This window comes from Amia ocellicauda, chromosome 9 (genome assembly GCF_036373705.1).
Source record: "Amia ocellicauda isolate fAmiCal2 chromosome 9, fAmiCal2.hap1, whole genome shotgun sequence".
Lineage (NCBI taxonomy): Eukaryota > Metazoa > Chordata > Actinopteri > Amiiformes > Amiidae > Amia > Amia ocellicauda.
In genome coordinates, this window is record NC_089858.1 from 12,840,001 (window position 1) to 12,896,815 (window position 56,815).

Consider the following 56,815-nt stretch of genomic DNA (forward strand, 5'->3'; position numbering starts at 1 on the left):
GTAGTAGTAGTTGTGGTTGAGTGATGGTAATAATAGTGGAAGTATTTTAAGGAAAATGACAGAATCTCTGATATGACACATCCAGGTTGGCTCAGTGTCAATATGAATGTTAAAAGTGGAAAGATATTACAATTATTAATGTCTCCACCTCCAGAGTGCTGGTGTCCCCGGCAGCATTCTGATTCTAGTGTCAGACACAACAGCTCCCAATGTACCAAACTTCCCAGATTGACTTCCGTGTCCGTTTTCATTATTAAAGGGCAGTTTCACATATGTATTACATGTCTCATCATTTATACAGGCCAGCTATTGTGACATCAACAATCTTTTGTTTTAGTGCAGTGTTGTGTTCGGTAGTAATGTATAGTGCAGTGCAATATACTGTTGTGTAGTGTAGTGCAGTGCTGTTCAACAAATACATAAAAAAACTAAACAGTAATTAATATGAACTTGGATAGCTGTTTTATGAAGCATCTTGGGCGAGTGGGGGGGTGGGTGTCACCCAACATTATTTTAAACAAACTAATAAACAAAGAATAACAACAAAAAAGGATGGGATCCAGTGAATTTAATTTAAAATTAATTTGGAAATGGCTGCCAAGTCGTCATATTTTATAGCTGTGGAACAACTTTACTAGTGACAACGTCACTCTCTGCTTTGAAAACCTGATTTCTGCTCCAGTAAGACGGTCATCAAAACCTGAGCAAATGGCAACAATAGGTATCCTAAAGGACAAAACAAAATCATCTCACAGGACCAACAAGCAACCACAACCAAACGGTCTTTGTTTTCAAATTCTAACATTTTAATGTAGAGACCAGCCTGTGTAGCTGGAATGGCCTTCATTGTAACAGATCATTGAACACACTTGACTGGATTTTTCTGAGGTTGTTGTTGGTTTTTATTACTTTGTTTTGATTACTAGACTGATTTACATTGTAATTTTTATATATATATATGCTGTTCTGTCATAACAATTTCACAAATGATTTTAGTATGCATATACATGTAACTGTATATGTATGTGTGTGCATATTTACATAATTATAATTATAATTAACTGTAATTCCAATTAAGTTATTGTCAGGTACTGAGAAATAAGTCTTGTGCAATCACTGTAGGCATTATAGCTATACATAGACATAGAGAGAATAATTGTGTTATTTATTTATTTATTTATTTATCAATTTTTAGGTTGCTAATTTATTTACTTATCAATTTGTTTTTGATTTTCCAAATAACCTTTGTTTACCAAGTAAGAGGAATCTGTGCAGGAAACCCAGACATGCATTCTGCTGGATGCCAGGAGTACTGCAAGTGTGATGGGGAGGCTGGGATCACAACGAAAGCACCTCACTGAAAAACAAACAGATCATTTATTGAACAAACACACATAATTAAAGTTACAGTTCGCAAAGTCAACACAAAGGAAAACATTTATAACTGAAGAAACCTGAAAGAAGCAGTTACCCATTCGTTATTACAGTTTGATAAGAAAGATGGTCGCTGGACTGACGGCAAAAGGGGGGACCTACACAATATTAGGCAAGTGGTCATAATGTTATGGCTGATCGTGTATATAATAATTAATTTATTATTTCTGAGAATGCTTAATATGCTTTTATTACACATGTATGATTTATTTAGTGATACATTTAAACATTGGTTGTGTAACACCTTTATGTCCACTGTTCATTGTTGAGTGTTTCAGACCCCCCCTGCTCCGCCAGCCCTGCCCCACTCGGTCCCAGCAGTACCTGGCAGCGTGTTGGTACAGAGGGCCAGGCTGCTGCTCAGAGCCATGCAGGGCTCTGCTCTTGTTTAGTTATTGTGTAATTTTCCCATCCTGTTGCCGCAGGTTTGCGAGCCTGGGCCACAGCACACACCCCGCACCCAAATGCCAGGCCCAGCGCCCCCCGGCCCCTCCTCCTGCCTCTTTTAGGGCAAGGCAGTGCAGACACAACAGTACTAACTGCTCATTAAATGTAACTTACAACACTCAGGCCAAGGGCTCTAATTAGCCTCCCCCCTCCCCATCCCCTCCTAAAAAAATATTGTATTTATTTTGTAAGACACATGCTTTTAAATTTGTATTTTTACAGGGCTTTTCAGAGAGTGTGCTGTTAGCCAACAGTCTTGGTGCTGGGTGGAGTCTGTAATTTACCCGGACATGGGCTCCCTAAAAAACCAAACTGGTTCCTTTGTCCAGGGCCAGAGGTGTCAGGGAAGGGGTGGTGGTCACTGAGATTGGGACAGCTGCACTCTGTGGATTTTGCTTTTGAAATACAGCACTGAAATCAGGGGCCTTTTACACTACCAGAATAGCAGGGCGTGGATGCCAAGCTGTGGCACATTGGCCGGGCTTATTGATGGTTTGGCCACGTCTAAAAGAATGCACACAACTCCACAAAAAAATCAACAACACTGCCTTCCCACTGCCCCACACACCACCACTCTCTCCCCACAGCGTCATCAAGACTTCCCATGACAATAATAATCACAATCATCATCTTTATTTTACTCAGCACCTTTCATGTTAGGACAACCCAAAGCACTTCAACACAAAAACAATAAGAAGCTATAGATCAGATAAAAATGCTTGCTAACAAAATTCAACCATTGAAAGTCATGGGTCTCCGTTTTCAATTTAAAAAAATAAGAACAGTATCGCAGTGTCTGATGTCCTGAGGGAGACTGTCCTATAATCTAGGGGCTGAAGATGCAAATGCTCGATTCCCAGAGCAGTGCAGGCTGCTGGGAGGACCTGTGCAAGATCAGCACTGATACATGGACCCCTGGGGGCCGCAAGTGGAAACCGAGCCTCAGGGCATTTATGACAGTGAATGGGAGACACTGTTATTTGTTTGATGTTGTGTTTTTTTCTGGCTGCATTGAACACAAAGACACTGATACAGACACACACACACACACACTGACACAGACACACACACATACACAAAGACACAGACGCTGACACACACACACACACACACACACACGCACACACACACACACAGACACTGATACAGACACACACACACACAGACAGACACTGACACATACACATACACATACACAAAGACACAGAAACTGACACACACACACTGACACACACAGAGACACTGATACACAAACACACACACAGACACTGACACACACACACACACACACAGACACTCAGGCACTGACATACACAGAGACACACGCACACACACAGAGACACTGATACAGACACACACACACACACACACACACTGACACAGACGCTGACACACACACACACACTGACACAGACGCTGACACACACACACACACACACATACACATACACATACACATACACATACACAAAGACACATATACTGACACACACACACTGACACACACAGAGACACTGATACACACAGAGACACTGATACACAAACACACACACAGACACTGACACACACATACACAGACACTCAGGCACTGATACACACACACACAGACACTGACACAGACACACACTGATACAGACACACACAGACACTGACACAAAGACATAGACACTGACACACACACACTGACATGGACCCTGACACAAAGACACATACACACAGACGCAGACACATACATACAGTGACACATACACAGACACACACACAAACACAGACACATACTGAGAAACTCACAGACACACACATACACAGACACATCCACCAACACACTCACACACAGACAGACACAGACTCACAAACATATGCAGGCACACACACACATACACATACTTAAACACATATTCACAGTCACACAGTGAAACTCACAGCTCTCAGGCTCTCTCTGGTTCGGTTTGAGGTTAAGGCCGGTAGAGCTGTCCAGGAACAGAGACTGCGAGAGATACAGAGATAAGGAGAGGGAGGAGTGGGGGTGAGTGACCGTTGGTTAGACACTCTGTTATCTCTGTTATCTTTTAGAAACTTCAGTTGAGTGGCAGCGTTGTGTGGTCACCTGGCAAGAGGAAAAGAAACTTGAGAAAGGGAGGGAGAGAAAATTGCTGAATGTATTGTTCTCATCACTCTATTCTCGAGCTCTCGACATGTCTGTCAATGCTCTGGCAACACTGATGTCAATTAGTCATGCCAATAAAGCTTTTTTGAATTTAATTAAATTGAGAGAGAGAGAGAGAGAGAGAGAAAGAAAGGAAAATACTTTATCTACCCTTATCGACCTAAAAAGAAAACAAACAGAAAACAAAACAATCCGATGTTTGTAGCTGTTTTGAACAAAGAAAACCATCAGAGAAAGAGCAGGAGGGAGAGGAGAGAGATGAGAGATGAGAGTTTCAAGATGGTTACAATACTCGATACTGGCAGAAATAACAATAACAATAATAAAATCAATAATACTTTTTAACAAGGAAGGGCTTTGGTTTTCTCCACCAACCCCCCTTACAGCCAGCCTCCCCGCTCTATAGTCTATTGTCCCTCGCAGCCCTCCCTCGGCGCCCATCTCCTATTGTCCGGCTCTCCAGGTGTGCGGCAGCCGATAACGGTGAGGGGTGCCCTGGGGTGTGGCGGGGGGAGGGGGGGGGTGTCAGCTAGGAGAAGGTCAACGGTTGGCCCCCACGTTGGCCCATGATCTGGTATTTGCGCAGTCGTGTTGGCACAGCTAGTGGGGGCCACGGAGGGCAGAGCTTATCAGGAGCAGGACAGTGGCGCAGCACTGGGGGCTGGCAGAGCGGGGGGCAGGAGCACACAGAGAGAGACACACAGAGCTCGGGCTGGCCTAGCTGCTTGGGCTGAACTCTCACCCTGCCTGGGGTTGCTATCTCTTGCTCTTGGCACCTGTGCTAATGCCACAGACACAGCTGCACTCCCTGGCCCAAGCTGGCGCTCTTCAGCAGTGAGGTGAACACGGATCACTGACACCTACCAACTGCACCCAAAAAAACCTGATAAAAAAACGTTATCTGTATTGTTCTCTGTGTATATATATATTCTTTCAAATGCCAAGGCAGTTCTGACATTTCTGCTCAATGCTCTTCGACTGATTTTGCTTTTTTTCCCTGTTGATTTACAATTTATAATTTGCCAAAAAAACTATTCAATATGTGGTGGAGACAGTGTTGTTGGGCGACTCATGCAGTGCAACTAATATTGTTTGTTAAAATGTCCCTCACTCTCAGCAGCACCTTGTCAGTTTCAGCCTCGGGGAGAAATGGTTTGAAGAGACGCAGCTGCTCGACCTGAGTGGAGACAGAGGTGGGCTGGGACTATGGACTGCAGCCTTGTCGATGTCTGTGGAGTGGAGGGCAAGAGATTTCACAGTACATATATATATATATAAACACATTTATATATTTAAATCTAAAGGGCTTTCAGACTTGCCTCTCCACCTGGGAGAGACCCCCTGGGGTTTTTATGGTCATTGCATTGACATGACCCACTTAAACCTGGAGGGAAGAGAGAGAGAAAGACAAGACAGCAGCTGTTGCAATTAACTGTACAGGAGCAGTCAGCCGCGGGACGAGACGGGACACTCTGGAGAAGCTGTTTTCTCTCCTACACCGTGCCCCCCTTCCCCCCGCTCCCCGGCCTCTCAGCAGAGCAGGCAGGCAGCACGTCTGTCACTGGATACTTATGCTGGGGAAGGCCATAGTCAGACGGTCTCCTTCCGAACCCGAGTTTAAAACTCCTTTAAGGGAGCTCGGCTGAAGCTCAAACGAGAAGACTCAGCGGCCCGGCTGGTCTCCCGTGGAGTCCCAATATTCTGTTGTGTGATGAATAGACAAGGACAGGATTTAGTTTCCCTTTCTCCCATCTGCGCTTGCATTTGTGTTCTTTTTACATTCACCAGTGTTTTCACAGACCCCCTGTTGGCATTTGTGGTTGAGCTACACAGGCCAGACACAAACTCTGAGAAGCAGAAGCCCCACCTTGAAGATTTTTGCACATCTGCCTTTCAAAAACAACCGAAAAAAACATTGGAGTATTTTGTACATGTCTGAGCAGGTAGGTAGGCTGGCAGTACTCCGGCTCCAACCCCCAGAAACGCACACTCACTCTCGCACTGATGACTGGAATTTAAAATGTACGCAAAGCACAAACACCACGATTTCCCATCCGTTGACACCTGCCAGCAGCGATTGAAATGAAAAGCCTCAGGCCCCTTCACCTCCAAGCACATTGTGTTTTTCCTCGTCGGCAACAGTTTGCAGCTGCTCAGAGCTCGGTCTGCCTGGTGACACAACCCAAACCCCAAATCAGAATTCAACAAAAAAAGAAAGAAATTAAGACCAGAAATATGAACCAACCATGGGACACTCATTAGTGTTTTCAGTTCTGGAGCACATCTGTCTACCAGTGCAGAAACCATGTACTAGCACTCCTCCTGCACATGATGGGTAGAGGCTAGGCTGAGTCGAGAGGCGGGAGCAGGGCAGGAGCAGGGCAGGAGCGGGGCAGGCCGGAAGGGCTCAGGGGGGCACTGAGACCTGCTCTGCTGTGGGGCCTGAGAGGGCTGTGAAGATTGCAATGTTGTGGCACTTGGCAGACTTTCTGCATGTTTGTTTATTTATTTATTGGTTTGTTTGTTGACCTTTCAATTCCTAGTTGATGGTCCCTCGTGCACCAAATGGCACAGACTGTGAACTTTGACCTGTAGCTCACTGTGAACTTCAGCTGAAGGTTGCCCTATTAGCAGTGCAGATGGACAGCTGTTTGTGTGTCTCTGTGTGTGAGAGTGTGTGTTTGTTTCTCTCCCTCTCTCCCTCCTTGGCCGTGTCACAGAATTACACTTCCATCTGAGAGATGAGAACTGCAGGGGAGGCGTTGTTTTCGAGCGGAGTGAAGCAGACCATCACAGAGCTCGTCGGGCCGTGATGGAGAGGCAGAGATGGAAAGAGTGATTAGGATGTGGAGGGAGAACATGTGTGCCTGCAGAACACGTCTGGGATCGCCTGGCACGGCATATCAGAAAGAGGCAACCCAACAAATATACTGCAAGCTTGTTCTTTCATTCATTGATGTCCTTTCACAGTTTTGCAAATGCAGTGCACACGTTCCAGAGGAACGGCTAACCCCTGATTACGAGGCACAGAGGGACAGGTATGCGTGCAGACACTGGACACAGTGTCAACAGTGTTTCTGGTGCTGACTCATGATGCTCTGATACGCCAATATCATGTTCTATTTTTTTATATATACAAGTTTAGACAGACCGCTCCTGAGAGATGAGTGGGAGACGTGTGCAGGAGAACAGGGGGCAGGGGCAGGAGGGGTTAAATGGGCTACAGACGTCGGGGGGGCGGCGGGGCGTGCACTAAACTGAGCGAGATTGAAATGTAATCACACATGAGCTGCAGAACTGAGACGGAGCTAAAGTGGTTGTGTCAGTACTGTCAGTCTTTCTCTCTCTCTTCCCCTTCTCTTTCTCCTGTTTTCCATCTCTCGCTCTCTGTCACTCTCCTATCCCCTTTTCACTCTTTCCGGCCACACCCTCTCCCTTTCTCCTCTCCATCTCTCTGCATCTCTTCTCTGCCCTCTCTGCTATCACCCCTCTCCTACCTGCTTCCTTCCCTCACTCCTTCCCTCCCTCCAGTCCTCTCCCTGCAAAATTATTAAAAACAGTGAAGTGCAGCTGCCCCTGCACTAAGGGCTGGGGGCGATTGCTCTCCGGCCACACACAGCTCCAAAACCACCCAATCACCCTGATCCACACACTTCCTGTTACATTCCTACACAGCTCCATTCCTCAGTCTCTCCTTCCTCCCTCTTCCATTCTCTCTCCTTTCACCCTCCCTCACTCAACGGTTTTGTATGTCCCTCTCTCACTGCTGTCTTGGTCCCTCACTCATTCTACATAACTTGGTAAAGCATTATCAGTACCCTGCCCATACAGTCCTCTGAACAACACATTAAATAAATAAATAAATAAATAAATGTTTCACCCCCTCCCTCTGTTTCTGCTCTCCCTCTCCATCCCTCTATCCCACACCCTTTCTCTCTCTCCCCTTGGCTGTGTCACAGAATCATGCTTCCATCTAGGAGGCTAAGAATTCCAGGGGAGGTTCTACAGTATTGGGGCTGAGGGAGAAAAATTGAATGAGAGTGAATGAGTGAGAGTGAGAGTGAGAGTGAGAGTGAGAGTGTGTGTGTGTGTGTGTGTGTGTGTGTGTGTGTGTGTAATGCAATGCAGTGTAGAAACAGCCCTGGGGGAGCTGCAAGGCTGTTTAATAAGAGGTTTAATTGTGCAGGTGAGGCTCCACTTACAGCACCAGAGTTAATTGGCTGTAAATGAGCCCATCTGGTTTGACTCGCAGCACAGAGACTCACTGCGTCCTTAACCCCTTCATTGCCACAGCACACAGCAACAGCTACCAATGCACGAACACTCCAGAGGATCGTATTACTATTACTGCAGTTATAATAATAATAATAATAATAATAATAATAATAATAATAATAATAATAATAATAATTATTATTATTATTATTATTATTATTATTATTATTATTGTCATTGTCATTACTGTCATCATTATTTAGCAGACAGCCCTATCCGACACTTTAACAAATCACTAACCCACCAAATGTTCAAAAATATCCATACATCCATATACGCAATATCACAGGGGTAAGAACAACACTGGGAGAATCGTGCTGATCCAGCGATACAGCTGGAGATCAGACAGAGGGGCATGGGAGAGTGTCAGAAAGGTCTCCTGGGGTTTTTGGCGAAACAGACATGTCTTAAGGAGGTGTGGCAAGGTTGCAAAGCAGGGAGGGGAAATACATAATTCAATAAATAAATATATTCAATCATTCATTTATTTTAAAAGTAAAATAAAAAAAACACCAGACAGTCCACATTGTCAGACAGTGGGGCTCTGGAGTGTGTAGGCCAGAGACAGAGCAAACATCTGGTCCATGGGAAGCAACAGGTGTGTGTGTGCATGTGTGTATGTGTGTGTGTGCGTTTGCATGTGCGTGTGTCTGCCTGTGTACGTGTGTGCATGTTGGGGGGGGGGGGGGGGGGGTCAAGTTTTGTTTTCTTTTTTTCTTTTTTCTTCGGCACAAAGGTCCCCCCACTCCTCCTTCACAGTGAACCACTGGTCATCTTATCTCACCCACACAACAGCCGTTTCCTCCTCTAACTGATCTCAGACTGCTCTGCACAGACAGAGAGAAAGAGCCAGAGACAGAGGGAGGGAGGGAGAATAAGATCTTTTCCACTCTTTCTGCAAAGTAAACATTGAAGCTTATAGTCACTCTTTCCAGCAACAGGGTTTGCAATGCAGCTTTTGCAGCCAATCACAGCTGATGTATTATTATTATTATTATTATAGACAAAAATAAGTCTAGTATCTATGAAGGGTCTGAGCTGAGGGGGGTGCTGCTGCTGAGGAGAGATGAGCAGGTTGGGGCCCTGGGATGGACAGATGAGCAGATAAAGACAAAAAACAGACTGAAAGGAGAGGGAGACAGTGATAGGCAGACAGAAATAGAGAGACAGCGAGGGGGGGGAAGAGAATGAGAGAGCCCCAGAGAACAAGACTGAAATTTTTATTGTAATTAAGGCAGTAATTAAGTGCTGCTGGCTCCCATTACACAGTTCGCACTCTGTTTGTCTCGGCGCGACACAATTCAATTTGTACTTCATTTACAGCGACCAGGCAGCCAGAGATAGTGGAGGCCCCCGTGTGTGCGTCTGTGTGTATATGGTTCTGTGAGAGTATGTACCTGTGTGTGTCTGTGTGTGTTTGTGTCTGTGTGTGTGAGTGTGAGAGTGTGTGTGTGTGAGTGACCATGTGTATGACAGTGTGTGCTTTGCGTGTGTGTAAGCCAGTGTTTACTTGTGTGTGTGGGGGGGTTGGGGGGCTGAAGGAGTTGACAGGCGTATTATGAATATTAAATATAATATAATACATAATACAAAATGATAGTTATATAAAAAAAAATGCAGTGGGATTAAAACTGCTTGAAGTGATGACAAGTTGTGAGTCAGGAACTCCGGAATTATAATACACGGGTGTGTATTATAGAGAGAGAGAGAGAGAGAGAAAATTTGAGAGAGTGAGTGAGCGAATTAATTCAGTGTAATAAAAAGATGGTTGTAAATCCAGCCTACACTGAACTGGGGAGCTAACCCCCGGTCACACCCCACCCCTGCCCCCGCCGCAAGGAGAGGAAACTTAATTTACATAATTAGCGGCTGCACAGCAGTAATGAGAGAGCAATTATTAGGAGCTGCAGAAGCTTGGAGTGGGGGGGGGTCGTTAAGAGTAGGGGAACAGCTGACTCCCAAACCCCTCCTCACCCCCCGGGACAGCTGTGGGGAGTGGAGTGAGGGGTGGGGGAAGTCACAGCACACTTAACTCCTTGCACACCACCTGGGAGGTGGGGGTCTTGAGGGCTTACAGGGACCTATGTTTTTGCCCCCCCCTCGAAAGAAACAAAAAGTGCTTGATGGATCTTGATACTCCAGTGAAAATTCTACAGGCATGCTCCGAACCACATTAGAACTGACTGACTGATAGAGAGAGAGAGAGAGAGAGAGAGAGAGAGGGAGGAATAGGCAGATTAGTGGAATGGAGGGATTAGACAAATGGACAGATCAGATAGAGAGATTGATTCACAGATGAAGAAAAGCACTGGCAAGTAAAAAAAGGAATAAATAATAATAATTATTATTATTAATATTATAATTCTCACATTAACCTCACATCCTGCTGAAGTGGAAAACAGGAAAGGAAAGAAAACAGACAAGAAGCAGGGCGAACGGGGTGGGGGGGGTTAGGCGGGAGGAAATCGATAAGAGCTATCACTGCCCGTGGGGGCCCCAATGTTCTGTAAACACACACACCCTGCTGGGCACTGACGGGAACAAAAGCTGGCCTGGTCAATACCTGCAATTGCAGAACTGGGGATGGAGAGAGAGAGAAAGAGTGAGAAGAGGGAGAGGCACAATGTGGGGACCCCCCCTCCCTCCCTTTGCCTGTAATTGGGGGGCCAAATTGCTCACTTTTGTTCGACACAGGCGAGGAACTGGGGGGAGGAAATTGGGGTGTGGAGACAGTTATAAACCAGAGGAATATTTTTTTTTTTTTTTAAATAAAAGCACTGTTTTGAAGTAAGGGATGCGAAGTGAGGGAGGGAGGGACAGTGTCTGTGTGAGTGAGAGAGAGAGAGAGAGAGAGAGAGAGAGAGAGAGAGAGAGAGAGAGAGAGAAAGAGAGTTTTTTTCAATTACCCTTGAATGCTGGGCCGTCTCCTCCCCTCTCTGGTAAGGACCCACGCTGGGAGAGTAATGGAGGCCTCACAGGGACAGCAAACTACCAGCCTGCAGCAAAGATTGTCTGTTTAGCAGTGACTACTGAAAGAAAGGAAGAGAAGAAGAGGAGGAGGGAGGGGGGGATGGAGGAAGAGGAAGAGAGACGAAGTAGGAGAGCTTTGTTGGGTCTTTTTTATTCTCTTTCTGTCTTGTTGTCACCTTTATTTCTCTCTCTTTATACTGCAGGGAAACAACAACAAGAAAGAACAAACAAAATGGACAACAGAGAGAAACACAGATAGACAGAGACACACAGGCAGACACCTAGACACATAGAGACAGAGTCACACTGACAGACACAGAGAAACACAGAGAGACACAGGGAGACAGAAGGAGACACTCGAGGTCCCCCCATCACTTCTCTCTTCTCACACTTCTCAACCTGGCCATGTTCCCAAAGATTAACCATTAACAATTAACCAATCAGCATTAACCAGCCCAGACAGAGAGAGGAGAAAAAGGAGAAAGGGAGAGAAAGACAGAGGGAGAGGGAGGGGAGAAGCTGTGAAGCCTTCCCCCTCCAACTTTGGCCACACTACAGCCCTAGAGCACTCCCCCAGGTCGGGAGCCAGTTTCTCCGTCCGCTCTTTCACTCTGCAATTTGCTCTGGCGCAATTATCACAGCATCAGGCCCATCTCTTTCTCTTTCTGGAGGTGTGGTGGTGGGGGGGATAACTACAGACTGGGGGAAAAGTGGCATGTATTTTTCTGTTTTGTGTTTTCGACAGTCAAGCGGGCCAGGCAGCCAGCACAGTGATAACACGATGCGATGATACGGCCACTGCAAAAACATGAACCTGACACGAGGAGCCCGTAATCTTACAACCAACACACGCACACACTGTGCCCCAGCGTTTATCCAATCTCCTGCCTGCAATCGGCACGGCTGTGTTACAGGCAAACCCATCATTTCCTAATTGTCCCAATCTCCGGCTGGGTCGGAGACATGAGCACTATTATCTCCCCGTGCTTCCTTCGGAGGAACAGGCGCCTCTGGGGTCACCAAAGGCAACGACACACAATCACACAAGTTAAGAAACCAGCAGTAAAATAATAATAATGACCATAATGATGACAATATATACACATATTTTTGCAGATCATAGCCAGGATCAATTCAGTTTTTGTTTGGTGCTGAAGATAGGAATATAACCGCAAAAAAAAAGTTTCCACAAAGTACGTTATTTGAAAAGTATTTTTATTCTCCCAACACAGACAGCTCTATTTGAAAAGGTTTAGATACAAGTACATTGTAGTGTCCTTTGTGAAATGTATTTTCTAAGGCAGCTGGACAAAGACATCAGTCCAGTCCAGAACTACATTGTTTGACTTGTTAATTGCTTTCATGCGTGACTTTTACTGGTTACTTTGAGGACCAAATCCAGCCCCTGGGGCCTAAAGCAGCTCTTGATCGTGTGACTACAAAAGTACCACATCTACCAACAGAACTAGCTTTTTTCCTGCACTTTTATCACAGTTAGACCACAGTCAACTCTTTTCAGTTCTGACAGAAATAGTTCATTACAAACACCAGACAACAATGTAACATGGGTGGTGCACAGTTTTGTTATTGAACTGGTACAACCCTGCTCCTAATTATTTAATTGAGTCCATTATTGGATTAATTGGTCGAGATTAACCTAAACAGTTAGTCTTTGAAGAGGCTTTATATGCTTTGTCTGAGCCAGAAGAGAGGGAGTGGGAAAAGCGATTCAGAGAGGGAGATGAAGAGGAGAGAGGGAGAGAGATTGGGGGTAGGCGAGCGGTGGAAGAGGGGTGCAGGGGGGGAGTAGGAGGGAGGGTGAAGGAAAGGAAGAAGAGGTACTGAAAGTGAAGGAGCAGGAAGGGAGAGAGATAGAAAGTGGGAGAAGAGGAGAGTGTAGCAAGAAGGACAGGAGCTAGAGAGTGATAATGAGGGGACAGAGAGAGAGAGAGAGAGAGAGAGAGAGAGAGAGAGAGAGAGACAGAGGGAGAGAGAGAGCATTTAATTCCTCTTTGATCCCTATCACAGTGTGAGTAGGAAATGATCTTCCCATTAAAATCCCACTAGACACAAGACCCCAGAGTTGGAGACCCCCCACAGCACTCCCCCTCCCTCTCTCCTCATTCTCTCCATCCGTCCTTCCCTGTATGACTCTTTTATTCTCTCCTTCCTTCACTCTCTCTCCCTCCCTCCCTCCATTCCTCTCTCTCTCACTCTCTCTCCCCCTCTGTGCCAGTTTTGTTCTTGTATCCCCCCCCCACCTCTAACAACAGGAAATTAAAAACATTTTAAAAAAGTATTTATAGACCACAGGGGTTTCCAATGAGAAAATAATCAGTGTGGGAGAGTGGAGGGGCTGGGGGTGGGGGGTGAGGGCACTGGGGGGAGTAGGGGCGGAGACACACTGTTTACACACTCCTCCTTCCTTTCTCTCTCTCTCTCTCTCTCTCTCTCTCTCTCTCTCTCTCTCAACACACCCACTGAAAACTCAGCTGGAACATCTCCCCATTTCAAACTATTTGCCCTGTTATTGATCGCTTGCTATAAAGCCAATCGATAACGCTGGTTTGGTAAAGAAGAGGCTCGAGCACACGCATAACAAGGCCTGCATTTGTTACCCTTTTCTTTGCTTTAAAGAGAAAAGACTTGTAAAAAAACAAAAGCAATGGACAGAGATTTGATATACATCTGGAATTTTTAGAATTGTTGAGAAAAGAATAATAGATCATTAGGGCAAACCCTCCTGCCTGCTCGGGAGAGACGAGGACAGCACACACTCGGGGACACTGCACTGCCGCGATGCCTGACTCCTCACTCTCGCAAACATCACAGCGCTGGGGGGTGGTAGAGTGCTTGACGCAGCTCTGCTCGAAGACACAGCAGGATGACACACCTTAGCGTGGACACGGGGGCACTGGTGGGTGCAAGGCTAAGGAAACCCTGGCCCACTTTGCACACACCTGGAAAAAACTAACCAGCGCTGTGGGGACTATAGTATAAGGCCCAGACTGGAATCAGTGCTGTGTAGACTATATGGCCCAGATTGGAAAATTATTAAATTTATCATGTTGTAAAATGAATAAATAAATAATAAAGGCATACATAAACGAACTGGCTCTGCACCCCTGTACAGCCCTACACTCTCACTGTGGCCAAGGAGAGAAATCACAAACCACAGCACAAGTTCACAACAAAGATACAGCATTGTCACACACACACGCGCTTGACATAAGAAAAAAAAACACTAAAATAATATGAAAACCATACAATTGTAGAACGAGTGAGACACAGGTAGAGAGAAAGAGGGAGAGAGAGAAAGACAGGGAGGAAGAGAGGGGAAAAGGAGAGAGTGTGGGCTTTTTACGGGCCTCTCTCTGCCTGATTCGCACACACATATGCACACACACACACTCCCTGAGACAGGCTGCCCCCTGGTGACCAGAATCAGGCAGCACACCCCTATGTTGCTCCAAGCCTCTTGCACTATGGCTCAGTGATGGACAACATTGTAAGATCTGTCTTCTTCAGAGGTGAACTCACAGAAAAGAAGACAAAGTGAGCGAGCTAGCATGTGTGTCTGTGCGAGTGTGTGTCTGTGTGTGTGTCAGTATCTGTGAGTGAGCGAGAGTGTGTGTCTGTGTGAGTCTCAGTATCTGCGAGTGGATGAGTGTGTGTGGCTGTGCTCTGATGCAGGACTGAAGGGTAGGCTAAAAAACTTCTCTAATGTGTTACAAGCTTACATCTCTCTCTGCGTCTGTGGCTCCCAGCATGCACAAGAGAATTACCCTGCTTACACACACACACAAACACTCTTGCCTCCTCGGGGCTGCCAGTGGGGGGTCCTCTTGCTCCTCTCAGGGGACAGATGCTGTGTTCCAGTACAGCGCCCTCTCTCTGCGGGGGGCAGAACTGCACGGCGCTGACTGACAGACGCACGGGAGGCGGGGGAGAGGGAGAGGGGGAAGGAGAAGAGGGTAAATGATTCACAGAGCCTCCCCTAAGCACAGAAGAAGACAGGGCAAGCTTGCAGTCATTATTATTATTATTATTATGGGTAGTAGAGTAGTAGTAGTGAAAGAGCAGTTTCCTCAGTCCATAGACTCTGCCGTACTCTCCTTTTCGTTGCTACATCATTACTACAATGTTACTCACAAGCAGTGCCTTTTGTTAATGAGAGACCACACTTACAGAATTACCTTGGAGACACAGTAAGTATTAGTAACTGTATTTCATAGGGCAGAACATAGGTAAGTATTGTGGTATTTGGTGTGTCCTGGGTAGGCTCCAGTGTACCCCCCCATTGCCCTCAACACGTAGCATGTGGTGATGTAAACAGTGCCATCCTGGTCACAGTACAGTATATAGACATCAAGCTGGCTGAGATAACTTCTGTTAAAAAAGAAAGAAAGAAAAATTAAATTAAAATAATATAAAATAAATAATTGTCAGTCAGGAGTGTGTGCGTGGAATGTCGACACCCCCCCCCCCAACTCCCCACCAGCCTCACCCTGAGCCGCAGTCTGGCTGTGTACTGCAGAGCTTGATTGATGAGCTCATCCCATATGTTTTTATTGAAATCAGTGGGAGTTAAAGTTCTCTTCCTCGCATTTTAATACCAAACAAAACAACATTAGCCCAGGCATCCCAGGGCTGTGCCGCTCTCTCTCTTTGGATTTCATTTGTCATCCCGGCATGTAGCTCAACACGGAGACACGGTGTGGGGGGGGAAGGGTAGTTTAGGGTATAAATCAGGGTCTGGAGTAATCAGGTGTTTCAGAACTTCTGTTTAGAAGACCCCCCCCCCACCCCAGTACAGTTTAAATGTCCTTGCATGTTTGGTGTGAATATTATATCCACACCTATGGATTTTGGTGTGACCAGAGTGCGTGACACTGTCTCTCTCCCTCTCTCTGTCTCTTCCAGTCTCTCCAGACCAACACCAGGTACACACCTTGCTTCAAGCCATAAGCCAGGCTCCCTCTGTCTCTCCCTCTGTTCCTCAAATTTGACCAGTACCTTAGTAAGTACCTCCCATTAACCCCTTAACACAATCCACCTCCCAGTAGCCATCATCCCCCCCATTCCCCCCGCCCCCAAATCTCAGAACTTTCTACCACTCCAAGCCTTGCTAGGCCTCCACACACCACACAGGACACCACAATGCAGATGTCCCACACTTCACTTCCTTCCTCAGCCTCCCTGCCTCCTTGCACCTTCTCCCGCTGTTCCTTATCCAAGCCCACCCCCTCCCCCTTGCAGATCTCGTTCTCTCTCACTAATGTCTCCCTGCAGTGCTCGCCCTAGCTTATCCTCTTCCCACCAGGACAGTTAATACAGTTACAAGCCCCGAACTGCAGGGGGCTCCCTCAGCCTCCTCATTTCCCCACATCTAATTACCCCCTTCTTCTCTTTCTCTTTCTCTCACTCTCTCTCTTTCTTCACTTCAGTCTCTATCTCTCTCCTTCTCTCCTTTTCCCCTCTCCGCTCTCGCATGGGGGAGACTGTGGGGAGGTTCCCGCTCTCGGCTTCACACTCAATCAGTCACGGTGTCCGCGGCAGGGCGCCCCGCTGCTGCAGTAATGTGTTCTGGCTGGAGTTCGCGCCGCCGGCGGCCCACACTCCCCGATCACGCCGGCGAGCATATGGCAGCAACCGAGTGAGTGACAGGGCCCCCGATCGAGAGCACACCCCCCCTCTGCTGACAGAGAGAGAGAAACACTGAGATGGAAATAGAAATGCATACACACAGAAACACACAGAAACACACACAGATAGAAACACACACTTACACATACTCTCACAAGCACACACACACACACGCACACACGCATGCACACTCACACAGGCAGAGAATGAAACCCAGAGAGAGATTAAATCTGAAACATACTCTCTCTCTCACACGCACACGGACAGAAACTCTCACAAATAGAAACTGACACACAAACAGAGACAGGAAGACACTTTAGAAGAATACATAAATACATATATTTTTAAAATAGTGACAGAGGATTTCAGTATCTCAAGGGCTATAACTAACCATTAAAGACCTTCCCACGAGGTCAAGAACACACAGTCCCTGGTCACATCCCGGCGATTATTCAAGACACACATGTTCAGACTGTACCTGCAAACAGCAGTTTACTCTCCTGAGCTGCTCAGCACTCTTGCTATTATGCACTTTATTAAACAATGACTCATTATGCTGCCATCTACTTTTGTACTGTTAGTAATTCTGTTTTAATGTGACCATCTCTTAGGTTCCCCTCCTTTTATCACACACCTGGAACTCAACTGTATTATATCTGCACTGTTTACCTCATTTTACTAGGATGTGTGCTTATTGTATTTCATATTGATTGTACTATTGCACTTTCGTAATGCTTTTAATTGTATTTTGTACAGTTTAAAGCATTCCTCCCTGGACACAGCTGGATATGGCTGCGCACAGACCTGCCCCAGCCTGTGACTCACAGGGGTCAACCAGACTTCAGGAGCGGCGGAGAGTCCGTTCACAGGAGGGTTCATACACCGCACAGGGAGGGGCAGACCGAAGACATTAATTTAATATTTTCTCTATCTCTCCACCTCTCTCTCGCTCTCTCTCTCTCTCTCTCTCTCTCTCTATCGCTTTCTCGCTGCAGGACTGACAGCAAGAATGGCTTTCCCCATTACTGAGTTGAGAAGCAACCGACTGAATACCTTGTACCAAGAGAGAGACATTAGCAGTATCATCGTCTCCCAAGGCTCTCAATGCACCGTACAGATAGTTGATTCAATTAATGTCCCCCCATCCCCCCTTCTCTCTTTCTCTAGTAGTTTTAAAGGAATTCAGTAAAGCTCTTTCAATGTTCCATGAAATTGAGTGTGATTGCCTTGTGTTTTTAATTAAGGGAACTTATATCAAATTGAAATTCCACACTTAATGTAATTATTTGTATTTCCTGATAATGATACACTTGGGCTAACTTTTCTTAGTTTTGTTTTTTTCATTTTAATTACTACCTTATAATTTACTGTAACCCATCGGGGGAAAGATTGCTCCCCCAGATTAAATTATTTATTACGACAGTAATGGGGGGTCTGTCTTTAATGATGAGTGTGGTTAGGTCACAGGATATTTTCATTTCAGTTATTTAATTTTAACTTTGTCAGCTACAAATGCCAGACAAGGGCGGGCAGTACAGTGTGCTGCACTCATGTGGTGGCATCTGTCTTGGTGCGTCTGTCATTTTCCTCCTAATTGTTCCCATCATGCCAAGCTCTCAGGCTTTATACTTGTTCTTAAAGTTCAGGGCAACAACTACAATAACTTTAATAGATGGTCTGTCTCTGGAGACCGCTGTATGTCTGCCTGTCTGCCTGCCTGATCGTCTGTCTGTCTGTCAGGCCCCACCCCCACTCAAGGGCAGAGAGCAGAGAAATCTCTGGTCCAGCAAATTCTTATTTCTGTCCCCATACGAGGGGGCAACCGATGGCCTGTAAAGATGACCACAAAAAGCAAAACCTAAATAATAACTGCAATAAAAACTGAAAAATCACCTGATTTTAGCAGAAGGCAACAATTCCACAAAACGCCAACACAAAATAACAAGTCACACCGCTCTGACGTCACACACCGTGTTCTCCTAGCTCACAGTGAGCCCACACAATCTCTCCTGCTCTGCCCTTGGCCTTCCGCTTGCTGACACTGCCATCTAGTGGCTGTCCCAGCACAATGCAGGATCCCCCAGACCCCATATATAAAACCAGACAGGGGAGGAGGGAAAAAAAAATAACGACCCTTTATCGCATTCTGTTCTGAGAACAACCCCCCCCCCCCCCCATTGCAATGCGCGGTCCAGCACTCGGGCGCTTTGGCAGTATTGCATCCCGACATCCAAGAATAGCCAGAGTGTCCGGACTGCGACGCCCCTGCGGTTGCCAGGTCTTTGACAATCGCTTGGTTTTACATTTCCTTGGGGAAATTAATAAATACATTAATAAAAACCGCAAGGGGAATCAATGGCTCTCTAGTGAAGAATAATATACCACTACTGCTAATAATCATATCCAGCATTTATTTCACAGTGTCTTCTGTGGACACAAGGGAGCTACAGTGCAGCACTTCTACCTTCTCTGCTGCACGGATTGTTTGTGCCGCGGATTACTCACCGCACCCCTCCCTGCAGGCAACTGCACTTTACTGTGCTTTTACCACAGCAGCACACTGAGGTCAGAGCTCTCCAGGAGGCAGATCATTCCTCTGCGCTGTGCTGGTGTGTGTGTGTGTGTGTGTGTGTCAGGCTGCTGCCGTGTGACTGGGGAACTCTCAGTGTCAGGTTCCTCCCCCCCAACTCAGACAGGGAGGCTAAAATTAGCAGGACAGAGGCAGAGAGACGTCACTCTGTCTGTCCAGAGCCACAGTCCACTGAGCTTAGACTACTGTGGGTCTGCACAGCCCAGCCCAGCCCAGCAGATTCAAGGCAGGAGGGGAGGTGAGTACTGAAGGCTTGGCAGCATCTATCTCTTGCCACAGTAATTATTTTTTAATAAATAAGATTCTATTAAAGTACATTCAGGTGCATCGGTAGCACACTGCACTGTGTGCCATGGGGTGGCAGAGCAGGCTGAGGGAACAGCAGGGCAGGAGCAAACACAGCAGGAGTAAGTGCAGGATCAGTGACAGGGGAACATCAGTGTAGGGGGAGGTCAGGGCAGAGTGGAAAGATCTTCAAAGTACAGCTGTATTGTTCAGGAAGGGGGGGGGGCATGAGGTACGACAGGTGCAGCATGAGCAGCATTGTGGATGGTGGTCAGGGGCTCAGATGGAGATGCTGATGCAGTTTAGCAAGATGCAGGATTGACAGCATCGGGCAGTCCCAGGTGCTGGGCTACCTCAGTGCACAGTGTAACTCTCTTACCCAGAATACCTTGCAAGAAAATAAAACACAGTGAAGTTAATTTCTCTCTGGCACCTTCACAGGCCACGCTGCTGCCCAGCTCCTATTCACTAGAGGCAAGGGGACAGAGACAGTGACAAAACCAGAGTGAATACAGGAGAAAAGGAGGACAGCGAGACACTGAGTCAGTGGGACGGGAAGAGAGGGAGAGAGCGAGACACAGTGGGACAGTGAGATTGTGACTGGGCACCTCCAGTCACCAGCAACACTCAATCAAGTTTCCATGTGGGAGAGCACAGAGAGAGGAGGAATAGCAGAGAGAGGAGGAGGAGGCGGTACAGGCCTTCAGCACCCAGACCCGCTGGTGCGCGAGGCCTACCTGTTGTCCTACGACTACATCGGGTACGTGACGGGACTACAGCCGAACTCCCGGCGCCCCCCCTCACCCGCCGCCGCCGCCCTGCGCCACGCTGGCGATGACCTGCAGCTCAAGTTCCCGATCTTCTTCCGCCGATGGCCACGTGTGTTCCAGGGCGTCACCACAGAGACCGCCTGCCCCATGCTGCTACAGCTGTTGGATGAGCACTTCCAGCCCGCAGATGCTGGCGCCTCCACCAGGAGGAGGGAGCTGGCCTGGAGCGCCGTGCTGTCCGTGTACGTGCTGGCCGGACAGATGGCTCTTCACTGCCAGGAGAGGGGCATGCTGGGAGTGCTGCCTGAGCTGCAAGAGCGCGTGGGTCAGTACATGGAGGCCGTCATCTGCCCCCAGATCCGGGACAAGGGCGGCTGGGTGAGTGGAGGGAACGTTGCTGCCGCAGAGCAGGAGAGTACAACTGCAAGAGGCTTTTGAGTCTGCTCTTTTTTTATGCTTTTCCTGCCCAAATTAAATTGATACAGCTTTTTTAACTGACATCTTCTCACTGCCATCGTCCTCTCTCTCTCTCCCTCCCTTCCTCTCTGTCTCTGTTTGTCAGTCGGGCTTTGTGTCGCGCTACAGCAGGAAGCAGGACTTGGAGGGGCAGGTGAGAAGAGTGTGCTGCTGGACTCTGCTGTTCCTGGCCTCCAGCATCCTCTCCTACTTCCTGTGGAAACGGCAACGCACGTGAAGCCCCCCCCATGTCATGGCTCGGCTCCCCCCACTCCCTTCCTCTCCCCTGAAGGATCTTGGCATCTCCTACAGTGACACACATGGCCATGCATTTAAGACTTTGGGGGGGTTAGTCTATCCTAACCCCTTCACTGTAGACGTCCCTGTCACTGCACTTTGAAACAACGGGCAACAGTCACAGCAGAAGTCTTTAGTCTTCTCACATCCATTGTGTCTCGAGTGCATGCTGAGTGCTGCGTTTGATCAATCTCCTCACACACCTGTGTTCCAGAGGCACTTCCACACAAGAGCTGTAAAACGTAGTGATGATGTACTGATTCTGTTTCTTTCTGTATAACCCTATGAGCAGGTCTGGAAAGAAGGGAGTTCAGTGTTCGATAATGTAATGTTTGTGTGTTTATGTATTAAATTAATTATTACAATAGAAGAAACTCGAAGTCGCTTTTTCTTAGCAGTCTTCAGTTTGGTTTGCAATATAAAAAAACAAACTGTCTGGCGCAAATCCAAATTTAACGCAAACCAGTTAGTGCAAATACAGTATGTGTGTGCTTTATATAATTGCACACACTTGGCTTGGGTTTCCGCTTGGAGAGTATTACATTGGTCAGGATGTATTATGTGATGACTTTGTTTTCCCGCGTCATATGTAATTGGTAAAAATGCCCCTTTATAAACACTTGGCTGTGGAAATCCAGTTTACACAGCCCGTATAAAACCAGCAAGTGCAACACAACGACGGCCACTAGTGGTCGGGTGCGTTTACATCTGCAAAGGAGCCAAGACTCCAGTAATAACAATGCAAAGCAATGGTGCGGCAATGGCTCATTGTGCTCCTCAATCATAATAAATATTCTTACATTGTCTGATTTAAATTATTATTATTTTAATTTATTTTACATGTTTTTTTGTAATGTCTGATTAGACATTAGCCATTAGACGATGTGTTAAATAATGCAGTAAATGCTATAGAGCAGGGGTTCCCAATGTGCGGCCCGGGGGCCAAATGCAGCCCTCGATGATGTTTGGTGTGGCTCACCAAAGCCAACCTTTGCTGAACCTTTACTATATTTTTTCACTTACTGAAAATGTTGTTACAAATTGCACATGTAATTTGGGAGAAAATAATAAAACAACAATTAAAGTTAATAAAAGTTCCCTAACAGAAATGTATAGGAAATAAAAAGGAATGATTTGGGACATATTTGGGTTTCATTGGTGGTTCATTATCTACTGCAGCCCTCCATCACCAGACATTGGGAACCTCTGCTATAGAGGAAAGATCATTGTATCCTTAGTTTTAATATCTAGATAATGTAAATATATAACTAAGCAAACTTAAATACTTGAAATCTTGCCATAGCTAAAATAATAACAGAAAACCAGAAGTCAGTTCCAATATTATCAGAATAATCAGGCACAATGTCCCGCTCAGGTATGGGGGACACTGCCCTGGGCAGCAGTATCATATTGGTCGAACCTACGGGGCCACTGCCTTGAGCCCCACAAACAGTCCTGAGCAGGGCTGCTGGGAAGCTGTGGTTGTTTGCAATACAATTCAACACTATGAATGCTATCCATCCAAAGTGCATTCATGTGAAGCAGGACTTTTTTCAGGACATACAATTCCAGCTAAAAACATACAATATTGTGACCACTAGAGAGCGCTGCTGCTTCATTTAAGTCACATGAAAAATTGAAACTTCCATGGGAAGACTTTGACAAGGGCCAAATTGTGATGGCTAGATGACTGGGTCAGAGCATTTCCAAAACTGCAGCTCTTGTGGGGTGTTCCTGTGGGGAGCAAAGGCTGGCCCGTGTGGTCCGATCCAACAGACGAGCTACTGTTGCTCAAATTGCTGAAAAAGTTAATGCTGGTTCTGATAGAAAGGTGTCAGTGCATCGCAGTTTGTTGCGTATGGGGCTGCGTAGCCGCAGACCAGTCAGGGTGCCCATGCTGACCCCTGTCCACTGCCGAAAGCACCTACAATGGGCACGTGAGCATCAGAACTGGACCACGGAGCAATGGAAGAAGGTGGCCTGGTGTGATGAATCACGAGTTCAAGGTGTTGACTTGGCCTCCAAATTCCCCAAGATCTCAATCCAATCGAGCATCTGTGGGATGTGCTGGACAAACAAATCCGATCCATGGAGGTCCCACCTCGCAACTTACAGGACTTAAAGAATCTGCTGCTAACGTCTTGGTGCCAGATACCACAGCACACCTTCAGAGGTCTAGTGGAGTCCATGTCTCGACGGGTCAGGGCTGTTGTGGCAGCAAAAAGGGGACCTACACAATATTAGGCAGGTGGTCATAATGTTATGGCTGATCGGTGTATATAGTTGTAAATACAAGGTTTAGCATTTATTCACACAATGCTAGTCATCACTTGCATTTAAAGGGAAGCACTGATGTCACACATAGTTCCTCTTGAAACCAATTTTTCATAAATATATAAATAGAAACAGCCTAAAACTCTTAGCAAAAGTTCTATTATGGTCATAATGGTCTCATTAGCACTTAACTGGACTGTGGCGATCAGATTATAAATTAGAAAACAATAATTATATTAAAATTACTAAAACTCACCCATTCTGCTGCAAACAGAAAACTGTACATGAAGAGATCCAAGGCAAGCCACCCAAGTCTGAGCAATCAAGTCTTTGATCTGGCTCTCTCTCCCTGCAGGGTACACAGCGTACATTCCCACACAGCGCTACACTCTGACCAGCTGAGGTTTATTTAAAATGACCTAGGTTTTGTATAATGTGAAACGTTTATTCCCACATATGCCCCCCCCCACGTAAGAGGTGCAAGTACAGGTTAACCTTTGGTCTGATCTCAAAGGTGTCCTTCAGGGAGCACATCCCTGCTCAGCAGATCCAACATGGAAATAAAGACACGAGTGGCCATCAAATGCATTTTTTTTTTTTTTTTTTTATTGAGGCTTTTCATCTGTACAGTTTGATATTCGATAGACAAAAGGAAAGGTCAAGGTGATGAAAATTAACAGAAGACAGACCATGAGCAAAATAAGAGACAGGGTTGAAAAGAACGGTTGACAAAGCTTAGGCCAATTCCTCTCCCTCCTCCTCCTCGAACTCGCCCTCCTCCTCGGCCGTGGCATCCTGGTACTGCTGGTACTCGGACACCAGGTCATTCATGTTGCTCTCGGCCTCGGTGAACTCCATCTCGTCCATGCCCTCCCCGGTGTACCAGTGCAGGAAGGCCTTGCGGCGGAACATGGCGGTGAACTGCTCGGAGATGCGCTTGAACAGCTCCTGGATGGCCGTGCTGTTGCCGATGAAGGTGGCGGCCATCTTCAGGCCACGTGGAGGGATGTCGCACACGGCGGTCTTCACGTTGTTGGGGATCCATTCCACGAAGTAGCTGCTGTTCTTGTTCTGCACGTTCAGCATCTGCTCGTCCACCTCCTTCATGGACATGCGCCCACGGAACACCGCCGCCACCGTCAGGTAGCGCCCGTGGCGCGGGTCGCAGGCGGCCATCATGTTCTTGGCATCGAACATCTGCTGGGTTAGCTCAGGCACCGTGAGGGCGCGGTACTGCTGGCTGCCTCTGCTGGTGAGGGGAGCGAAGCCGGGCATGAAGAAATGCAGGCGGGGGAAGGGCACCATGTTGACGGCCAGCTTGCGCAGGTCGGCGTTCAGCTGCCCGGGGAAGCGCAGGCAGGTGGTGACGCCGCTCATGGTGGCAGAGACCAGGTGGTTGAGGTCTCCGTACGTGGGCGTGGTCAGCTTGAGCGTGCGGAAGCAGATATCGTACAGCGCCTCATTGTCAATGCAGTAGGTCTCGTCTGTGTTCTCCACCAGCTGGTGCACAGACAGGGTGGCGTTGTAGGGCTCGACTACAGTGTCCGACACCTTGGGCGAGGGCACCACGCTGAACGTGTTCATGATGCGGTCGGGGTACTCCTCGCGGATCTTGCTGATCAGCAGGGTGCCCATGCCGGAGCCAGTGCCGCCTCCCAGGGAATGCGTGAGCTGGAAGCCCTGCAGACAGTCGCAGCTCTCCGCCTCCTTCCTCACCACATCCAGGACGGAGTCCACCAGCTCCGCCCCCTCAGTGTAGTGGCCCTTGGCCCAGTTGTTTCCGGCACCACTCTGGCCTGTTGACAAAACCAGGGCATCAAGACAATACTTGCAGCAGCTTCAGCACAAAGCAATAACAAACAGATCTGAAATCTTACTTCAGTGTACTGGAGTACAACAGTTTACTGATCTAGTTTTTATAGCATTGGCACATTTGGGATTGTATTTTGTCACATCCACTTAATAATTAAAAGCAAAAATTCAGCACTCACCAAACACAAAGTTGTCGGGTCTGAAGATCTGCCCGAAGGGTCCAGACCGCACAGAGTCCATGGTGCCAGGCTCCAGGTCCACGAGAACGGCACGGGGCACATACTTGCCACCTAGTAGAAACACATTTTTGTTAGGGTTATCCTTTTATAAATGAAAGTAGGATTACACCTTCCCTGCACAGAATTGAGGATGGATTATAAATACCAGGCTGAGAGAATCACATTTATTCTCTTGATAAATAGTGAAACAGAGTTAATGTCACTGGCTCACCGGAGGCTTCATTGTAGTACACGTTGATCCTCTCCAGCTGCAGGTCGCTGTCTCCATGGTAGGTCCCAGTGGGGTCGATGCCGTGCTCGTCGCTGATCACCTCCCAGAACTGCAACAATACAGACCAGCGTCAACACCATCTCCTGCTGGAATACGAGTCCAAGAGCTGGCAACAAGCCAACGTGAACATTAAAAATGCAGAAGCAGAAGAGGAAACAGCAGCTAGCTGGGCTTATGCAACCCTGCACATTCAGCAACACTTTTCACAGATGGAAACTAATATTGTTTAGAACATTATGACCCAATGTCAACGTCAATAGCTTAGCAGCCCAGCTCAAAACCCTGTGCAGAGCGGAAAGAGTAGGAGGGGGGGTTAGTGCTTCATCACATCACTTGTGATTTATTAAAAAAAATAAACGCCCAGTCTTACTGTACTTGAGTGACAATAGTAGTCAAATGTAAAGATGCAAACTTGTATACGTTAACAAGTCTACAAAAAGATTAGTTAAAAAATGAAGGCATTCCTTAGCTGGGAGATCAGCAATGCGTGCTGGGCCACGACTCGAGCCTCTACATAACCCTACCGCGCATGTGCAGACGCAGGAGGGACATTTCCTTGAATGAGCGACTCGTCTGCCCGCCGTTAGAGAAGGGGTATAGTTAATAACTGTACAGAGGGACGGGGAAACACCCATTAAACAAGCCTGGATAACGAGTGTCATTTGAGCATTTCACCGGGATGCCGCACCGAGACAGAACCGAGAGGCGGCGCCACAACCCCGGCCGGCAGAGCGCACAGAAGTGGGTCAAACTCAAAGACAGGGACCAGACCTCGACTTGTTCGTGCCTTAACATTAAAATGAAGATCGAGACCGATATTTAACTGTATAGATAATTGAAAAAAAGCTGCTGCCGCCTCTTCACCTTAGAACGGGACCGGTTTTTAATTACCAACTGCATTCGTGAATAATCGACGGGTTAGTGTATTTGGTAAGTCGCTGTGGACAAGAGCGTCTGCGAATAAATTAATACAATAATAAGTCAGTGATTGGACAGCTGCCGCCCAATACCGCTTCCCATCCACCCCTGTATCATCACGAATTTAAAATCCCTGCGAATTCACCCTCACCCACCTTGGCCCCGATCTGGTTTCCACACTGTCCGGCTTGCAGGTGAACAATCTCCCTCATTTTTAAGTCGAAACTTTAATCAAACACCTGAACAATAAATAAATAAATAAATAAAAACAAACCAACAACTCCACAGCTTTCTCTGCTTCTCTAACCAATCCTCAAGCCCCGAGCTTTATATATCACCCTCTTTTTTCATCCCTGTTTAAGCACCGCCCATTCAGGTAGCGAGACCACTTTCAGGAAGCAGCGGATTCGCCGAGAACACGTCCATCTAATGTATAAGTCCCGCCCACGGCATATGTTAACGTCTCATTGGGTAGCGTCATTGTATGTCACGGAATAGTGGCCAAGCCTTGCAAAGCGGGGCCGTTCATTGGCCAGTTTGAATGATTGATGTGTGCTGTGATTGGCCGTTGTGAGTGGAAATGCCGGTGGAAAGTTCTAGTTGTGGTAACCGGTGACAATAGAAAGTGAGCGGGCGTCCTGGTGGTATTCTTTACATTAGTTACGCACTGTTATTTGAGGACGCACAAAGGTTTGGTTGAGGCATAATGTAGCCTAGCAGCACAACACTAACACTTTTGTGTGTATGCGGTCTTGTCGAGACATGTTGGTTGTCAACACAGAAATGAACGGACAGACGTCATTGTCCCGCCGCCTGGATACCCGGAGCGACACCGCGCAGATCGTTCTATAAATATTCGATCGGCCCCTTTGATGCGGCTGCATTAAAATGTGAAAACACTACAAAGATCATGTCAGTTCAAATAAACCAAACCTGTCCTGTTACGTACTATTTTAATTAACCGATGAACGATTTAACAATAATAATAATAAAATAATAACAATAACCGAAGAAAAAACATTGATTATCAGTTTCCTCTGACACTAATACGTTAAAATAACCTATTTGTCCATGAGATGTGCCAGATTGCACCGAATTATAAACAGCAAAACAAGCAACAAAACAAAAACAAACCTGGAACAATACAAAGCATGCTATATAGTATTTGTGAATTGATATACATTTTCATATTACCAAATGTAATGAGACAACAGGCTGCAAGAGATGATTTCTGGGTATGTTCGTGAAGTGCCCTTTACCCAAACACTGGAGTGCCAATATTGTGATACCTTGGAAGACCCTGATGCTGCCACCATGGGTAGGATTATAATGAAGTGAAAGGATACAGTACATTTCATATTAAAACTTTATGCTTTGATTTCCCCTCCTCTCTGTGGACAGCTTAGGATACCATGGTGATTGTGTGTGTTTGAATGCAGGTGTGAATCTTTTCCTTCCTGAAAGAGATTGTGTTCTCTCCCCACCCCTGTGCTATGGATGAGGTGTTTAAAAGAGAGATAGGTGTTCATTTCTTTATTTTTTTTTAATGACGATTAGCGGCTATTGTTACCGAGATAAAAATGCCCTGAGAGAATGTGAGCAAGAATTGGCACACAAGAAAGGAACGAATCTGTCACGAAAGGCGTAACCTGCTTAACCATTTTGTCTCCCTGCTCCTGTAAATCACCTAATGGATGGAGGGTGCCACGTTCAATTACATTTAGGAATCTATACTTGGGAGCACAGCATCTTTACCAGTTTTGCAATTATGTTTATTTTTTTAAGGTTGTGGGGTAGGATGTCTGAAAAGACTGGGTCATTACAGTCAGTTATAACTTCAGGGAGAGTGTGTTATATCACACCTATTTTAGTTACATATATATATATATATATATATATATATAAACATTCCTGTATAGAACAATACTGTTATTCAGGATAGAAGTACATCCTCATTTGAATTAAAAGTGCTTTCCATCAAGGAGGCTTTGTTGGAGTCTCTATATCTGCAGGCTAGGGATCTAATGGAAGAGATAACTGCAGTCATACATCCCTCTCTTTATCTGCACAAGTTAACACAGATTTTTATCCAGTTAGTTCCATAGCAGAGATAAATCATTTTAAGGTTTTACCATTGCTTGCAAATGAACAGTAGCATGCAATTAATTCTGGAAGCTATGCATTGTGCACTTCTGTGATGATTTGCATTTGATCCATGCCTTCATTGTTAATAACTACTTAATCCCGGTACACAATCATGGGGTGATTTAAATGCATTTCTTTCTTTCTTACAAAATATGAGTTTTGCCACTTTAATCTTCTGCTCCTCTGGCCCAAATATTAGATCAGCCAAAGGAAATCTCTGATGATCCCATTTGCAGAAGTAAGATCATTGTGAAAAATTTATTTCGAAAAGGAAAATCAGGCCAGTGTACTACTTCAGAATTAAACCTTTTTAAGAAGTTCCCCTTTGCATCAGAGACTGGTCACATGCTCAGACTTTAGCCTTCCTAAATAAGACCAGAAGGGCAGAAAAAAAAAAAAAAAAAAAAAAAAAAAAATCCCTGCTAAAAAGGCTTCAGAGAGATGGGCAAAGAAATCACAAAACATTAATGGCGATTCAAAAGATCAGGCCCCTTCACATTCAAAGCAGGGCCAGATTAAGTTTCCAAGCAGCAGCCTTTTAAATCTCCTACCTTAAGGCTGAAGTGCTCTGGAATATTCTATGACATGAAAAAAACATGGAATTTAAATATTAAACTTGCTTAAAAATAAATACAGAAGCCAGCCCTAACTATCTTGGTTATTAATGGACACCAAACGAGCAAGATGGGTCGAATGGCCTCCTCTCATTTGTAAACTTATGTTCTTAATGAGTAAGTGTAAACATTAATGGTGTATTATTGCACCAGTGATTGTTAAAGCACACAAAGTCACACTGCAAAAAAAAAAGCCATCTGCTAAACAACCCAAGAATAATAGTCTTCCATTTTAATGAGTCTCACCCATGTGGGACTCTCCCAATGGTGGGAGATTTGAGCAAGCACACCGAGCAGCTCAGTCCTATCTGCAGCCAGGACAACTACCGAGGCTTCCAAACTGCCCGTCATCTCCATAGCACTGGAACAGATGCAACAGGAAGAGGCACACCCGCCCTGATCCATGCACAGCTCTGTACATCCCCCTGCCATCCCAATTCTACCCCACCCAACCACATGTTGACTTAACAATGGTGCTACCGAGATCACAAAATAAACCCGGGCACACCCAAAGTTGATCTAAACAATTGCATAGAACATTACAGCAAATTTTCCTCCAATCTGCTGCATGCTAGTGTGCATCTAGTGCCATGTTCCGTGTTCTGTCCTAAGATGCATTGTTACCAGTGCGGAACAAATTGTGGCGATTGAATGGAAAAGATGCAAACTTAATGCACTACCTACCTCCCTGAAGCTCTGTGGTGCTGCAACAGGGAGCTGAATACACTGCTAGGGGGCTGACTTAAAATAACCCCTAATTGTAGGCTATTCAAAATCACCACAAAGCAAATTTAGATCTTAAGATCAAGTGCATTTATTGATTTCTCCAGTACAGTTAAAACAAAAACAGAACAATAACAGAGAAATGACAAAGAATGAGACAGGTGGAGAAGTGCAAGCTTATGCGGCCTCTTCATCTCCCTCCTCCTCCTCGAACTCGCCCTCCTCCTCGGCCGTGGCGTCCTGGTACTGCTGGTACTCGGACACCAGGTCGTTCATGTTGCTCTCGGCCTCGGTGAACTCCATCTCGTCCATGCCCTCCCCGGTGTACCAGTGCAGGAAGGCCTTGCGGCGGAACATGGCGGTGAACTGCTCGGAGATGCGCTTGAACAGCTCCTGGATGGCCGTGCTGTTGCCGATGAAGGTGGCGGCCATCTTCAGGCCACGTGGAGGGATGTCGCACACGGCGGTCTTCACGTTGTTGGGGATCCATTCCACGAAGTAGCTGCTGTTCTTGTTCTGCACGTTCAGCATCTGCTCGTCCACCTCCTTCATGGACATGCGCCCACGGAACACCGCCGCCACCGTCAGGTAGCGCCCGTGGCGCGGGTCGCAGGCGGCCATCATGTTCTTGGAATCGAACATCTGCTGGGTGAGCTCAGGCACCGTGAGGGCGCGGTACTGCTGGCTGCCTCTGCTGGTGAGGGGGGCGAAGCCGGGCATGAAGAAATGCAGGCGGGGGAAGGGCACCATGTTGACGGCCAGCTTGCGCAGGTCGGCGTTCAGCTGCCCGGGGAAGCGCAGGCAGGTGGTGACGCCGCTCATGGTGGCAGAGACCAGGTGGTTGAGGTCTCCGTACGTGGGCGTGGTCAGCTTGAGCGTGCGGAAGCAGATATCGTACAGAGCCTCATTGTCAATGCAGTAGGTCTCGTCTGTGTTCTCCACCAGCTGGTGCACAGACAGGGTGGCGTTGTAGGGCTCGACTACAGTGTCCGACACCTTGGGCGAGGGCACCACGCTGAACGTGTTCATGATGCGGTCGGGGTACTCCTCGCGGATCTTGCTGATCAGCAGGGTGCCCATGCCGGAGCCAGTGCCGCCTCCCAGGGAGTGCGTGAGCTGGAAGCCCTGCAGACAGTCGCAGCTCTCCGCCTCCTTCCTCACCACATCCATGACGGAGTCCACCAGCTCCGCCCCCTCAGTGTAGTGGCCCTTGGCCCAGTTGTTTCCGGCACCACTCTGGCCTGTTGACAAAACCAGGGCATCAATTATTTCTCTCAGGCAGCATTTTAAGTGAACGGACACACAGCAGAGCAAACTTAAATCTTTTGAATATGCAAAGAATCCAGACTATGCTGCAATGAGGTTACATCATTCTTAAAGAATCACTACAGTATTAGTAGTACACAGATAATACATTTATATTCTACACAAAATTCAAATTTTGACTAAATAAAACACTTCAGCAGAGGGAGTCTCTATAATACCGCCCTTAGGAGGTTTAAAAACACTCACCAAACACAAAGTTGTCGGGTCTGAAGATCTGCCCAAAGGGTCCCGACCGCACAGAGTCCATGGTGCCAGGCTCCAGGTCCACAAGGATGGCACGGGGCACATACTTGCCACCTGGAAATGGATAGAGAATCAAAAATGAGTAAAGAATGATTTCCACTGAACAGTGCCTGCTCCTTCAGGGCTCAAACACAAGTATGGAATACCAACCTCCAAACTCCGCCTGGAGTAACCAGGGACACTTAAAAACAATACATTTTCTAAGAAGGAAAATTGTTCTTTTCAAATGGAATGGCAAATTGCATCACTGCTGTCAATACCCTGCAACATTATTTGGAACATCAACCTTCACTATCTGAATCACATCTGTGTAAATCCTGCAACAGTTTCAAATGTTAATCACCATCATAACGTTTTTCTTATCCATAGAACACAACTAGGCCCCGCTGCCCCCAAAAACAGATATCTTGAAATAGGTTTCTTCATCGGTAATACATGCATGGTAGAGTAATATCCCTGGACTCGAATACCTGAGGCTTCATTGTAGTACACATTGATCCTCTCCAGCTGCAGGTCGCTGTCTCCATGGTAGCTCCCAGTGGGGTCGATGCCGTGCTCGTCGCTGATCACCTCCCAGAACTGAGAGAGAGAGAGAGAGAGAGAGAGAGAGAGAAAGAGAAAGAGAAAAAGAGAAAGAGATGCCACTGTCAAAGGCAAAACCCAGGCCCGGACACTTCCATCCTCCACCGCTATCAACCCCAGCAGTGAAGTGAGGAACATGACTGGTCTAGACTAGGCAGTACCGATCTGTGCGGGGCGAGGCTCATCGCGATTATAACGATGCGAAGGTTTATACAGATATAACAAAAATACAAGCTCACATTGCTTATGTCTAGTAATCGGTTTGGTTATGCAAGGATTGACAGAAAAGTAACGATTACGCATAAATCTGGAAGATTGCACACACAAAAACTACACATCTTATAGACACGTTTCAGAAAGCTTAAGGATCTTCAGGAGACAATAGACCCAGGGTGGGTTATCGACGAAGCTCATCTATGCACCATGAAAAATGACGCACTTAATTACATTTGAAAGGGATGGGCCGGCGGGCGGCATTAAGATCTACTCTACACAGATCTGGTGCCACGTTGAAATTGCCATCTTAGTATCGTCGATGGGGTGGGGAAATAAATCATATTTGGTCCCTTAGATTAACATCGGACCCGACCAGCCCGACTACAGCTGAAGCCTCTGCCAAGGTGTCGCCAAAGGCCGGCACTGGACTTTGCATTTTTTTGGTTTTTATTTTTTGTTCCTTTCTGCCATACAGACAATTTCCGCATTGCACTGGGCAGGGAACATCCCTCAATGACACCATGCTTAAATCAAGGCTTTTGAATGGGTTTGTCATACAGACCTTGGCGCCGATTTGATTTCCGCACTGGCCGGCTTGCAGATGGACAATCTCTCTCATATTGATGCTGTGGAAAAATGCTCAGGAGCCGCAGTAAGACTGAAAGAGAAACAGGAATCTGCGCACTGTCTGCAGCCGCAGTCCGTATTTTATGCGCAATCCTCAAAAAAAAAAATACAGGACTTCAAAGACTCCGACCACACACCCGCCTCTTCCCTCGATCCCCGTGTCTGCGATTGGTACATCGGGCCGTCAATCACGCGTCTTCTTATCTGTGATTGGTGCATTTCATTCTTTACCACCCACTGCTGTTACGCCACAGACTTGACCGAAGACGCGCCCACCGATTGGCCGGTTTACTTGATTGATGTGTTGGCCTATTGTGTGTCTGCCCGTACAAGGCAAATGGAGGAATCTAATTGGTGGAATAAAAATAATAAATGACTGCGCTCATTTTGGGGTGAGTTCACAAAAATGGCGCTTTGTGCATTTATAAATTAAGGCCACTTACAAGTTAGTTGTATCTTTATTAAAATTAATGTAGTTTTATAGAATTAATGAATGCGAGGAAACAATGTTTTACTTGTCTCTTTATTCTTCCGATGTAGTTTCGTCGGTGGTTCTCCATTGATATGAACTAATGTGTTTTGCCACAATGAGGTAATCCACTGCTGGTTAATGAATAATCCGTGATTTCATAGAATTGGGCGTGGATCAGCTTTTCAAACTGCGATGAAATCGACAATATTACCGTATACTGCAGTAAAATATATCGACATTACAATTAAAGACAATAGCTTTTAGAGGTCCCTGTAACAAACATTAAGGATCGCTAAAGCTAGTAATGAAACTTAATGCTACAAAAGGTCAATTAACTCAAAATACATGTACTTGTCCTTGATTTCTTATATTCAGTAGATTGGATTTGTGGCGTCACCCAGGCCAAGCATCCATAATCTTTAAAGTGCACCAGGGTAATCAGGCAGGGATGAAAATTGTCCTTTTAAAGCAAGGCAGGATCTGCAATGACTCACGTAGATATTATCAGGGGAAGGAAAAGAAGGAACTTTGCCAGGGGTAAAGTTCCATGTATTGGGGTGTCTAAAGGAAAAAGTAATTGTGACAGTTCAGACTCCTGACCTCACTACATCTGTAAAATACGTTTTCACTAGGACCTCAATATTCTCAACATCAATATCCCACCAATAAGGCCTTCACTGCACTTGTAGATTTAGTCTCTAATATTAGAGATGTACTAGAACTCCAAGTCTGTATAACAGTTATTGCCAACCTTCTCCATTAACTATGGTGTACTGGAAAAAGTAACATTCCGGTAATGTAGCCTTACAGGCTTGTATAATGAACCTACTCATCCCATTACCCATGACTGTAATGGATTTGTAGTCTCCAACAATATTAAAGATGGAAAACATTTGGAATGAAGAGAGACTTGACCAAAAAAAGGCAGTTTTATTTGCACATTGTCTTCTGTACAGACCGAACAAAAAAATAAAAAATAAAAGTGACAGCAAAAGAAATTCTGAACATTGAAAATAAGTTTTGAATGTCAGTGAGTTTGTACAGCTTGGATTTTTTTTTTTTTTAAATTTACAAAAAGCTTAGGCCAATTCCTCCTCTCCCTCCTCCTCCTCGAACTCGCCCTCCTCCTCGGCCGTGGCATCCTGGTACTGCTGGTACTCGGACACCAGGTCATTCATGTTGCTCTCGGCCTCGGTGAACTCCATCTCGTCCATGCCCTCCCCGGTGTACCAGTGCAGGAAGGCCTTGCGGCGGAACATGGCGGTGAACTGCTCGGAGATGCGCTTGAACAGCTCCTGGATGGCCGTGCTGTTGCCGATGAAGGTGGCGGCCATCTTCAGGCCACGTGGAGGGATGTCGCACACGGCGGTCTTCACGTTGTTGGGGATCCATTCCACGAAGTAGCTGCTGTTCTTGTTCTGCACGTTCAGCATCTGCTCGTCCACCTCCTTCATGGACATGCGCCCACGGAACACCGCCGCCACTGTCAGGTAGCGCCCGTGGCGCGGGTCGCAGGCGGCCATCATGTTCTTGGAATCGAACATCTGCTGGGTTAGCTCAGGCACCGTGAGGGCGCGGTACTGCTGGCTGCCTCTGCTGGTGAGGGGGGCGAAGCCGGGCATGAAGAAATGCAGGCGGGGGAAGGGCACCATGTTGACGGCCAGCTTGCGCAGGTCGGCGTTCAGCTGCCCGGGGAAGCGCAGGCAGGTGGTGACGCCGCTCATGGTGGCAGAGACCAGGTGGTTGAGGTCTCCGTACGTGGGCGTGGTCAGCTTGAGCGTGCGGAAGCAGATATCGTACAGCGCCTCATTGTCAATGCAGTAGGTCTCGTCTGTGTTCTCCACCAGCTGGTGCACAGACAGGGTGGCGTTGTAGGGCTCGACTACAGTGTCCGACACCTTGGGCGAGGGCACCACGCTGAACGTGTTCATGATGCGGTCGGGGTACTCCTCGCGGATCTTGCTGATCAGCAGGGTGCCCATGCCGGAGCCAGTGCCGCCTCCCAGGGAGTGCGTGAGCTGGAAGCCCTGCAGACAGTCGCAGCTCTCCGCCTCCTTCCTCACCACATCCAGGACGGAGTCCACCAGCTCCGCCCCCTCAGTGTAGTGGCCCTTGGCCCAGTTGTTTCCGGCACCACTCTGGCCTGTTAAATTCAAGTCAAGATATTGATCATTTTGTTGAGGAGCAAGAAATGCACACAATAAAATAACATATTAAACTTGTACTGTTAAATCACATCAACTTCAGGGGGGCTAAGTGGTCACTAATTTAATCTCATTTAACAGTTGGTCTACAAGTTACATGCCTTGTAGTACAAATATTGACATATTGAATATCAGACCTATATTTTATGAGCACTTACCAAACACAAAGTTGTCGGGTCTAAAGATCTGCCCGAAGGGTCCCGACCGCACAGAGTCCATGGTGCCAGGCTCCAGGTCCACAAGAACGGCACGAGGCACATACTTGCCACCTGGAAACAGACAATGAAAAATTAGATTTAACAAACTCATGGATATTTTAAATATCCAAGATTTACAGCACAATTAAAAGTTAATGCAGGATCAGGATTTAAGAGAATACGCGGTCCCTCACCGGAGGCTTCATTGTAGTACACGTTGATCCTCTCCAGCTGCAGGTCGCTGTCTCCATGGTAGCTCCCAGTGGGGTCGATGCCGTGCTCGTCGCTGATCACCTCCCAGAACTGAGAGAGAGAGAGAGAGAGAGAGAGAGAGAAACCACAAAAACTAAAGTTGAAATTCTAAAAATCAGCAAAACTTGGGACAGTGATGCAATTTTTTATGCACGAATTATGTACATGCTGCAACACCAGAAGGAGGGGGGAAAAGCAGGCCAACGGTAAAACGCCCGAAAGATTATTTGTGGATGATCTTTAAGTGCTCGTAGACTAAACTATTTCTAACCGTAGTAAATTAAAGGCGGTAAAGTTTGAAACGAGCATTGGCAGTGGACTGTTGGAAAGTGCAAGAGAGCACAGACTGCCTGTATGCGAGGAAATACGAACCAAGGATACAAGAGGGTCAAACGTAACCCCATTGTCCACACCGACCCTCTACATCCTGGTACACTGCGGTGTGTAAATCAGCCATATTGTAAGGGGGAAGGGCGGAGGAACTCAGCCATGGCAGACAAATCCCGCTCTTCCCAGCAGGCCGCCATTACCGCGCCCGGCTCTCCGGAAGCGCGCGCCGAGCCCAGGCCGGCAACCGACACCGCGATTTCAAACCACGAGGCATGAAAACCGATCATTTCCATTTTTTTTTTATTACATATTTTACTACCAACATATCAGAAGCGAATCGTCGGATAAAGCAGGAAAGCGATAATTCCCCCCCGGTTTATCCCGCTTCCTCGCCCCTGCAATGCACCCGGAACACCGCCACGAGCAGAAGTTCACTGAATTAGTTAGATTGAACACTCCATTGTAACGGATTCGTTAGATTTAATTGGCCAAGAAATTCGCTTTTAAAAGTTTTTTTTTTTTTTTTTAAACTCACTTCCCCTGCTGTTACCTGCTCACTGATACCTTTCAGGCGTTACTTTAAATTAAAAGCCATGTTGACCGGGTTTTATTCGCCGATTCAATACTGACCTTAGCGCCGATTTGATTGCCGCACTGTCCAGCCTGCAGATGCACGATCTCCCTCATGTTTGAATCGTATTGAAGTTAACAAACAGCACAAACACAGTGCAAACTTCTACCCTTGAATGTAACTTACAGTCCGCTGCTGCTCTTTTATACCAACTCAGAGAACGCCTCTGTCATTGGCTACTCTGAGAAGAGTACCGCCCTGAAAAGGAGGGGAAAGCCCATCTTTCGCCACTCTGATTGGTTGCAATTTCCGTCTGTCAAAACGCCGACGGTGAACCCACCTGTCCTCTGATATCGCGATTCCGATTGGCCTCTTCACCTGTCTCTCTCAGCGCGACACAAATAATGTGTTGCAATTGGTATATTTGAATGATTGATATGAATGTTTCTCCGAAGATTAAGGCGGGATTTTTTTTTTTTACATATCCATCAAATTGTACATATTACAGTCATGCGTATTCATTGGACAGTCATGGTTAATGTTTATGCCGTTTTTTCAGTGTAAGAAGTGCACAAGGTGAATTTCTAGTCCACGTGTCCAGATCCTGCTCCCCATTTCTATGATCACGGAAATAATAATGAATATGGTTTTAATAAGTTCTGAAACGTGGAGTGTGGAAAGAAAGTGCCTACTTAAATTTGTCTCAGAGAGGAATATAACACACTAAAGAGGTTACAAGTTTCACAGGAAGTGTTTGAAAAATAAAAGACAACTACAAATAATATATTGATGGCTCCATACAAACCCCTTGATAGTCCAGGCATTTACAGTTATATATATATATATATATATATATATATATATATATATATATATATATATATATATATATATATATATATATATATATATAATGCTTACCAAAACTTCCATTAGATTTTTATTTTGAAGTTTTAGGAGAGGAATACCCATTCTGAACGTTTTCTGCAGGCAAAATTGTGACATGCTGACTAAACCATAAAAAATAACATATATATAAAAAAATCATACAACATGCAAATCTACTAAAACTACTTTAAGTGAATCACTGTGGCATAAACTACCAAAATTAATGCTGTTGTACATCTTACCATATGAAGTATTAATTTAAAAATAGTTTAAAGTGGCTTCTAATGATAAATCAAACCATGACACGGTTGATTTATCCTTTGTGATTTGGTCTGACCCCTAGATCCCAGACCAGGGCTTTTCACAACAGTGTAACTTCAGGCCTAGCCTCACTAGGATCCCTTCTACAAAATCAACAGCTGAAAAAATGCCTTAATCCATCTGAAATAGCCACAGAAGCTTTTATGATTCCCCCCCTGCCCGCAGCAAAAACCCATAAAATAACTAAGGCCTTAACCTTGCATCCTCATGTTTTGATTCTTGGGTTGTCAGGGCCACAGTGTGTGTACTGATCAAGGTGCGACTTCCTCTGCTGAGGACAGAATCAGGGGAGGGGGGGCTGCCAGATGAGTTCATCCCCTGAGGTGTTTGCGATTTGCTATAACCTGTCCATGTTGCCATGACACAAACTCAGACAATCATGCTGAGGGTTGTTTTCAGTCTTGTGCAACATCCTTTTGGCATTGAAATGGTCTACAAATGCTCTTCAAATAACACTTAATTGGCTTAATTTTTTTTTTTCCCCCCTCACTGCATTTTCAGCATAACTTTGCTGTACTATGACTCATCACAACAGTGCTTTTGTGAATTCCTACACTGTGGAAAATTAAGTTAAGTAAACTCTTCCCTCTCGTCCACCCCAGTGTGACAGGAGTGGGATGTTGGTTTGTATGGTACTAGTGGAATGGATCTGTACAAGAACAAGGGGGGTAAAAAAACAAAAACAAAAAAAAACACGCCCAGTGAGACAGCATCCTGCATCACATACCATAGCAACTACCCATAAAGAGTTAACAAGGGCCCCATTACACTGGCCAAGGTCTCGGAGGAAACAAAAGACAGCAAGATTAAAAAACACTTCAGTGTTGAGACAAAAAGGTTCCATTTGTGTGCTTCTTCATACCAGCAGTGAATGGTTGGGTTGATTAAGCATGTTGCCTGGTGTACACATGCACAGCCAACCTGCATTAAGGCACTCTGGGTCAAATTGTAACCAACCGCATTATACAAAGTGGGGGACAAGCCCATGATTAGTATACAGCTCCATACTACACGTTTAATAACCATTGCAATTAACTTTGCAGCTGCGGACTTTATTATGCGGACTGCCTCAATTGCAACAAACCCCAAAATAACTGCTGCCTGCTATAGATTAGTCCCATTTAGTCCTACTCCTGCCCGATTATGAACTAGTCTTCAGCCAAGAGAGAAAGAAAACACCCACGAACACCTTAGTAGGAATCCAGGAATTATCCCAAGAGTGCCATTAACTAGTATGCAGCTCCATATAAGTTTGCTGCAATTGACCCCCAGTGACAAAGCCAGGTTTGCCCATGTCTCCAGAGCCAGAGTGTTTCCTCCTACACTGGGTATCAGGTTTGTATAATTAACCTCCTCTTACCATTACCAAAGACTGCACTGGAATTGCAGTCTCATTCAACAATATTAAAGATCTATGAATGACTAAATACAATGTCACTATGGAAGAGACCTGGAATGAGAGAGAGACTTAACCAAAAAGGTGGTTTTATTTGCAGGTGCCTTCTGTACAGAATGACGAGTGAAAAAGGGAATAGCAGAAGTGACAGCAAAACAAAGAACAAATTCTGAACATTGAAAATAAATGTTGCACGTCAGTCAGTTTGTACAGCTTGGAACAATTTACAGAAAGCTTAGGCCAATTCCTCTCCCTCCTCCTCCTCAAACTCTCCCTCCTCCTCAGCCGTGGCATCCTGGTACTGCTGGTACTCGGACACCAGGTCGTTCATGTTGCTCTCGGCCTCGGTGAACTCCATCTCGTCCATGCCCTCCCCGGTGTACCAGTGCAGGAAGGCCTTGCGGCGGAACATGGCGGTGAACTGCTCGGAGATGCGCTTGAACAGCTCCTGGATGGCCGTGCTGTTGCCGATGAAGGTGGCGGCCATCTTCAGGCCGCGTGGAGGGATGTCGCACACGGCGGTCTTCACGTTGTTGGGGATCCATTCCACGAAGTAGCTGCTGTTCTTGTTCTGCACGTTCAGCATCTGCTCGTCCACCTCCTTCATGGACATGCGCCCACGGAACACCGCCGCCACCGTCAGGTAGCGCCCGTGGCGCGGGTCGCAGGCGGCCATCATGTTCTTGGAATCGAACATCTGCTGGGTGAGCTCAGGCACCGTGAGGGCGCGGTACTGCTGGCTGCCTCTGCTGGTGAGGGGGGCGAAGCCGGGCATGAAGAAATGCAGGCGGGGGAAGGGCACCATGTTGACGGCCAGCTTGCGCAGGTCGGCGTTCAGCTGCCCGGGGAAGCGCAGGCAGGTGGTGACGCCGCTCATGGTGGCAGAGACCAGGTGGTTGAGGTCTCCGTACGTGGGCGTGGTCAGCTTGAGCGTGCGGAAGCAGATATCGTACAGAGCCTCATTGTCAATGCAGTAGGTCTCGTCTGTGTTCTCCACCAGCTGGTGCACAGACAGGGTGGCGTTGTAGGGCTCGACTACAGTGTCCGACACCTTGGGCGAGGGCACCACGCTGAACGTGTTCATGATGCGGTCGGGGTACTCCTCGCGGATCTTGCTGATCAGCAGGGTGCCCATGCCGGAGCCAGTGCCGCCTCCCAGGGAGTGCGTGAGCTGGAAGCCCTGCAGACAGTCGCAGCTCTCCGCCTCCTTCCTCACCACATCCATGACGGAGTCCACCAGCTCCGCCCCCTCAGTGTAGTGGCCCTTGGCCCAGTTGTTTCCGGCACCACTCTGGCCTGTTGACAAAACCAGGGCATCAAGAATTACTACAGTATTACAGGATTGGTAGGACAGAATATACATTTACACTACACACAAATTTGGAACTAAAAACTGCTGTAGAGGTCGTCAATGCAATGAGGTTACATCATTCTTAAAGAATCACTACAGTATTAGTAGTACACAGATAATACATTTATATTCTACACAAAATTCAAATTTTGACTAAATAAAACACTTCAGCAGAGGGAGTCTCTATAATACCGCCCTTGGGAGGTTTAAAAGCACTTACCAAACACAAAGTTGTCGGGTCTGAAGATCTGCCCGAAGGGTCCTGACCGCACAGAGTCCATGGTGCCAGGCTCTAGGTCCACAAGGATGGCACGGGGCACATACTTGCCACCTGGAAAATGAATAGAGAACCAAAATTTGTAAAGAAAGATTTGTACAGTGCCTGCTCCTTCTGAGCTCTAAAACAAGTATGAAATACCAACCTCCAAACTCAGCCTGGAGTAACCAGGTACACTTAAACAATATATTCTCCAAGAAGGACACATTTAAATTAACAAAAGGAGTGGTAAGTTGCAGGGCAGATGGTGATGCAACGTGTGAAACATCAGGCTTCAATATCTGAACAGATCAGTAGAAATCCTGCAGTAGTTCCTAATGTTATCATGGAGCACTTGCACAGGCTGCGCCAACACCTACAGTGGAGGAGTAAACTAAAAATAACTGCATCATCCATCTGAACCACCCCAAGCTCCCAAGTTTTTCAGCAATATCTGCATGATAAAATATTCCTGCTATGCAAGCTGTCCCTCACCAGAGGCTTCATTGTAGTACACGTTGATCCTCTCCAGCTGCAGGTCGCTGTCTCCATGGTAGCTCCCAGTGGGGTCGATGCCGTGCTCGTCGCTGATCACCTCCCAGAACTGAGAGAGAGAGAGAGAGAGAGAGAGAGAGAGAGAGAGCACGTTATTGAGAGAAAATAGCTCTTTAGATATACGGTAGAGACGCGCACAAAAAAAGTGAAAGTCTAATCTGCAAAATGTTGGACAATGATTGTCAGTTGGAAAGTACAATATACATGAAGGCATTCTCAGTTGCCATGGAAACCAGGGAACACCAGTACTGAACGCACATGACAGCGCAGCACAAGTGAACCAACAGGGAACCCCCGACCGCCTGTATGCAGGCCAGCCTCACCCAGCAGCAGAGGGACGAGGTGGCACAGGTGAAGCGAGCCGAGTCACCGTCAGGGAAAGACTAAGCAGGAGAACGACAGACCCAGTTAAAGGCCATGAAGCAGGACATGCAATAGGACATGCAGCTCAGGGACAAGACTCAACAAGGAGATCCAGAGCCCGAGAAGAGAAAACTATCCCAGACGTGACTGTCCTAATCAACAGCAATGGGAAGTAATTGAACCCCCAGTGACTGTTCCTAGACCAAAGAGTCTGGAGGAACACAGTTCAGCCTGCAGCTGCACTACCCACACAGCCTGCATTGTGATCTACACAGGTACTAGTGACCCAGGCACCCTGCTACAGCAGCACACTGCCGGAGTGGTGAGGACGGCAGAGCCATGTATCAAATTAGCCAACTACCACATGGTTAATGCTGCACCAAGCATGGTGCATTTGAATAAAAGAGGGATTAAGGCATTGCCAAGACTAAAGGATGCTGCCCTGGGCCACAGCCCAATCAGGCCCCCCACCCACACTGCCAGCAAAGTCCAGCACAGCACAGCCTCAAGCAAAGATCCCTTCCCCCTCCTGCAAGATTTAATTCATGGCGATTTGAAATTGAAATTTTATTTATACATTTTAAAAAAAGAAGAGAAATTGAGCACCAAATTTGAGGGATCCATGCTAGAAAAACAGTTTTGAATGCTAACCCAATTACCGGTATCCAATGCAAAAAGACAAATCTGCTGTGAATTTGACTGCATGACCCAGCCCATTGTGCTGTACAAGAGTTAAATGTGTAGACTGAGTGGACCTCCTACAAGACTGCACTAAAATGGGAAAAACACCCAGTAGAAACCCTGCATTCAGTATTCTGTAAAATCATATTACAAGTACAAAGAAACTTCAACAATGGTTGCAGGGCAGCATTAGGTCTAGAATATGCATCGTCATAGAAACAGGCTGACACAGGCAGACCTGGCTGCCCCGAGTGGACCAGCACTGTGGTCACTGAGCCAGGAGAGGTCTCTCTCCTGCCAAGCAATACATACACCCACATTAGGGACATTTCCATTTTCACACACAAAACAAATTCAAGTCAGTCAATGAGCTGACGTCACAGGCATTGTTTCGATTAGATGCGTTTCACAAACCCTGCAGTAATCGATTTCATTCAGTAACAGATCTTACGAAAAAACTGCCAATCATATTGGTTACAGCTTTATTATTCATCATAGATTTACATTGATCAATGCAAATTTAATAAACCATTGACAACGCGTCAGTCTAGAATTATGCATAAGGCGTTGGCTATGCGGTTCACGGCTTCATTGTGCAAGACGTTGGCTTTTGCCACCGCCAACAACGGGCAGCAGTATTTTTAGTGACATTTTTTTATTTGATCATGTCCCTCTTGATCTCCACATCGTCTCTTGGTTCCGCAGTACCCGTTCACAGCTGCGCTGGGCTGCGGCGATTTTGCCGATTTCTGCGGGTGGGGCTCAGTGACGTCACGCAGCAGCACTCGAATCTCTGCTCAAAACTGCGCTTCTCGAACGCGACCACAGCCGCCGCAGCTGGAGGCGCACAATGTGCAACTGCACACCAGCACATGCCGTCTCAACACACTACAATACGCATTTTATTTTTTAAACACACACACTATAAGTTAAGTGTCCCAGACAGTAGGGCGTCCACACCAAGAATATATAAAATTTGGTACACCAAAGATACCAGGGCGATATCATAAATGCGACGAAAAATGAAGTGTGGAGTGATGGACAATCAATACGTCCATTCGCGAACCAGGAAAAGGAGGAGCCATCACGACTGGAACTTTCTAAAATGGCGGACAATCCTCCCCCCCCCCCTCAACACACAAAAGCTCAAAGGCCAGTACATCAAGATGGAAAAAATATATATATATACACATTGCAGACATCCTGATGAATTGTCTTGTATTTTATTAAACACCGAATTAACATGTAATTAGGTCAGGTAGTAGCCCATCACATTTTTATTGTTTCTCATGCAATGTTTTATTGCTTTGGAAACACTGCGAATCTGTTACTTATGCCAAATAAAGCACCTTAAATAGAAACTGCGGTGCCACTGCGTCACAGGCAAAGCCCAGGCTCGGACACTTCCATCCTCCACCGCTATAAACCCCACAGTGAAGGGAGGAACATGACTGGTCTGGAGACAACAGCGCCGATCTGTGCGGGGCGAGGCTCGCCGCTATTATGACGATGCAAAGGTTTATACATTAAAAAAAAGATACAAGCCCACATCACTCATGTCTAGTAATCAGTTTGGTTATACAAGGATTTGACAAACGTAAACATGATTAAACACACATCTCGAAGATTGTACGTTTCAGAAAGCTTAAGGATCTTCAGGAGACAATAGACCCAGGGTGGGTTATCGACGAAGCTCATCTATGCACCATGAAAAATGACGCACTTAATTACATTTGAAAGGGATGGGCCGGCGGGCGGCATTAAGATCTACTCTACACAGATCTGGTGCCACGTTGAAATTGCCATCTTAGTATCGTCGATGGGGTGGGGAAATCATATTTGGTCCCTTAGATTAACATCGGACCCGACCAGCCTGACTACAGCTGAAGCGTCTGCCAAGGTGTCGCCAGAGGCCGGCACTGGACTTTGCTTTTTGTTTGTTCCTTTCTGCCATATTGCTGCGTGCAGCCAATTTCCGCATTGCACCGCGCAGGGAACACCCCTCCATCACACCGCGCTTCCATCGAGGCTATTCAATGGCTCTCATACAGACCTTGGCGCCGATTTGATTTCCGCACTGGCCGGCTTGCAGATGGACAATCTCCCTCATGTTGAAGCGGTGTTGAAAATTCTCGGGTGACGCAGTAAAAAAAAATCAGAGACAGAAAAACACACGTTGTCTCAGCAGCTGCAGTCTGTGTTTTATGCGCCAATCTTAACAAAAAAATCCCCAGGACCTCACTCAGACCCCGCCCACACGGCCGCCCCTTCCCCGATTCCCGAGGCTGCGATTGGTGCTTCGGGCCGGCTCATCGGTCACGCGTAGGCCCCGCCCTACCGTGCCGTCTCTTATTTCTGATTGGCTCATTTCATTCTTTCTCTACTGCCACACCTGCTTTGCCGCAGAGATGACAAAGACGCGCACACCGATTGGTCTGTTTAAATGATTGATGTGTCATTGGATTGCGCGTTTGCCTGCACAAGGCCAAATGGAGGAATGTTATTGGTGGAATAATAATTAAAAAAAAATTAAGCAGTCTGCGCTCATTTTGGCACAGTCCCCGAAAATGGCGCTCGTTGCAGTGCGTTTATAAATGATCATAACGCCACTGATAATGTACCTGCAGCTTTATTAAAAAGACCATATTTATAGTTTCATAGAATAATTAAAGAAAGCGGGGAAGCATGCCTCTAATGTTCTGCTTCTGTCTTTTAAATAATTCTACCGAGAGTTAATAGTCTCGTCTATATGGTTCTCCATTGTCATGAATTTATGTACTTTGCCACATAATTACGTATCCCACTCCTGGTTTATTTATAATCCGTGCTTTCACAGAATTGGGCGTGTAACAAGAAGCCTTTCAAATTGAGATAATGAGATTGAAAACAATCTTATTACAGTATAGTGCAGTAAAATCTATATCGGCATTACCATGGAAATCAGTGGCTTTTAATGGTCCATGTAGAAAAATCAGCTTCAAGATAGCTAATGCAGGTAAGGAAACTTAATGCTACAAAGGTCAGATAACTCAAAATACACTACTTGTCCTGATTTCTTAACTACTGTAGATAGGACTTGTATGGAGAGTCACCCAGGACAAGCAATCTGAATCCTTAAGTGCACCAGTTTAAAACTCTCAGGGTCCAGTGCAGTCAGTGGTGGGCAACCCATAGCCCACCACCCGTGCATCCTCTTACCACCCACAACTGCCCCCAAAAATATATATATTTATGACCACTGTTTATTTTGTATTAGGATTATTCACTTAATACATTTGTTATGTCTTTACTGCATTATATTGCTTTTTAAATTAAAATGTAGCATTTGTGGCTCTAATTAAGGTAAAAGGGTTCTTGCAGCCCTGCAGTTATTTGACAGCTGGACTTGCAGCCCTATGATCAATGTAGGTTGCTCACCACACCACTATAGATGAACATTGTCCTTCTAAAGCAGAGCAGTATCTGCAATGTCTCACATAGAGATTATCAGGAAAAACAATGCATTACCAAGGATAAAGTCCCGTTGAGGTGACCTGTAATCCTGACAGATCAGACTCCTAACGACGACATAAATCTGCCAAATTAATTTTCACCTATAACCTCAGCCTGAGCTCAATACTCCTTCATTTCTTACCTTCAATATCCCACCAATTGTTTTTAAAAAAGGTTTTCCAATGTATAACATTTTTAGACAATCTACAAATAGAGATGTTCTGGAATCCCAAGTCTGCAAAACAATTATTGCCAACCCTCACTATTAACTATGGTGTAATGGGAAAATCTATAAGATTTATTGTCCAGGTAGAATTAAACCACAGGGTTGTGAATGTCAACCTCACATGTACTTAAATGCTATTAAAATAAACATTTAGTCTAAAGTCCAATACTTTGGTAATGTAGCCTAACAGGCTTGTATAATTTGCCTACCCTTACCATTACCCATGACTGCACTGGAATTGTAGTCTCATTCAACAATTATAGATCAGTGAAGTACTAAATACAAGTCACTAAAAAGATCTGGAATGAATAGTAAGATTTCATGAAAAAGGTGCTTTTATTTGAAGGTGTCTTCTGTACAGAGTGAGAAGTGAAAACAGGAATAGCAGAAATAACAGCAAAACAAATTTTGAACATTGAAAATTTTCCACATCGGTGAGTTTGTACAGCTTGGAAGAATGTACAGAATGCTTAGGCCAATTCCTCCTCTCCCTCCTCCTCCTCGAACTCGCCCTCCTCCTCGGCCGTGGCGTCCTGGTACTGCTGGTACTCGGACACCAGGTCGTTCATGTTGCTCTCGGCCTCGGTGAACTCCATCTCGTCCATGCCCTCCCCGGTGTACCAGTGCAGGAAGGCCTTGCGGCGGAACATGGCGGTGAACTGCTCGGAGATGCGCTTGAACAGCTCCTGGATGGCCGTGCTGTTGCCGATGAAGGTGGCGGCCATCTTCAGGCCGCGTGGAGGGATGTCGCACACGGCGGTCTTCACATTGTTGGGGATCCATTCCACAAAGTAGCTGCTGTTCTTGTTCTGCACGTTCAGCATCTGCTCGTCCACCTCCTTCATGGACATGCGCCCACGGAACACCGCTGCCACCGTCAGGTAGCGCCCGTGGCGCGGGTCGCAGGCGGCCATCATGTTCTTGGCGTCGAACATCTGCTGGGTGAGCTCAGGCACCGTGAGGGCGCGGTACTGCTGGCTGCCTCTGCTGGTGAGGGGGGCGAAGCCGGGCATGAAGAAATGCAGGCGGGGGAAGGGCACCATGTTGACGGCCAGCTTGCGCAGGTCGGCGTTCAGCTGCCCGGGGAAGCGCAGGCAGGTGGTGACGCCGCTCATGGTGGCAGAGACCAGGTGGTTGAGGTCTCCGTACGTGGGCGTGGTCAGCTTGAGCGTGCGGAAGCAGATATCGTACAGAGCCTCATTGTCAATGCAGTAGGTCTCGTCTGTGTTCTCCACCAGCTGGTGCACAGACAGGGTGGCGTTGTAGGGCTCGACTACAGTGTCCGACACCTTGGGCGAGGGCACCACGCTGAACGTGTTCATGATGCGGTCGGGGTACTCCTCGCGGATCTTGCTGATCAGCAGGGTGCCCATGCCGGAGCCAGTGCCGCCTCCCAGGGAGTGCGTGAGCTGGAAGCCCTGCAGACAGTCGCAGCTCTCCGCCTCCTTCCTCACCACATCCAGGACGGAGTCCACCAGCTCCGCCCCCTCAGTGTAGTGGCCCTTGGCCCAGTTGTTTCCGGCACCACTCTGGCCTGTTAAATTCAAGTCAAGATATTGATCATTTTGTTGAGGAGCAAGAAATGCATACAATAAAATAACCGATATTAAACTTGTTGCGTTAAATCAAATCAACTTCAGGGGGGCTAAATGGTCACTAATTTAATCTCATTTAACAGTTGGTCTACAAGTTACATGCCTTGATTTGTAGTACAAATATTGACATATTGAATATCAGACCTATATTTTATGAGCACTTACCAAACACAAAGTTGTCGGGTCTGAAGATCTGCCCGAAGGGTCCCGACCGCACAGAGTCCATGGTGCCAGGCTCCAGGTCCACAAGAACGGCACGGGGCACATACTTGCCACCTGGAAATAGACACAGAATGAAGATTAGATTGGTTCTTTACACTTGATTTAAGCAAATTGCCAATGTTTACTGTTGGACAGCACAGTTAAACATGAAGGCAGTCAGGTTAACTAATTAGTAACCATGAATATACTGTTTTGAAAGCTCTCTCTCACCTGTGGCTTCATTGTAGTACACATTGATCCTCTCCAGCTGCAGGTCACTGTCTCCATGGTAGGTCCCAGTGGGGTCTATGCCGTGCTCGTCGCTGATCACCTCCCAGAACTGAGAGAGAGAGAGAGACAGAGTTACACAGATAAGTCAAACAAATGTGAGATCTTGAAAACTTTAGTGTTTTATATGAATGATATAGAATCAAAATAGGTATTAGTAGGTTGAAAAAGACCAAGTAATTAAACAAAGTGGAGATGAGAGAAATAAAAATGAAGGCACACTAAGTCTCCTTCAGTTCTTCTCCTTTACCTTCAGAAAACAGGAATACTGATGCAATATTCATAATATGAATATAATTTACAGTTTGCTAACATTTACTAATTATTCTTAATGTTTTCATGTAAATTAAATTAAATTCCAGTGGAGTGAAAGAAGCAGGTGTCAGTTGGAAAGCGCAAGATAAGTGAAGCGTTCCTCGGTTGCCATGGAGACCAGGGAACGCCAGTAGCGTTCTAAATCGAGCGGCGCACAGGCGCGCGAGCACGCAGGAGCAGCACCGACAGGGGGAAACACGAAGCAAGCAGACCAGAGCGTCAAACATAACCCAATTACCCACACCGACTACCCTACAGCCTGGCACACTGCGGTGTGTGAAACACGGCCACATGAAGGGAATTAGCCATGGCAGACAGATCCTTGTGGTGGAAGAATCGGACTTAGACAGCACAGTCCTGAGCGTCGCCATTTACCACAACAGAAATGTGCCGATTCAGGGCAGGGAGGCGACACTGACACTTCGAGCACATGCTGCACAACATACAAGTCTAATATATAAGAATATAATAATCTTTCGGAGGCCTTGTCCCGGCAGTCCCTTACAAAAGCCACCTAGCCGAAGAACTCCACATAGCGTCATATTTATGTATTATCGTACGGCGTTTCGAGATAGCTTGAATTACACGCATGTAGAACTAGGCAGAATAAATGTCTGAATACAAATCGATTCGTATTCGCGTCCTCCCAGTATGCGGCAGTGGTATTTGCAGGTCCCAGTTCAAACCAGCACTGCGCAGCCGCACTCACGCGCTGCTTCGCGCGCCCGGGCCCTGGAGGCGCGCGCCACAATGCCGACACTTTGAATTTCAGCCGCGGCAGCGACACCAGTCCAAGCACACGGGTGGATGTAGCTCGTTTGATGACGGGGTCCACTTCGCATTTTTACTACCCACATAGGTCGGATACAGCAGACAGCTGAGCAGGAGAATTGCCCTCCCCTGTTTAACCCGCTCCCTTGCCCCCGCAATGCGGCCATGCCAGGTGGAGACCAATCACATTACTCTCCCCACAGCTACTGAACACCCAAGCAAAATATCGACATCAAGACAATTATATGTTGAATTAAACATGTCAGATTTAACACTCCATTGCTAGAGATTCATTACATTCGATGTACATTTTCCAAGAAATTAGCTTTTAAAAAATGTACAAATATTTCATTAATTGTGATTGTCTGTACTGTATACTTTAATGTGTTCGGAATTTAAAAGTACTTTTATATTTCTTTGCCTCACTTCCACCCCCGTGTTACCTGTTCACTGGTTTGTTGGCTTTAGAAGTTGAGGCTTGATTTAAAACGCGTATTATACGTTGCTTTAATTTAAAAGCTATGTTGCGTGTTTTTTTATTCGCCGATTCAATACTGACCTTAGCTCCGATTTGATTGCCGCACTGTCCAGCCTGCAGATGCACGATCTCCCTCATGTTTGAATCGTATTGAAGTGTAACTTATGCCAAAAATACAGTGCAAACTTCTGCCCTTGTACATAACTTACAGTCCGCTGCTGCTCTTTTTATACACTCAGAGAACGCCTCTGTCATTGGCTACTTTGTGACGAGTACCGCCCTGAAAAGGAGGGACATGCCCCTCCTTCGCCACTCTGATTGGTTACAATTTCCGTCTTTCAAAACCCCGACGGTGAACCCACCTGTGCGCAAGTATCGCTCTACCGACTGACAGCGGCGGGATGTTCTTTGACACATTCAAGAGTTTTGCCTCCTGCTTCTTTGCAGGTGGTAGATATCACAGGCATGTTTATGTATTGGACACAGACATGGTTAATGTTATCTGTTATCTGTTAATGTTAAGGTTACGCCGTTTTTCCAGTGTCAAAAGCACACAAGGTGAATTTCTGCCCCACTGTTCTAACATGTTCACGATCACTGAATTAATAATGAATATGGTAATAACAGGTTGCGTAATAACGTGTGGAGGAAATTATTATACAGCTTATTAAATACAAGCACATAGTCACCTAAAACGGAATTTGTCTGACAGGCATGCTATAACACACTAAGAGGTTACAAGTTTCATATGAAGTGTTTGAAAAATAAAATACACACAACTAAAAATAATACATTGATGGCTCCATACAAACCCCTTGATAGTCCAAGCATTTACTGCAAATATATATATATTTGTGTTCAACTTATTTTTATTTCTATTTTTGTGTAAAAAAATGTTTTAGGAAAGGCATATCCATTCTAAATGTTTTGTGCAGACAAAATTGCAACATGCTGACAATATGTAAAAAAAATCACACAGCATGCCATTCCACCAAAACTGCTCTTTAAATTAATCACTGTGGCATAAGATACCAAGGTTAATGCTGTTGTACAAATTAAGTATAAAGTGTCTTCTAATGATAAATTAAACCATGATAGGGTACAGATTTGTACTTTGTAAGTCAAAGTCTTGATTTGGTCTTGCCCAAGTCCAAGACTCAAGTCACCAAACTGGTTTTTAGTCAACCCAGACTGGGGCTTTTCACTACAGTGTAACTACGGGCCTAGCTGCTGGCCAGCCTCAGTTCCCCATCTACAAAATCAACTGCAAAAAATGCCCTAACTTGTGTCAACCCACCTCAAGTGCAGCGAACCCCCAGTGTTTACAGGTAAAATAAAATGACTATAAGGCCCTCCATCAATCTAAAAGCATAAATGCAGTTAATTACTTAAAAACACTACTGCTTAATACATTGTCCGCTGTAATAGTAAATAAACACAGGAAGCTGCAGGAACTCCCACAGCCTCTCCTTCTGCCCCCTGCAACCCCCAATCATTAAGGGGAAATGTGGCCATTAACCTTGTATCCTTGTTTTGGTTCTTGTGTCATCAGGGCCTCTGTATGTGTTATCAAGGTGTGAGATACTTCCTCTGCTGGGGGCAGAATCGAGGTGGGGCGGGGGGCTGGGGGGCTGGGAGATAATGAGTTCATCACCTGAGGTGTTTGCAATCTGCTGTAACCTGTTCATGCTGCCAAGACAGGAACTCTGCCATTATCACTATGAGCAGCGTGAGGGCTGTTTTCAGTCTTGTGCAACATCCTTTTGGCATTGAACATGTGGCAGAGCTGCAAAAGGCAGGTGAATGCCTGAGCTACTACAAGCTCTTCACATAATGCTTTTAATTGGCTTAATCCTTTTTTTTCTTCTCACTGCACTTTTAGCATAACTCTCAACACAAAAGTGCTTTGGAGAGGTTGTGCATTGTGGAAAATAAAATAAATAACAAATTAAGTAAACAATTATTCTCTCTCTCTGTCTCCCTTTCTTTCTCTCGTCCACTCCAGTGTGACATGAGTGGGATGTTGGTTTGTATAGTCCTGTTGGAATGGATCTGCATAGGAACAGAATTAAAAAACACAACAACACAATAGTGTGCCCAGTGAGACGACCTTATGCATCACATAGCATAGCAACTGTAAGGAGTGAATAACAAGGGCCCTGTTGTTATAGGGGCGAAGGTCTCTGAGGAGAACCTCTGGGTAAACAAAAGAAGGCAGTGTTTACAGGATTATTAAACAGTATAATTTAGTGTGGAGACTAAAGGATTCTATTTATCTATCTATCTATTTATTTATTTATTTATTTATATTTGTCTATTTTATTTATTTATCAGCAGTGAAAGGGTTAAGTGTTGACTGTGTAAGCGTGTTGCCTAGTGTACACATGCACACACACACTGCATTAAGGCACTCAGAGACCGAGCCAGGTTTGCCCCTGTCTCCACAGCAACAGAGTGTTTCCTCACGCACTGGGTATCCGGTATCCAGGGGCGGATGTACTCTCAAAGCAACCTGAGACCGGGCCCCGGTCCCAGCCCATCTGCACAACCAGGCGACCACAGCAGAGAGGGGGCGGGGAGAGTGGCGTTGGGCAGTTACACCAGTGGCTGGGGAGCAATAGTTTTCAAAGAGGGATGTGTGCGGGCACAAATTTCACCATCAATGAATTCCAGGGGTATCGAGGTAAAAGCCTGAAGTTGAGGGGTACAGCCTGCGACCTCCTTTTACCCTCCTGTCTCCTGTCACTATTCACCCTGATGATTTCACTTTGCGCCAGAAGGATCGGTACAGCAAAGGCAATGGTTACAGACAGGTTTGTCAAGTGGACAGGTGTCTCTGTATCCAGGACCCATTTGAGTGACCACAGGATATGAATGAGACCCCTTACTGCTTGGAGGGGGAGGTGTGGGGGTTGCACACTATGCAACACTGGGACCCCCTAGAGTTGTGTGTCTGTCCATGGGAAGTGTTATGTGTCGTGTATAACCTCACCTCCACTGTGCCTGATGGAGATGTTATTTCTTATGGCCACAGTGCCTGTATTGTAACTGTCTTCGGTTGTTGTCCTAAATCTGTGACAGCGAGCGTCCTGTGACAAGTCGTTAGGGAAGGATGCAATACCCACTGCAAACTGATGGAATTTAATAATGTTGAACTTTTACGATAGTAACTGTAGCACCACAAAAGCATGGCACGACAAAACTGACATGCAGACGTATGGTGGCAAAGTTCCACAGGATCTGACAGCCAATGTATGCTCTAGCAGAGACATGTCTTTGGCTGTTTTCTCGCTCAGCACTGGGCTGCAAAACAGTCCCCTGGGATACCACTACGCTGTTGTCATGGTGTTTGTTTAGCCTGGTAACAGCTTACCATGCTCACACACTCTAGTGCAGATTGTGGAGGGGATTGGGGGGGGGGGCTATACAAACAACAGACAGGGCAATACAGAAATATAGAGTGAGAGAAAAAGAAAGAGATTTAAAATAATAAAAATAAAACAGTGCAATGAAAGACCTGGAAGCTACAGTTTTTCCACCCTCTCTGTGAAATTTCGGCTGCAAATGATGATCAAACAAAAAAAGCAAATAAATTAAGTTGATGTGGTATCACCAGCTGTCTGGGCTCAGGCCTGCCTGAGTGACCCACAGGGAGATCGCAGGACCTCAAGAAAGCCAACAGTCTGGGCTGCTCCGCCTGGTCCTTCTTTGTTCACGCGATTGCCACACCATCTCCTCCAGATTTCTCTCCCAGGGGCACTGGCCAAGTCCATCAATTTCAATTGTCAATTGTCATTCAATTGTTAGTGTTATACCTGATCTGTATGCAAGAGCCATTATCAGATGCACACATATTTGTCCTGGCAGGGGATGGATGCCTGCTAACGATGTGCATTGAGGGGCCTCATTTTTGCAAAGTTGTGGGAAGATGAGTGGTGTATTCACGCCCAGCAGTTTGAAGTGACCATCTACTCCAATTTGCAGGGATTTTTTTTCTCCTTCTACCTCTTTATGTAGACCTTTTTGTGACTTTTTTTGTGAGATGAGCTCTTGAAAAGTAATTACTCACGTAATCAACCCACAAACTGCCCCCTCCCAGTCAAAGCTTTAGCAAAATCAGGCTGCGACACGACCTCACTGCGCAGTGCAGAGCTAGCACAGATACAGAGCTTTCTGAACCACCTGCACTCTCACGTCCGTTTGAATTATGTACTGCATGCACGCCGGTGCTGCTGAAGAGAGCCCTGCCAAGCGACTGCGGTGAACAGTCAGCACCTCTCCCTTCTCCACCACCGCTATCAGGCAGTAATGTAAAAAATGCTATAAGTGAAATAGCATCTGACTCAGGGTAACGGCACACCCTGCTGCAGGTTGTTATTGATTTTTGGATTGACTGATTCCTTATTACCACAAGGCTGGGAGCTGCTCTAACCCCCCCTTTCACAGAACCCCAGGCATGATCCGGCCAGCCTGGACTTGTGGGGTTGTCACAGTGATTATCTGAAGGCTTCTGTCAGGCCAGGAGTGGAGTACCGTACACAGCAGGGAGGCAGAGAGAGAGGGAGGGGACGGGACCACCAGGGAGCCTCTCTGCAGCCCGTCGCCATGCTGACTGGCGGTAAACAGAGGGCGGAGCCAGGGCCTGCGGACAGTTGCCCTGCCGACAGCGGAACAGCATGCTCCATTGCCATGACAACAGGGAGAGGAGAGGCAGGTCTCTCGCTTTCTTTCTCTCTCTCTCTCCCCCTCCCCCTCCCTGTTCCGCCCAAAAGCCTGCCAGGCCTCTCTCCATCCACATTTAAAGTGCCCATCTGTCTGTCTCTCTGCTTGCCTGCCTACTTGGCTGTCTGTATGCTTGTGTGTTTTGGAGTCTGTGTGTTCGTCTCTGCATCTCTGTGGAAATACATTTTAAAAGTGTTTTTGATAGTATGTAAATGTGTTTCAGGCACACGGTTACCCCACTGTGATAACCATGCACATCATGTAATAAATCATCAGGTTCCTGTTTCGGGATGGGATGAAATTAGCAGAATGTAATTTTCTGTTCAACCCTACCTTCATTTTTTGACGACATGAATCAAGGAACAAGAGGAATTCAAAAACAAACACAAGGGGAATTGAATTGAAGGGGAAAGTGAATTGCTTCTATTGTTAGTTTTTCTTCATGTGTGTGTCTCTGTGTGGGTGTTGTATCCATATGTGCATGTATGTCTGTGTGTATGTGTGTGTGTGTGTGTGTGTGTGTGTATATGTGTGTGTGTCTGTCTCTGTGTGTATCTGTCTCTCTGTGTCTGTGCATGTCTGTGTGTGTGTGAGCATGCGTCTGTGTTTGAAATCGCACCTTGAATGGAATCTTGACTCAAGTGGAATTCCTGCCGGCCGCCCACTGTTCCTTCTCTGAGAATGTGTCACAATGTGGCTGGAATGGAGAGCAGGCCCCAGCGCAGGGCAGTCTAACTGGAGCAAGACGATTCCTCAGAATATCTGGGCGGGTTGGTCTTTGGGGAGGGAGCGGGGACTGGGAGGGTGGGAGTGGGGTGCGGTGTTTGAGATTTTTGGGTGAGGGGCAGCAGCAGCCGCCGCCTCATCTATGCAACAATTCTGGGAGCCGACAGCCCAGGAATGAGGGGCAGGAGAAGCAGGGGTATAAATAGTGTGTGTGTGGGTCAGAGAGGAATGCTGACAGGCAGTGTGTGTGTCAGTGTGTGCATATGTGTGTGTGTCTGAGTGTATGTATGTGCATTTTGTCAGTGTGTGTGTACGTCTAAGTGTGTGTATGTCCGTTTATGAGTCTTTGCTTGTGCATGTGCGTGTGAGTGTGTGTGTTTGTGTGTCAGTGTATGCGTCTGAGTGTGTGTGTGCATGCGGAGATGACATGCCTACAGCACGGGGACTGTTGTGGTTGAGAGAGGGATGGGTGAGGAAAGGAAAGGTTGAAGGGAGGTTGGGGATGGTGAGGGATCCCCAGCAGTGTGAGGCGGGGAGCTGGGATTATTCTCACACAATTGTATTCTGGCGTCTGCTCCCCATTCACGGAAAGTGGGTTGTTAGTAGACTTCAAACAAAACAAAACAAAACAAAATCAAACAAAAGCAGGACAAAACAAAGAAGGAAAAACTTAAACACAGCAAAGTGGGAGAGCAGGTCGGAGTCTCTGTCTGCGTCTGTGTGTGAGAGCTGTGACCCGGCCTCGCGGCTCTGTTTCCAGTCTAGCAGGGAAGCGGTCCGCACAGCCGGTGAGGAGGAGAGGGAACTACCAAGCAGGAAGTGCAGCAGCGGGAGGGG

At 46.4% G+C, this 56,815-nt stretch overlaps 6 protein-coding genes across 6 annotated transcripts; 1 reads left to right on the forward strand and 5 right to left on the reverse strand.

Annotated features, from left to right (window-relative positions):
- Positions 1-19,573: 19,573 nt before the first annotated feature.
- Positions 19,574-22,088, forward strand: bcl2l16 (BCL2 like 16). The gene is made up of 3 exons (XM_066712508.1): positions 19,574-19,767; positions 20,256-20,962; positions 21,147-22,088. Exons 2-3 carry the CDS (start codon positions 20,456-20,458, stop codon positions 21,276-21,278), a joined length of 639 nt encoding a protein of 212 aa, XP_066568605.1. The 5' UTR covers positions 19,574-19,767; positions 20,256-20,455; the 3' UTR covers positions 21,279-22,088.
- A 2,115-nt stretch (positions 22,089-24,203) lies between these two features.
- Positions 24,204-27,161, reverse strand: LOC136758650 (tubulin beta-4B chain). The gene is made up of 4 exons (XM_066713200.1): positions 27,007-27,161; positions 25,874-25,982; positions 25,603-25,713; positions 24,204-25,407 (listed from the first exon to the last, which is right to left on the reverse strand). The coding sequence occupies exons 1-4, from the start codon at positions 27,061-27,063 to the stop codon at positions 24,347-24,349; spliced, it is 1,338 nt and encodes a 445-aa protein (XP_066569297.1). The 5' UTR covers positions 27,064-27,161; the 3' UTR covers positions 24,204-24,346.
- Positions 27,162-30,400: 3,239 nt separating this feature from the next.
- On the reverse strand, positions 30,401-33,420 carry LOC136758649 (tubulin beta chain). The gene is made up of 4 exons (XM_066713199.1): positions 33,263-33,420; positions 32,373-32,481; positions 31,846-31,956; positions 30,401-31,574 (listed from the first exon to the last, which is right to left on the reverse strand). Exons 1-4 carry the CDS (start codon positions 33,317-33,319, stop codon positions 30,511-30,513), a joined length of 1,341 nt encoding a protein of 446 aa, XP_066569296.1. The 5' UTR covers positions 33,320-33,420; the 3' UTR covers positions 30,401-30,510.
- Positions 33,421-34,709: 1,289 nt separating this feature from the next.
- LOC136758648 (tubulin beta-4B chain) lies at positions 34,710-37,566 on the reverse strand. The gene is made up of 4 exons (XM_066713198.1): positions 37,413-37,566; positions 36,395-36,503; positions 36,162-36,272; positions 34,710-35,942 (listed from the first exon to the last, which is right to left on the reverse strand). Exons 1-4 carry the CDS (start codon positions 37,467-37,469, stop codon positions 34,879-34,881), a joined length of 1,341 nt encoding a protein of 446 aa, XP_066569295.1. The 5' UTR covers positions 37,470-37,566; the 3' UTR covers positions 34,710-34,878.
- Positions 37,567-40,030: 2,464 nt separating this feature from the next.
- LOC136758652 (tubulin beta-4B chain) lies at positions 40,031-45,377 on the reverse strand. The gene is made up of 4 exons (XM_066713202.1): positions 45,218-45,377; positions 42,061-42,169; positions 41,530-41,640; positions 40,031-41,254 (listed from the first exon to the last, which is right to left on the reverse strand). The coding sequence occupies exons 1-4, from the start codon at positions 45,272-45,274 to the stop codon at positions 40,194-40,196; spliced, it is 1,338 nt and encodes a 445-aa protein (XP_066569299.1). The 5' UTR covers positions 45,275-45,377; the 3' UTR covers positions 40,031-40,193.
- A 1,822-nt stretch (positions 45,378-47,199) lies between these two features.
- Positions 47,200-50,766, reverse strand: LOC136758651 (tubulin beta-4B chain). Its single transcript, XM_066713201.1, has 4 exons — positions 50,612-50,766; positions 48,910-49,018; positions 48,643-48,753; positions 47,200-48,416 (listed from the first exon to the last, which is right to left on the reverse strand). Exons 1-4 carry the CDS (start codon positions 50,666-50,668, stop codon positions 47,353-47,355), a joined length of 1,341 nt encoding a protein of 446 aa, XP_066569298.1. The 5' UTR covers positions 50,669-50,766; the 3' UTR covers positions 47,200-47,352.
- Positions 50,767-56,815: the final 6,049 nt, after the last annotated feature.

Coding starts and splice junctions, on each gene's coding strand:
- LOC136758648 (XM_066713198.1), bottom strand. CDS start 37,469: ATGAGGGAGATCGTGCATCTGCAGGCTGGACAGTGCGGCAATCAAATC. Junction 36,504..37,412: donor GCAATCAAATCGGCGCTAAG/GTCAGTATTGAA, acceptor TCTCTCTCTCAG/TTCTGGGAGGTGATCAGCGA. Junction 36,273..36,394: donor GTACTACAATGAAGCCTCCG/GTGAGGGACCGC, acceptor GTCTGTTTCCAG/GTGGCAAGTATGTGCCTCGT.
- LOC136758649 (XM_066713199.1), bottom strand. CDS start 33,319: ATGAGAGAGATTGTCCATCTGCAAGCCGGCCAGTGCGGAAATCAAATC. Junction 32,482..33,262: donor GAAATCAAATCGGCGCCAAG/GTCTGTATGACA, acceptor TCTCTCTCTCAG/TTCTGGGAGGTGATCAGCGA. Junction 31,957..32,372: donor GTACTACAATGAAGCCTCAG/GTATTCGAGTCC, acceptor ATCCATTTCCAG/GTGGCAAGTATGTGCCCCGT.
- LOC136758650 (XM_066713200.1), bottom strand. CDS start 27,063: ATGAGGGAGATTGTTCACCTGCAAGCCGGACAGTGTGGAAACCAGATC. Junction 25,983..27,006: donor GAAACCAGATCGGGGCCAAG/GTGGGTGAGGGT, acceptor GTATTGTTGCAG/TTCTGGGAGGTGATCAGCGA. Junction 25,714..25,873: donor GTACTACAATGAAGCCTCCG/GTGAGCCAGTGA, acceptor TGTTTCTACTAG/GTGGCAAGTATGTGCCCCGT.
- LOC136758651 (XM_066713201.1), bottom strand. CDS start 50,668: ATGAGGGAGATCGTGCATCTGCAGGCTGGACAGTGCGGCAATCAAATC. Junction 49,019..50,611: donor GCAATCAAATCGGAGCTAAG/GTCAGTATTGAA, acceptor TCTCTCTCTCAG/TTCTGGGAGGTGATCAGCGA. Junction 48,754..48,909: donor GTACTACAATGAAGCCACAG/GTGAGAGAGAGC, acceptor GTCTATTTCCAG/GTGGCAAGTATGTGCCCCGT.
- bcl2l16 (XM_066712508.1), top strand. CDS start 20,456: ATGTGGGAGAGCACAGAGAGAGGAGGAATAGCAGAGAGAGGAGGAGGA. Junction 20,963..21,146: donor TCCGGGACAAGGGCGGCTGG/GTGAGTGGAGGG, acceptor TCTGTTTGTCAG/TCGGGCTTTGTGTCGCGCTA.
- LOC136758652 (XM_066713202.1), bottom strand. CDS start 45,274: ATGAGGGAGATTGTCCATCTGCAAGCCGGCCAGTGCGGAAATCAAATC. Junction 41,641..42,060: donor GTACTACAATGAAGCCTCTG/GTGAGGGACAGC, acceptor TTCATTTTCCAG/GTGGCAAGTATGTGCCCCGT. Junction 41,255..41,529: donor ACCCGACAACTTTGTGTTTG/GTAAGTGCTTTT, acceptor TTTTGTCAACAG/GCCAGAGTGGTGCCGGAAAC.